General features: G+C 43.4%; 1 long non-coding RNA gene across 1 annotated transcript; it reads right to left on the bottom strand.

Moving 5' to 3' along the window:
- Positions 1-21,123: 21,123 nt before the first annotated feature.
- Positions 21,124-55,307, bottom strand: LOC126162719 (uncharacterized). The gene is made up of 3 exons (XR_007535104.1): positions 55,067-55,307; positions 53,782-53,848; positions 21,124-23,275 (listed from the first exon to the last, which is right to left on the bottom strand). It is a non-coding gene; the product is annotated as an uncharacterized LOC126162719 (long non-coding RNA).
- Between the last annotated feature and the right edge of the window lie 16,782 nt (positions 55,308-72,089).

Genomic DNA, 72,089 nt, shown 5'->3' with positions numbered 1-72,089 from the left:
GTTGTAGTTTCTCTGGTATACCTGAGAAATATTCATTCACAAAAATTTGCTAGTTTCTCCAATGCATTTATTTTATTATTTTACACTCCTGGAAATTGAAATAAGAACACCGTGAATTCATTGTCCCAGGAAGGGGAAACTTTATTGACACATTCCTGGGGTCAGATACATCACATGATCACACTGACAGAACCACAGGCACATAGACACAGGCAACAGAGCATGCACAATGTCGGCACTAGTACAGTGTATATCCACCTTTCGCAGCAATGCAGGCTGCTATTCTCCCATGGAGACGATCGTAGAGATGCTGGATGTAGTCCTGTGGAACGGCTTGCCATGCCATTTCCACCTGGCGCCTCAGTTGGACCAGCGTTCGTGCTGGACGTGCAGACCGCGTGAGACGACGCTTCATCCAGTCCCAAACATGCTCAATGGGGGACAGATCCGGAGATCTTGCTGGCCAGGGTAGTTGACTTACACCTTCTAGAGCACGTTGGGTGGCACGGGATACATGCGGACGTGCATTGTCCTGTTGGAACAGCAAGTTCCCTTGCCGGTCTAGGAATGGTAGAACGATGGGTTCGATGACGGTTTGGATGTACCGTGCACTATTCAGTGTCCCCTCGACGATCACCAGTGGTGTACGGCCAGTGTAGGAGATCGCTCCCCACACCATGATGCCGGGTGTTGGCCCTGTGTGCCTCGGTCGTATGCAGTCCTGATTGTGGCGCTCACCTGCACGGCGCCAAACACGCATGCGACCATCATTGGCACTAAGGCAGAAGCGACTCTCATCGCTGAAGACGACACGTCTCCATTCGTCCCTCCATTCACGCCTGTCGCGACACCACTGGAGGCGGGCTGCACGATGTTGGGGCGTGAGCGGAAGACGGCCTAACGGTGTGCGAGACCGTAGCCCAGCTTCATGGAGACGGTTGCGAATGGTCCTCGCCGATACCCCAGGAGCAACAGTGTCCCTAATTTGCTGGGAAGTGGCGGTGCGGTCCCCTACGGCACTGCGTAGGATCCTACGGTCTTGGCGTGCATCCGTGCGTCGCTGCGGTCCGGTCCCAGGTCGACGGGCACGTGCACCTTCCGCCGACCACTGGCGACAACATCGATGTACCGTGGAGACTTCACGCCCCACGTGTTGAGCAATTCGGCGGTACGTCCACCCGGCCTCCCGCATGCCCACTATACGCCCTCGCTCAAAGTCCGTCAACTGCACATACGGTTCACGTCCACGCTGTCGCGGCATGCTACCAGTGTTAAAGACTGCGATGGAGCTCCGTATGCCACGGCAAACTGGCTGACACTGACGGCGGCGGTGCACAAATGCTGCGCAGCTAGCGCCATTCGACGGCCAACACCGCGGTTCCTGGTGTGTCCGCTGTGCCGTGCGTGTGATCATTGCTTGCACAGCCCTCTCGCAGTGTCCGGAGCAAGTATGGTGGGTCTGACACACCGGTGTCAATGTGTTCTTTTTTCCATTTCCAGGAGTGTACTTCATGGAGCCAAGAAAGGATGTGACAGAACTCGAGTCCCGGTTCGCCGCACAGTTTTATTCTGCCAGAAAGCGTCACAACAGCACGCGCCACATGGTAAAAGCCTCGTACTGAAGCTGTACATAGGAATTGAGCGTCTGGAACAAGCGAAGAAAATTCTGTTTATCGGGAAATAAAGTTACATAGAAGGAAGCCACGGGGAAGACATGAGCAACATCGTGCCACTGCCTACGAAAGAGTCCTGCAGTAAAAGTGATTTACTAGTGTCAAATGCTGTCGTCAAATGTAAGATGGATAGCTCTGAAACCGGAAAAGACCAATCTGAAAGAATGTGAAATGTAGGAGAGCAATGGAATATGAGAAATCATCTTAACTCGGAAAACATCAAACGAAAGGTGAAACTGTGGTCAAATAGTTGAAAACCATGGTAGGCAACCAAAATTGGCTGAAATGGTAAACGTGGAAATAGCAGAGGGAGAAAAATTGCCAGGAAACATTCAATGAAGATTTCTGGGGACGTAGAGACTACTATGAAGCGGAAAAAAAATAAAGACTCAAGAAATGAAACTGAAGATAAAGCATGTGACGTTATTGACTGCAAGTAGTCGTCGAAGTAAACGCTTGGCCCTGCAGGTGTAGACATTCTGGTATAAAAATGTCTTATCACCTTCCCAGTTTAGTGATCCTCAATTATACTTTCTGGTATTATCGTTCCAAAGCGTATCTCCTCTCTCAAACATTATCTAAGTGACAATACAGCAGTATTTAATGTAGTTTGTTGTGCCCTCCTATGAAGCCGGCATTGATCATGAACACCGCGCTCATTCCTTGACGAGTAGTTTTCCTTTCGCAGCTCACTTGCGTCCCTCGCAGGTTTATTCAGTCCACTCCAAGCTCATCAACGAGCGAGGTGTCGTGGTGACAACCAGAGGGACTGGATTCGCATTCAAGTGGAGATCCAGTCCTCGTCCGACCGTCCAGGTTAAGGTTATCCTTTCTTTTCCTAGTACCATTAAAACAAATGGACCCTTGAAAACGGATGCGACCTATTTCCTGTCCAGTTTTTCCTAATTCGGACTATGACCTCTTATTACTTCGTCACCGACCGGAAGTTAGAACCTAATCTTCCTTTATAGCCTAATTTTCCTTTCAGTCCCATACCACAAAGTCATCGATGTCGTTCTGTATTCGCTGTTGCGTGTAAACTGTGCAGGGCGCACAGCCTACCTAAGGCCCAGCGCTTCTCAGACGTCAGCAAAGGCCTTACTCAGTTCTTGGCCGTAAATCATCGTTACTGCACAAAGACACGTCAGCTCCGTGAGACTTGTTACACAATCAGGCAGCAGCAACTTTTCTCTCTTCCTACTTCTCTGCTGTAGCATTTACAGCGAAAATTTACTCGTTAAAAAATTGCAAACCATCATCGGAGTTAACATTTAGACGTTAAGCCACTCAATGGTGGCAGCTTCCGTTCCACTGTCCGCAGCTCGTGGTGGTGCGGTAGCGTTCTCGCTTCCCGCGCCCGGGTTCGCGGGTTCGATTCCCCGCGGGGTCAGGGATTTTCTCTGCCTCGTGATGACTGGGTGTTGTGTGATGTCCTTAGGTTAGTTAGGTTTAAGTAGTTCTAAGTTCTAGGGGACTGATGACCATAGCTGTTAAGTCCCATAGTGCTCAGAGCCATTTTTTTCTACATCTACATCTACATTTATACTCCGCAAGCCACCCAACGGTGTGTGGCGGAGGGCACTTTACGTGCCACTGTCATTATCTCCCTTTCCTGTTCCAGTCGCGTATGGTTCGCGGGAAGAACGACTGTCTGAAAGCCTCTGTGCGCGCTCTAATCTCTCTAATTTTACATTCGTGATCTCCTCGGGAGGTATAAGTAGGGGGAAGCAATATATTCGATACCTCATCCAGAAACGCACCCTCTCGAAACCTGGCGAGCAAGCTACACCGCGATGCAGAGCGCCTCTCTTGCAGAGTCTGCCACTTGAGTTTGTTAAACATCTCCGTAACGCTATCACGGTTACCAAATAACCCTGTGACGAAACGCGCCGCTCTTCTTTGGATCTTCTCTATCTCCTCCGTCAACCCGATCTGGTACGGATCCCACACTGATGAGCAATACTCAAGTATAGGTCGAACGAGTGTTTTGTAAGCCACCTCCTTTGTTGATGGACTACATTTTCTAAGGACTCTCCCAATGAATCTCAACCTGGTACCCGCCTTACCAACAATTAATTTTATATGATCATTCCACTTCAAATCGTTCCGCACGCATACTCCCAGATATTTTACAGAAGTAACTGCTACCAGTGTTTGTTCCGCTATCATATAATCATACAATAAAGGATCCTTCTTTCTATGTATTCGCAATACATTACATTTGTCTATGTTAAGGGTCAGTTGCCACTCCCTGCACCAAGTGCCTATCCGCTGCAGATCTTCCTGCATTTCGCTACAATTTTCTAATGCTGCAACTTCTCTGTATACTACAGCATCATCCGCGAAAAGCCGCATGGAACTTCCGACACTATCTACTAGGTCATTTATATATATTGTGAAAAGCAATGGTCCCATAACACTCCCCTGTGGCACGCCAGAGGTTACTTTAACGTCTGTAGATGTCTCTCCATTGAGAACAACATGCTGTGTTCTGTTTGCTAAAAACTCTTCAATCCAGCCACACAGCTGGTCTGATATTCCGTAGGCTCTTACTTTGTTTATCAGACGACAGTGCGGAACTGTATCGAACGCCTTCCGGAAGTCAAGGAAAATGGCATCTACCTGGGAGCCTGTATCTAATATTTTCTGGGTTTCATGAACAAATAATGCGAGTTGGGTTTCACACGATCGCTGTTTCCGGAATCCATGTTGATTCCTACATAGTAGATTCTGAGTTTCCAAAAACGACATGATACTCGAGCAAAAGACATGTTCTAAAATTCTACAACAGATCGACGTCAGAGAGATTGGTCTATAGTTTTGCGCATCTGCTCGACGACCTTTCTTGAAGACTGGGACTACCTGTGCTCTTTTCCAATCATTTGGAACCTTCTGTTCCTCTAGAGACTTGCGGTACACGGCTGTTAGAAGGGGGGCAAGTTCTTTCGCGTACTCTGTGTAGAATCGAATTGGTATCCCGTCAGGTCCAGTGGACTTTCCTCTGTTGAGTGATTCCAGTTGCTTTTCTATTCCTTGGACACTTATTTCAATGTCAGCCATTTTTTCGTTGGTGCGAGGATTTAGAGAAGGAACTGCAGTGCGGTCTTCCTCTGTGAAACAGCTTTGGAAAAAGGTGTTTAGTATTTCAGCTTTACGCTTGTCATCCTCTGTTTCAATGCCATCATCATCCCAGAGTGTCTGGACATGATGTTTCGAGCCACTTACTGATTTAACGTAAGACCAGAACTTCCTAGGATTTTCTGTCAAGTCGGTACCTAGTATTTTACTTTCGAATTCACTGAACGCTTCACGCATAGCCCTCCTTACGCTAACTTTGACATCGTTTAGCTTCTGTTTGTCTGAGAGGTTTTGGCTGCGTTTAAACTTGGAGTGAAGCTCTCTTTGCTTTCGCAGTAGTTTCCTAACTTTGTTGTTGTACCACGGTGGGTTTTTCCCGTCCCTCACAGTTTTGCTCGGCACGTACCTGTCTAAAACGCATTTAACGATTGCCTTGAACTTTTTCCATAAACACTCAACATTGTCAGTGTCGGAACAGAAATTTTCGTTTTGATCTGTTAGGTAGTCTGAAATCTGCCTTCTATTACTCTTGCTAAACAGATAAACCTTCCTCCCTTTTTTTATATTCCTATTAACTTCCATATTCAGGGATGCTGCAACGGCCTTATGATCACTGATTCCCTGTTCTGCACTTACAGAGTCGAAAAATTCGGGTCTGTTTGTTATCAGTAGGTCCAAGATGTTATCTCCACGAGTCGGTTCTCTGTTTAATTGCTCGAGGTAATTTTCGGATAGTGCACTCAGTATAATGTCACTCGATGCTCTGTCCCTACCACCCGTCCTAAACATCTGAGTGTCCCAGTCTATATCTGGTAAATTGAAATCTCCACCTAAGACCATAACATGCTGAGAAAATTTATGTGAAATGTATTCCAAATTTTCTCTCAGTTGTTCTGCCACTAATGCTGCTGAGTCGGGGGGTCGGTAAAAGGAGCCAATTATTAACCTTGCTCGGTTGTTGAGTGTAACCTCCACCCATAATAATTCACAGGAACTATCCACTTCTACTTCACTACAGGATAAACTACTACTAACAGCGACGAACACTCCGCCACCGGTTGCATGCAATCTATCCTTTCTAAACACCGTCTGTGCCTTTGTAAAAATTTCGGCAGAATTTATCTCTGGCTTCAGCCAGCTTTCTGTACCTATAACGATTTCAGCTTCGGTGCTTTCTATCAGCGCTTGAAGTTCCGGTACTTTACCAACGCAGCTTCGACAGTTTACAATTACAATACCGATTGCTGCTTGGTCCCCGCATGTCCTGACTTTGCCCCGCACCCGTTGAGGCTGTTGCCCTTTCTGCACTTGCCCGAGGCCATCTAACCTAAAAAACCGCCCAGCCCACGCCACACAACCCCTGCTACCCGTGTAGCCGCTTGTTGCGTGTAGTGGACTCCTGACCTATCCAGCGGAACCCGAAACCCCACCACCCTATGGCGCAAGTCGAGGAATCTGCAGCCCACATGGTCGCAGAACCGTCTCAACCTCTGATTCAGACCCTCCACTCGGCTCTGTACCAAAGGTCCGCAGTCAGTCCTGTCGACGATGCTGCAGATGGTGAGCTCTGCTTTCATCCCGCTAGCGAGACTGGCAGTCTTCACCAAATCAGATAGCCGCCGGAAGCCAGAGAGGATTTCCTCCGATCCATAGCGACACACATCATTGGTGCCGACATGAGCGACCACCTGCAGATGGGTGCACCCTGTACCCTTCATGGCATCCGGAAGGACCCTTTCCACATCTGGAATGACTCCCCCCGGTATGCACACGGAGTGCACATTGGTTTTCTTCCCCTCCCTTGCTGCCATATCCCTAAGGGGCCCCATTACACGCCTGACGTTGGAGCTCCCAACTACCAGTAAGCCCACCCTCTGCGACTGCCCGGATCTTGCAGACTGAGGGGCAACCTCTGGAACAGGACAAGCAGCCATGTCAGGCTGAAGATCAGTATCAGCCTGAGACAGAGCCTGAAACCGGTTCGTCAGACAAACTGGAGAGGCCTTCCGTTCAGCCCTCCGGAATGTCTTTCGCCCCCTGCCACACCTTGAGACGACCTCCCACTCTACCACAGGTGAGGGATCAGCCTCAATGCGGGCAGTATCCCGGGCAACCACAGTCGTAGTCCGATCGGGGGATGCGTGGGACGAGCTGGCCGTCCCCGACAAACCCCCATCCGGACCCCCACAGTGATGCCCATTGGCAACAGCCTCAAGCTGTGTGACCGAAGCCAACACTGCCTGAAGCTGGGAGCGAAGGGATGCCAACTCAGCCTGCATCCGAACACAGCAGTTGCAGTCCCTATCCATGCTAAAAACTGTGCAAAGAACGTCTGAACTAATCTACAGAGAGCGCAAACAAAACGACACAAAATTGAAGCGGTTATTAAAATACAAGATTGCCTAGTAAATGCAGTAATGCTGCCACTTGTGCACTGCTGACACACTGCTCGGCGGCGGAAGGAGACTACGCGATTTAACACTATTCGAGTACTAAAACGTGATGCTACAACTCTCAAATACTATAATACGCCCGAAATTTATGAATTAAACAATGCAAGTACCAAAAACACGCAAAGAAATTAAGAATTAAACTATGTAACAAATGAGTGAGCTAGGAGTATACGACTTGCTGCTGCAGCTGCTTATCCAACGGCGGCAGGGAGCACACTGACTGTGACCAACCGACACTGGCCGTTCAAAACAAAAACAGTTGACAGACGACTACGCGAATTTACACTATTCAGGTACTAAAACGCGATGCTACAACTCTCAAATACTATAATACGCCCGAAATTTATGAATTAAACAATGCAAGTACCAAAAACACGCAAAGAAATTAAGAATTAAACTATGTAACAAATGAGTGAGCTAGGAGTATACGACTTGCTGCTGCAGCTGCTTATCCAACGGCGGCAGGGAGCACGTTCCATTAGCGTAACCATAGCCACATCCCCTAAACCAAAAGAAATGTGATACCGTAGAACGGACCAATAATTACTGGCGGCACGAATTCGAGCAGCAATATCCTTGCCCGTCGCCGAAAGTCATCCAGCAGTGCTTAACCGGTGGCGTCTACAGTGTACAATGTTTGCTTATGCAAGTCTAAGAAATAAATGAATCAGCGGAGAGAATTAGTGACGTCCAATGTTGGCATACAGGGTGATAGAAAACTGAGCAGATGATTATTGAAATCTGGTTTCGCAGGACAGAGCAGATCAGGTTGTGGAAGGGGTCAAGACCAGTTACTGTTAGTTACCCAAGAACACACAACTTTATTCCTCGAAAACCAATGCACAATTTTCTGTTTAAAACAACAAGGATCAATTCCCGTCTGAGGGCCCAAGTAATTTCTCAATAATAAAGTTTAAATAATTCTTTTTAAAATACAAGGATTTATAGAAACGGCTGAAGGCTTTACTTAAGTAAAATTAAAATATCCTTAAATAATTCCTTTTAAGGCACCAGAATTTAGACAAATGGCTGAAGGCCTTACTTAAGTAAAATATCTTCTCGGCTAAAGGCTGGTCCCGGCGGTGGTTCGAGTCCTCCCTCGGGCATGGATGTGTGTGTTTGTCCTTAGGATAATTTAGATTAAACAGTGTGTAAGCTTAGGGACTGATGACCTTAGCAGTTAAGTCCCATAACATTTCACACACATTTCACACACACATTCTAGGCTAAAGGCCCAAATATTTCAGATCAGCTAAGGAAATTCTTTAAGGGCCAAGCATTTACAAATTGTAGCTAAAGGCTATATTAAGAAAAATTCAAATTAATTCTTCGGCTGAAAGCCCAATTAAAAAAATTTCTCTGCATAATAAATGACAGACTTTGAAGATAAGCTTTTACACAGCACAACAGAAAAACAACTTAAGAAAACTTTAAGTATCTTGTCGGCTGAAGGTCCAAATAATTACTCAAGAATAGTTAAAGAGAAACCTTACAAACAGGGATTTACATATTATGGCTGAACGCCACACATTTCAAAACCAACGTGGTTAAAGCCCTAAATACAGAGCAAAAAAGACTTTTAAATAAAACACGGCTGAAGTCCTAATCTTAAAATACTTCACATGAGATTCGGCTGAAGGCCATATACTAAACATACACTCCTGGAAATGGAAAAAAGAACACATTGACACCGGTGTGTCAGACCCACCATACTTGCTCCGGACACTGCGAGAGGGCTGTACAAGCAATGATCACACGCACAGCACAGCGGACACACCAGGAACCGCGGTGTTGGCCGTCGAATGGCGCTAGCTGCGCAGCATTTGTGCACCGCCGCCGTCAGTGTCAGCCAGTTTGCCGTGGCATACGGAGCTCCATCGCAGTCTTTAACACTGGTAGCATGCCGCGACAGCGTGGACGTGAACCGTATGTGCAGTTGACGGACTTTGAGCGAGGGCGTATAGTGGGCATGCGGGAGGCCGGGTGGACGTACCGCCGAATTGCTCAACACGTGGGGCGTGAGGTCTCCACAGTACATCGATGTTGTCGCCAGTGGTCGGCGGAAGGTGCACGTGCCCGTCGACCTGGGACCGGACCGCAGCGACGCACGGATGCACGCCAAGACCGTAGGATCCTACGCAGTGCCGTAGGGGACCGCACCGCCACTTCCCAGCAAATTAGGGACACTGTTGCTCCTGGGGTATCGGCGAGGACCATTCGCAACCGTCTCCATGAAGCTGGGCTACGGTCCCGCACACCGTTAGGCCGTCTTCCGCTCACGCCCCAACATCGTGCAGCCCGCCTCCAGTGGTGTCGCGACAGGCGTGAATGGAGGGACGAATGGAGACGTGTCGTCTTCAGCGATGAGAGTCGCTTCTGCCTTGGTGCCAATGATGGTCGCATGCGTGTTTGGCGCCGTGCAGGTGAGCGCCACAATCAGGACTGCATACGACCGAGGCACACAGGGCCAACACCCGGCATCATGGTGTGGGGAGCGATCTCCTACACTGGCCGTACACCACTGGTGATCGTCGAGGGGACACTGAATAGTGCACGGTACATCCAAACCGTCATCGAACCCATCGTTCTACCATTCCTAGACCGGCAAGGGAACTTGCTGTTCCAACAGGACAATGCACGTCCGCATGTATCCCGTGCCACCCAATGTGCTCTAGAAGGTGTAAGTCAACTACCCTGGCCAGCAAGATCTCCGGATCTGTCCCGCATTGAGCATGTTTGGGACTGGATGAAGCGTCGTCTCACGCGGTCTGCACGTCCAGCACGAACGCTGGTCCAACTGAGGCGCCAGGTGGAAATGGCATGGCAAGCCGTTCCACAGGACTACATCCAGCATCTCTACGATCGTCTCCATGGGAGAATAGCAGCCTGCATTGCTGCGAAAGGTGGATATACACTGTACTAGTACCGACATTGTGCATGCTCTGTTGCCTGTGTCTATGTGCCTGCGGTTCTGTCAGTGTGATCATGTGATGTATCTGACCCCAGGAATGTGTCAATAAAGTTTCCCCTTCCTGGGACAATGAATTCACGGTGTTCTTATTTCAATTTCCAGGAGTGTAGAACAGACAAAATTAATACACGGCTGAAGGCCTGGCACAGTACCTGCGACCAAAGAAAATGACAATCACAAGAAACAAACATTGGTGCTCAGAAGTGTCCCAAGGGGCGGCCTAGGGAGGGAACTCTAACAACATCTTAGGTGAGACAGTCAGCTAAGAGTAACACTAAATAATGTGGTGGCAACACGACGTAGAGACGGCTGAAGAACCAACCCAACCTAATCCAATGGTTAGCACACTGGACTCGCATTCGGGAGGACGACGGTTCAATCCCGCGTCCGGCTATCCTGATTTAGGTTTTCCGTGATTTCCCTAAATCACTCCAGGAAAATGCCGGGATGGTTCCTCTGAAAGGGCACGGCCGATTTCCTTCCCTAATCCGATGAGACCGATGACCTCGCTGTTTGGTCTCTTTCCCCAAAACCAACCAACCAACCTAATCAATTCCCTCTGTCGCAACAGACCAACTGCCTACTCCAGTACGCAGACAGCATTCACCTACTCAGTGTAAATCACAGAAGCTACACAGAGTTCCACGTAAACACACTTGCACGAGAACTCGAACAATCGTAAAAGCAATCACTGTGGAGCAACAAGGACGAATCAGTTCGACACACAGAGAGTTTTCACAAGCGGTCGGCGACCAAATATACGTCGTTCGATGAGACGACCGACCGAACGACCAACCCAGGTCGTTTTCCCACTCAACTTACGTGAGTCGGCAACGGTCGGGCGAGTCTTGGCGGTCCGAAGCTGACTGCAGCTCCAACCCGACTCACCTCCATGTCCGTTCGGAACTCGGAGACACGGCGACCGGGCACACTGGCTTGGACGCAGCCATGCAGAGGTAACTCTTGCCCATTGGCCACGACATCTCTGCACAAGGAAGGAACCGACCCACGTCCTGCAAGATGACCAACTGACAAGGCCCAGAACCGGTCAAAAGACCAAATAAACGTCGCCCAATGAGACGATCCACCGAAAGACCAACCAACGGTCGTCCCGCTACAATCTCCTTCCGTCGGACAGATCATGTGTGTCGCCAGCGGTCGGTGAGCACTGACTGTCCGCACCTAACTGGCACTCCGTGCCCGACTGAACTCCCGACACACGACGAATCGAAAATACTAGCGAACGCTTTTAAGATAATACAACAAGATGACAAGCAATAAACGGCATGACCGCGAGCGTTTATTTCGTACGTAAGATACAATAAACGAAGTATCTTAAAACAAACAAAACATGATTTTTTAAATAGAACCATACTGACTATTTATTTTGTATTAATTTTATAATTAGTGAAGTTGTGATAGATTGAAGTAAATCCTAAAATAAGATTCAGACAGTGTTGAAATAACACGATTTTCCTGTACGACACAGTTGTGACGTCTAATGTAACCTGCCTTCTCTTACTATGGTCCTTGTCTATTTAGCGAGGTACGTTCCAAAAACAAAGCACCCGCAGCTTACAGTTATTGATTCCTGTTTAATTTCTTGGGGCACTAGATAATTGCTAATATTAATAATGAAGTTCACGTAACAAATAATCCTTTAGAAACAGATGTCATACATACAGATCCCAAAAAAATTCAAATGGCTCTAAGCACTATGGGACTTAATATCCGAGGTCATCAGTCCCCTAGATTTAGAACTACTTAAACCTAACTAACCTAAGGACATCACACACATCCATGCCCGAGGCAGGATTCGAACCTGCGACCGTAGCAGCCGCGTGGTTCCGGACCGAAGCGCCTAGAACCGCTCGGCCACCGCGGCTGGCGATCTCAAAAACAGTTTTGCATCACCCCGGTTCACAGAACTTCTGAAGACAGACATTGACTGTGGTTATTGTGTCACAGACACAGTCCCTTTGACTGTTCAGACATGTCACTAAACCCTCCCAAAGATGTAAACAACCATGCATGAGCAGCGCCTATTAGACGGAGGGATCCGACAGCCGATCAGTTCCTGTCATTCCAGCAGGAAGGAGGTACACGGCTCGTGTTGTCTGTAGTTCAGCCACGCCTAGACGGTCAATACCGCTGTTCGATCGCGCCCACATTGATACTTTGTGCCAGGAAGGGCTCTCAACAAGGGATGTGTTCAGGCGTCTCGGAGTGAACCGAAGCGATATTGTCCGGACATGGAGGAGATACAGAGAGACAGGAACTGTCGATGACATGCCTCGCTCAGGCCGCCCAAGGGCTACTACTGCAGTGGATGATCGCTACCTACCGATTATGGCTCGGAGGAACCCTGACAGCAACGCCACCATGTTGAATAATGCTTTCCGTACAGCCACAGGACGTAGTGTTACGACTCAAACTGTGCGCAATAGGCTGCATGACGCGCAACTTCATTCCCGATGTCCATGGCGAAGTCCATCTTTGCAACCACGTCACCATGCAGCGCGGTGCAAATGGGCTCAGCAACATGCCGAATGGACTGTTCTGGATTGACATCACGTGTCTCTTCACCGATGAGTGTCGCATAAGCCTTCAACCACACAATGGTCGGAGACGTGTCTGGAGGCAACCCGGTCAGACTGCACGCCTTACACACACTGTGCAGCGAGTGCAGCAAGGTGGAGGTTCCCTACTATTTTGTGCTGGTATTACGTGGGGCCGACATACACCGCTAGTGGTCATGGAAGGCGCCGTAACGGTTTTGCGATACGCGAATGCCATCCTCCGGCCGATAGCGCTACCATATCGGCAGCATACTGGCGAGGCATTCGTCTTCATGGATGACAATTCGCGCCCCCATCGTGCACATCTTGTGAATGAGTTGCTTCAGGATAACGACATCGCTCAACTAGAATGGCCAGTATGTTTTCCAGATATGAACCCTATCGAACATGCTTGGGATAGATAGAAAAGGGCTGTTTGTGGACGACGTAACCCACCAACCACTCTGAGGGATCTACGCTGATTCGCCGTTGAGGAGTGGGTCAATCTGGACCACCAGTGCGTTGATGAACTTGTGGATAGTATGCCACGATGATAGAGGACTTGATACTGGGTACCGGCGTGTACAGCAACCTGGACCACCACCTCTGAAGTTCTCGCTGTATAGTGGTACAACATGCAATGTTTGGTTTTCATGAGCAATAGAAAGGACTGAAATGATGTTTATGTTGATCTCTATTCCAACTTTCTGTGCCGGTTCAGGACCTCTGGGAACTGAGGTGATGCAAAACTTTTTTGATGTGTGTAGTAAAAGAAAACGGCAAAGAGCTGTTGCTAGAACCTTTTCCTTTCAAATACTTTTGTCAACTTTCTCGGCCGTATTCCCAACTGCCGTTTTCAGGTATGGTTCAATATGTGGTTCACTCTTTAAAAATGTCAGCGTTAAGAATGTTTCTTGCACTGAGGGTTTATCAATCACATAAAGCAGTGTTGTTTCGTTTATTTGAGCTTCTCTAACCATCGATGGCCACGTATGTATCAGAATTTCTACTATGCCATTCCATATCGATAACCACTGGCGATATTAGCTGTTGGTTTTCCTGAAATGCAGTTCCGTTTAAAGGAAGCTTATCCGATTTCATGTTTTGTTCTGGTAACAATGCCACCTTTTTAATTCTCTCATTAAAATACAAATAACAAATTAGAAACACTTGAACAATGCGATATTTTTCATCGTACAAAGATCATCTCTGGCTCTGAAGTTGACAATGTATATCTTACAGTTTCACTCGCTTATAATTCTGCTGCATCTGTATTATTCATGTGACGAAATTTGCATTCACATTTACATTTAAAACGTTCCACCTTTTAATCGTATGTGTATTAAAGTGAAACCAGTCTGCCAAACGTCAGTTGGTTTCAATATTACAGAATCCTCCACTGAAGTATAGTGGAGAGGAAAATTTTTTATCGTGAAATTGCGATGTAACACATCAGATAGTAATACTGTAAGGTAATTAAGCCCGAAGTATCAGTTAGTTAATCTAAGAATTGTTTGGCCTGGGTTAACAAAAATGTTTTGCATGTGATCGATACTTGTTTCTATGATTTCCACGCAAAGCGAAACGTAAGATAGTGTAGTCACTGCTTCTAACAAACTGTTACGATACAATCAAACGGGGAAAGACGATCAAACTCTAAAGCTCAATGTAATCTCGTGTGCGTATTACGTTCGCAACACACGTTTTCTTGTCCATAGTAGTGCCTTAAATGGCCAGTTGAGATGACTGCGATTAGACAAATTGCGTGACTGTCACACTGCATCTACTTCATCGGCTTCTCAGTGTCGATTACCTGAGTACCTATCTTCTCCTCATACTCACAACAGACTCGTCATATCCTGGTTGCACGTATCGGTGAAAAAATAAAATTACTTCTCTATTGTTGTTGTCTACCCTTATAAGAAGCTAACCTTCAGTATACACAACATTAAATCATTGTTGCATTCAGGGAAAAGCTGAATCACTTCACTTTCTACTGCTTTAAATTTATCACCTAAAATCTAAGCAATGAACATTTCCCTTTGAGTAGCGCTGAAGTGAATACTGATTTTACCTTCTGTTTCACTTGTATTTCTCAGTGTTACCTAACTATTCCTGTTCACCCATTCTACACTTCCTGTCAGTTTCATTTTTTAGATGTCTGCAGTCCCTTTCACCTGCTATATTTGCTGCCTTTTTTATAATCTGTCCAGTCATCAATTAAATTCTATATCTCATCTATTATCCAGAGATTTCTACTAGGCCTTGCATTTTTACCTATGTGATGCTCTGCTGCCTCCATTATTTCATCTCTCAAGGCTACCCATTCGCCTGTGGCTAAGTTACACTACTGGCCATTAAAATATCTACACCACGAAGATGACGTGCTACAGGCGCGAAATTTAACCGACAGGAAGAAGATACTGTTATATGCAAATGATTAGCTTTTCAGAGCATTCACATAAGGTTGGCGCCAGTGGTGACACCTACAAAGTGCTGACATGAGGAAAGTTTCCAACAGATTTCTCATACACAAACAGCAGTTGACCGGCGTTGCCTGGTGAAACGTTGTTGTGATACCTCGTGTAAGGAAGAGAAATGCGTACCATCACGTTTCCGACTTTGATTAAGGTCGGCTTGTAGCCTATCGCGATTGCGGTTTATCGTATCGCGACATTGCTGTTCGCGTTGGTCGAGATTCAATGACTGTTAGCAGAGTATGGAATCGGTGGGTTCAGGAGGGTAATAAGTAACGCCGTGCTGGATCCCAACGGCCTCGTATCACTAGCAGTCGAGATGATAGGCATCTTATCCGCATGGCTGTAACGGATCGTGCCGCCATGATGGGGACATTTGCAAAACAACAAATATCTGCACGAACAGTTCGACCTCGTTTGCAGCAGCATGGACTATCAGCTCGGAGACCATGGCTGCGGTTACCCTTGAAGCTGCATCACAGACAGGAGCGCCTGCGATGGTGTACTCAACGACGAACCTGGGTGCACGAATGGCAAAACGTCATTTTTTCGAATGAATCCAGGTTCTGTTTACCGCATCATGATGGTCGCACCCGTGTTTGGCGACATCGCGGTGAACGCACATTGGAAGCGTGTATTCGTCATCGCCATACTGGCGTATCACCCGGTGTGATGGTATGGGCTGCCACTAGTTACACGTCTCGGTCACCTGTTGTTCGCATTGACGGCACTTTGAACAGTGGACGTTACATTTCAGATGTGTTACGACCCGTAGATCTACCCTTCATTCGAGCCCTGCGAAACCCTACATTTCAGCAGGATAATGCACGACTGCATGTTGCAGGTCCTGTACGGGCCTTTCTGGATTCAGAAAATGTTCGACTGCTGCCATGGCCAGCACATTCTCCAGATCTCTCACCAATTGAAAAGTCTGGTCAATGGTGGCCGAGCAACTGGCTCGTCACAATACGCCAGTCACTACTCTTGATGAACTGTTGTATCGTGTTTAAGCTGCATGGGCAGCTGTATTTGTACACGTCATCCAAGCTCTGTTTGACTCAATGCCCAGGCGTATCAAGGCCGTTATTATGGCCAGATTTGGTTGTTCTGGGTACTGATTTCTCAGGATCTATGCACCCAAATTGCGTGAAAATGTAATCACATGTCAGTTCTAGTATAATATATTTGTCCAATGAATACCCGTTTATCATCGGCATTTCTTCTTGGTGTAGCAATTTTAATGGCCAGTAGTGCACATTTCCATCAGTATCCTTCCTTCTGGGAGTTGTAGTCTTGCAAGTTTCACCGGAGAACTTCTGTGTGGCCGAAGTAAAGCCGCGAGGACGGGTCGTGAGTGGTGCTTGAACAGCTTAGTCGGTAAAGCACTTGCCCGCGAACGGCACACAGTCTTAATCTGTCAGAAAGTTTCATACTAGTTTTGTTTTTCTTGGTGACAAATCCTCCTGAGTAGGCCCCACCCAGAGAACTAAATGGAATAATGGCTCAAGTCTCCCCTTGCTTTCAGAAATATGCAGTACCAGCATAACCAGGCGGTGTTTCGAGGTCAGAACAGACAATCATCCAGACTGTTGCCCCTGCAGCTACCTAAGAGGCTATTGCTCCTCTTCAGAATCCAGTTGTTGGTTTGGCGTCTCCGTTGATTCTCTTTCGTGGTTGCTCCTACAGTCGGCTACGTATACCGTTGAGGCACATAAGATTCCCCACCGCAGCGAGGTGGATGGTTCATCCGACGTTGGAGGGTGGGGGCAGAGGGGGAGCCCAGAGGCAAAGGGGGCGAGGGTAGCCAACCCACACGTCCGGTGATAAGATAATGCTGTAACTGATAAGTAGTAGAAAAAATTGGAGAAACGAGTGCAGATGACTATCGTATTTCAGGGTAACTGGTAAGAGCTTCTGGTGTCAGGTTATGCACTTGAGCTAGTTATATTCGGGGTCACCGCGCACTTCTCTTCCTCTGGGGAATCACCAGCAACTGATCACGCTCATCCAGGCAAACCTCGTTCCCACCTATTTACCTTACACCATTGTGTGAGTTATAGCCAAGGTTGTGATGTAACTCAATACCAGTCTCATGTGATATAGAATTGGTGGGAACCACCTGGACCAGTGGGAGGAAATTAAAATGGTGGGGATTATTATTAATTTTCTTATTCATGTTATATTTCTAATCTTCATGTAGCAATAATCTAGCTCGTAATTATAATGATTTCACGTTTCTGTCTACAGTTTAACACTTTTCCTTTACCACTTTCGTTGAAATGTATTTGAAGATATCTCAGAGTTTTATGTTTTGAAGCTCGCAGTTTGTTGAAAATCGTGTGCTCGATAGTCACTCCAAACCTGATTGACAGCAGACTCAATGTTCTGGATCCGACCTGAAAACTGAAATTGCTTCATAGAGATGAGATGGATAAACGTTTGGAGGATTTGATTAAGGAGAGGAAAAATTTTTATTATCAGAAATATCCTAATGCTGTTTAACTCAGTGAACAAGTCGTAGTGAGAAGTACCCATTTTTGAGAGCGTTTGGAAAGCCACCTTCTTGACACAAGGCATGGTGGAGAGTGGTACTAGAAATCCTAGAAGGAAGTATACTATGGAGATGTAGCTTAGACAGAGGCGAATGGGTATCCTTGAGAGATGAAATAATGGAGGCAGCAGAGCATCACATAGGTAAAAAGGCAAGGCCCAGTAGAAATTCTGTATAACAGATGAGATATAGAATTTAACGGACGACAAGACAGATTATAAAAATGCAGCAAATAAAGTATACGAAAGAGAATACAGACATCTAAAAATTGAAACTAATAGGATATGTAGAATAGCTGAGCAGTAGTTATTAGATGACAAATGGAAAGCTGTAGGAGCATGGGAAACTAGAGCAGAGGTAGGTATGCCTATAAAAAAAGTCAGAGAAACCTTTGAAGAAAAAAGTAGCAATTGCATAAATACCAAGAGCTCAAATGGCAAGCCAATACTAAGTAGAGAAGGGAAAGTAGAAAGTTGGAAGAAATATGTAGAGGGTCTATATAAGGAAAAAAAACTTGAGGACAATGTTAGAAAGAGAAGAGAAAGTATGTGAAGATGAGATGGGAAATATGATACAGCGAGAAGAATTTGACAGATTGCAGGAAGACCGAAATAGTAACGAAGCCTGAGAATTATTTAGATTCTACTGAGAGCCAACTATGACTAAGTTATTCCATCTGATGTGCAAGAGATGTGAGATAGGTGACATATCCTCAGACTTGAAAAAGAATGTAATAATTCCATTTCCAACGAAGTCAGATCCTAACAGCTGTGAATGCTATCAGACCGTCAGTGTAATAACTCGCGGTTGCAAAATAATGACACGAATTATTTACAAAATAATGGAGAAACTGGTAGAAGCCGACACTTGGGGTAGATCAGTTTGGATTAAGAAGAAATTTAGGAACGCGCGATGCAATGCTGACACTATCATCCACCCTAGAAAGTATGTTAATAGCATCTGTAGATTCAGAAAAACGTTTTTGATGATGTTGACTGGAATATACTCTTCGAAATTTTGAGGGTTGCAGGGATAAAACACAGGGAGCAAAAGATTATCTTCAACTTAGACAGAAATCAGTAGGTATCTGTAAGCGTCGAAGGGCATGAAAGGGAATTGTAATGTTTTATGCTCAAGAATTATGACGTTTTTTGAAAATGAATATTTCATCTATAAAAATCAGCATGGATTCCGCAAACAGAGATGCTGCGAAACTCAGCTCGCTCTGTTCCTTGATTTCAGTAAGGCAGTTGACACCGTCCCACGTTGCCATTTAATGAAAAAAATACGAACTTACGGAGCATCGGAGCAGACCTACGATTGGATTCAAGACTTTCTTGCAGATAGAACTCAACACGTCGCTCTTAACGGAACTAAGTCGACAGATGTGATAGGACCGTTGCTGTTTACAATGTACATAAATGATGTAGTAGGAAGCGTCATATGCTCTTTAAGGCTATTCGCAGATGATGCAGTTCATACCAAAGTAGCAACGCCAGAAGATAATAACAATTTGTAGAACGACCTGCAGAGAATTGATGAATGGTACAGGCTCTGGCAGTTGATCCTGAACGTAAATAAATGTAACATATTGCGCATACATAGGAAAAGAAATCCACTACTGTACAGCTACACTATTGATGACAATCAGCTGCAGACAGAGTCTGCCGTAAAAAGTCAAGGCGAAACTATCCAGAGCGACCTTAAGTAGAATGACCATATAAAACAGATAGTGAGGAAAGCAAACACCAGACTCAGATACATCGGAATAATCTTAAGGAAATGTAACTCATCCACGAAAGAAGTGGCTTATAAGGCGTTTTCCACTCAATTCTTGAGTATTGTTCATCTACCTGGGATCTCTGTCATGAAGGACTGATTGAGGAGATAGAGAAGTTCCGACGAACAACGGCGCGGTTCGTTAAGGGGTGTTTGGCTGGCGAGAGAGCGTTACGGAGATGCTAAACAAACCACTCTGGTAGACGTTACAAGAGAGGCGTTGTGCATCAAGGAGAAATTTACTATTGAAATTTCGGAACAGTACTTTTCAGGAGGAGTTGGACAACATATTACTTCCCTCCGCATACATCTCGCGTATTGACCACGAGGAGAAAATTCGAGAAATTAGAGCCAATATAGAGGCTTACCGACGATCATTCTCCCCACGCACTATTCGCGAGCGGAACAGATGGTGGTACCGAATATACCCTCCGCTACACACCATTAGGTTGCTTGCGGAGCATGATGTAGATATAATTTAGAAGGGAGTGAGACAGCCTTGTAGCCTATCCACATTGATATTCAATCTGTGTATTGAACCAGCAGCAGAGAAAACGAAAGGAAAAACTGGAGTAGGAATTATAGTTTAGGAGACGAAATAAAAAGTTTGAGGTTTGCTGATGACATTATTATTCTTCCGGAGACAGCAAAGGACATCCAAGTGCAGCTAAACACAATAGACAGCAACTTGAAAGGAGGACATAAATGAACGCCAACAAAAGCAAAACATTGATAAAGAAATGTAGACGACTTAAATTAGGTGATACTGATGGAACCGGATTACGGAAAGAGATACCAAAAGTATTAGATAAATTTTTCTATTTGTGCAGCAAAATTACTGATGATCGAAGTAGAGAGAATATAAAATTTAGTCTAGTACAGGAAGAAAATTTGTTCGCAAAAATCAAAGTATATTGACATCTTACATCACTTTAGGAAGTCTTTCCTAGAGATATTTGTTTGACGTGTAGCCTTGTACAGAAGAGAAACATGGACGGTAAGCAGTTCACACAAGAAGAGAATAGTAGTGTTTGAAATGTGGTACTACAGAACAATACTGAAGATTAGTAGATCGCGTAATTAAGGAGAAGGTACTGACTAGAATTGGGAAGAAAAGAAATTTATGGCAAAATTAGACTAAAATAAATGACTGGTTGAGAGGACAAATCCTGAGGTTTCAAGGAATTCTCAATTGCCTACTACTGCCTACTACTGCTCGACCTAACATGAGCTCTTTGTTACACATACTCTGCCTCAGCGATGTCTGCCTCACGACGTTCATTCACATGTATATTTTTGTATTCAATATATCGCTTATGATCTTGGATAATGCGTTAAAATTTACAGATTTCCTTATATGTACCTATTTCACAACTGTATGGCCACCCTGACAGTAATTTGGCTGGGGTGTTATGGCTTGCAGCCATGACAAACCTACAAATTCTTAATATGCAGTAGAAAAAGTTTATTGAAGTAAAATAATATACAAAATTATTTGTCTATGCATGCAGTTGTTCTAATCATAAGAGCGATTATCAAAATTTACAGAGAGTAACTGACCATCATGCTCAATTGCACTGAAATTGTCAAAATACCGTCTACAATTTACAAAATATTTTAGTATTGAAAAATTATACCTAGAAGATGCAAAATAGTGGCATTATATCATGTGCATAGTATTGAAAAAATAAGGTAATATACACATTATTCATTGCAAACTGTGCTCATATGCACTATAATTTTTGGAACATATTGCACAGTGGGAAGTAGACTGGCATATAGCTCATAAACAACACAAGGCTATGACCCTGTTTTGAAATGTCAGTGCAAATATATATGATAAAAAGGATATAAAGTAAAGAGAATAGAAAAATTACGAAATCAGGATAGAAGTCACTCATGGTTCAAGATGAGACTGATTTCATGCACTCTGCACAGTAAGTGTCGATGAACAGTAGCTGTACCACATCATCAGAAGTGTAACTATAATAACTCGTTTTACTCGAAGTTCATTACACAAGGTCGACTGACGTTGTGTATTGTTGTCTACAGCATCTGGTACAACGTCTGTGGCAAACCATTGTTCCATTATAGCTTGACCACATGACACACTTAAGTCTCTTAGGTCCAATTCTGGATGCAATGGCATGTACCATTGCAGCTCGTGGTTTACTGAAGAATCTCGTTGATAGCATGTTATTGGTATTGTCACACATTGTGCAGGTGTGTGCATAATCTGATTATTCCATGACCATGTGGATGGACAGGATTATAGTGGAATGGTTAACATTTGGAAGTAGGATCTAAAAGGTGCAACTGACAGTCTGAAATATCTTATGTCAAAGTCACAGCTATGCCATTATGAAAACAGACAACTCCTGTGTTATAAATAATTAATTGCTAATATTACATTTATAAGTAATGGTACTTGGTACAAAATGCTGGCAAACTCCTAGTTATGTCAAGACTGAATAACTTACCATGGAAATAAAGGAAAATGTTTATAACTAAGGTAGCAGCCTATGAGACAGTCTGTGATCAAAGTCTGTACTGAAGTATTTAAGCATTACATCATATAGTATCTAGTATATAATTATAAAAATGTATACAGTGGATTCCTGAAGGAGACTCAATAAGATTTTTGAACTTACAGATAATAAATGGCAACATGAGGCATATCATGCATAGCAGATCTTAAAGATAAGATACATCAGTGAGAAGCTAAAGTCTACAATGCATAGTTGCTCTTCCATGGATAAATATTTGTCACATAAATTATAAGTTATTGGGGAGTAAACATGTCTACTGAGATATGGATAGTATTAGAGGAGCGAAAAGAGCACATTGTAGCAGCAAAATATAAACTGTAAGCGTCCATACTCATGTGTCATTAGTCAAGACAAAATAATACAGATGAAAATTTGTGATCACATTGCTAAGCCAAAGTAGTGGCAAAATAACATAGACATGCAAAAAGCCTTATTTATTAGAAGCGTATTATATTAGTGCATTAAAGTAAACCATACAATGATGAGCATGACTAACACGGATTGTTGTACCTGTAAAGTGCAATTAGATATTAAACTGTAAATGTGAATGGCATAAATAAGAACAAAAAAATATTATCATGTACAGATTATCAGAAAAAAATAACAGTGTAAGAAGTGTATTATACTTAATCACTTTCCTCAAAATCAGTCCTAATCAGTATCCACAATGAATTAAACAAACGAATTTTGAAATATTGTATATCCATACACATTGTAAAATAACATCATGAAATAGTACATCATTATACAGCTCATACGACACTAATCATTTATTTCATAAAATCTTTATAGTATCAGCATATTAGCTTCATTTCATAAATATCCTCAAAGCAAAACATAATAAACATCATAAGCATCCTTATATCTACATCGTCGTTAATGACCTTAACCTAAGTATTTCATGGCAATTTTCTTAGTTCCTGCAGGCTGCTAAAAAGAATGGTTAGTAAGCAAAGGAAAAGGTATGTAGTGAGTAGTGTTTTATCTTTGTATTTTTTTTCTTCAGAACCCAGAGAAAAAATATTAGTTCATGAAAGGAATTATTTGTGCACCATTTCGTTTGTTTTATATTCCTGCGTTTCTGTCTTAAAGACTTATTTTCATTGGTGGTGCGATCCATGTGCGAATTTAGCGCTTAATAATGGCGTAATACCTCACTTGGTATAATTACGTAGCACATCAAACTCTGGAACAAAAATGATGAGGATGAGTGTACAGTAATAATAAAAATCACATTGTGAAAAAGGGTCTTAATTCTAGGTAACATAATGTAAGTAAGGCCATACTAACACATCAAAAGGACATAGAATATGGATAATACATGTTAATGGCATAAGACATAATGCAAAAAATGTTAAGGTAGAAATTCTATGTAAATGAAATAAATGTCATTTCGATTTGTGACACATATGCTAACTATTGCGTCATAATAGGGAGAAAAGACAAAGTTTACTCAATGATTTTTTTTTACATTAAAAACGTGATGGTTGCCTCTGGACTTCCTTCTCTGCAACGTTTCAAGATGAACAACATTTGGGTGTGGTAAGGTACGAAGATGGGTAGTATGACACTTCCTGAAACGTCGCGAGATATCAAAGCTACCACGTGGCTGGAGACCCGAGAAACCTTCATCAATAGTTTACGCCAGGAAAGCCTACAGTCACATATAGTGTCAATATAGTTCTGTAGTTTGCGTGTGATCTTGTAAGTTTCTTAATGTCAGATTTAAATGCGACGGAATCATTTTCGAGTTATAGCTGCTCGATTATGTTTGTGATGGTCTCTAAATCTTTTGTGTGTTTGTCTTCCGTGCTTTGAAGACGAGTATTGGTTTTTGTTTTGGGTTCACTTAAATTGGCTTGGATAGGTATATTAGTACCTTGCGCAGTTTTAAGTTCGCCGGAAACTGTGTTTATGTTGTTATCCACATAACTTTTAACCTGACCAAAAAGTCTCATACAATCTTCCTGTCGTTCTGTATTTAATAGTTGACGAAGTTGTTTGACAGTTTCGTCCTGTTGTTGTGTAAACTGCTGGTAACGAGTGTTACATGCTTCAATGTGTTGCGTGAAGCGCTCATTAGGTTTATTTTCTTGATCTGTGAAACGTGCATTCATTTGTTGTGAGATTGATTGAATATCGTCAAGTAATTGTTTGGTGGTGTCACTGCATTGCTGAGCGACTGATTAATCTCGTCACTTAACTGTTTTGCTGTGTTAGTTAACTGTTTTGCTGCGGTTTCTTGTTTCTCAGACATTTGATTCAAACGTTCATTCATGTTATTCAACTGTTTAACAATCATCAAGAAGGGATTTTTCCTGTCTGACCCTCACAGAGTGATGTACTTCGAATATTTTGTTGCAAGAGAGATGATTTATTCATAGTCATGGAAACATCAATACTTAACTTTGAATTAGAATCGGATGTAATGTGTACTAAATCTACTGTGTTTAAACATGTATCTTGTGTTGTGTGCACAACTGTGTAGACTATGGACACTGTAATGGTACTTGAATTACGTAACCATTACGGCAGCTCACCTGAACCTCTCGATACCAGCAATATTCTACTGGGTTTCTGGAAAGTAGTTAACATGTTTCTGAGACAACATTCAGATTTGATTTCATTTGTGATACATCGATATGTTTATATTGCAATGATATTATTCTTATATGTATTCTTTCTTTTGACACTATGATCTTTGACGTACTTGTAACTCTGATTTTTGGGCGCGTAAGCGATTATTAGTTAGTTAGTTAGAGAGTCGGACCTTGAGAAAGTCAAGTCTTGGACGTCATGTTGGAAAGACGCATATTGTAGCCAGTTTATAAAATGTGAACTTTAACAGTGAGGAAGATGTTTTTAAGTATGTTTTGTACTGTGAAGCGATGTTTTGTGTGTCACGTGATATTGCAGCAAAAGTAATAAAAAGGAAGTGTACTTAAATTCGGAGTGCTGATTACTTTTTTACATCACCATTGTCCTGCAAAAGTGTAATCTTCAACAATGGTTTGTGAAGCGCATCTACAAAACTTTTGAATATCTGGTGCTGCCTATCCCGGCAAGAGCACCCACGTTCTAACAACCCTACCACAACAAAGGTCAAAATTTAATAATGATTGTGGTGTTGCTCACGCTGCTAAATACTGCATTTTCGGGCACCAACAAAGTTATTATGTGGCAGGTGTCATTAGAGCACAGTTAATATAGTCATTTCATGTAATAATGAATAAACTAGGCACTCATCTTTTCGTGTTTCCCACGCTGGTCGCGTTGTAAAATGATGGCTCAATCGTCGAAAATCTAGGTGGTGATGATTCCAAGCTCGGATGCAAAGAGGCCTAGGTTTTATTCTGCGATATTCAAAAGTTTTGTAGATGCTCTTCACAAACCATTCTTGAAGATTACACTTTTGCAGGACAATGGTGATGTAAAAAGTAATCAGCACTTCGAATTTATTTTTATTACTTTTGCTGCAATATCACATAACACACAAAACATCACTTCACAATACAAAACATGCTTAAAAACATCTTCCTCACTGTTAAAGTTCACATTTTATAAACTGGCTACAATATGCGTCTTTCCAACATGACGTCCAAGACTAGACTTTCTCAAGGTCCGACTCTCTAACTAACTAACTAACTAATAATCGCTTACGCGCCCAAAAATCAGAGTTACAAGTACGTCAAAGATCATAGTGACAAAAGAAAGAATACACATAAGAATAATACCATTGCAATATAATCATATCGATGTATCACAAATGAAATCAAATCTGAATGTTGTCTCAGAAACATGTTAACTACTTTCCAGAAACCCAGTAGAATATTGCTGGTATCGAGAGGTTCAGGTGAGCTGCCGTAATGGTTACATAATTCAAGTACCATTACAACATCTATGTTGCAGTTTCATTCGTATTACAACTGACACTGTATGATTGTTTGTCCAGAATATAGGTTTTGCACACTTAATGGTGTGTTTCAGTGGCTTCTGATCTAGTGAAATGTGCAGTCTGATCGTTCGCATTGCTGGATAATGTCACATTTGCGAAAATTTGTTCATTAGGCGCTAATGATGTGCATTCATTGTCTGCTGTACGATGCACAGTCGTCAATGCAGTATTATCAATATCCATTTCCATGGAGTAAAGTTATTCTGTGCATTCAGCATATTATTAGTTTTACATTAGCATGCGACTAACTGTTCACTGTTTTGTGTGGCATACCCAGTTAAAAAATTCAATGGACAAACAGTCACCAAGATAAAGACAATAAATGACATTACAACAGAGCAATAATTTGCTGTTGACCTGTTGAAAAGAAATTAGTAAAAATCAGTATATGTGTAGTGCCAAAATTCCTAACTACACTTATTACTATGCAAGGAAGAGCATAACCTAAGACTGATTGTATTATAACTGAAAGGTTCCTTTTTTGTCTAAAGTAAGATGTGATGTCTATGTCTAGCAAAGAATAATTATATCAAGTGGTGTGCTCACTGCATATCTGATTAAATCTATTTGTATATTTACCTGACTCTGTTTAAAAAAATCTGTCTACTAGCAAGAAATCAATACCAGCAAACCCAAACTAATTAAAACCTGTGCACAATAATGACAGGCAACGGCCTTGTCGCAGTGGATACACCGTTTCCCGTTAGATCCCTAAAGCTAAGTGCTGTCTGGCGTGGCCAACACTCGGATGGATGGCAATCTGGGCCACCATGCACTGTGCCATTTTTCGGGGTGCACTCAGTCGTGTGATGCCAATTGAAGAGCTACTTGACTGACCAGTAGTGGCTCCAGTAAGAGAAAACCATCATAACGCCTGGGAGAGTGGTGCACTGACCACACAGCCCTCTTATCCGCTTCCTCAGCTGAGGATTACACACCAGTCAGATGGCCCCAATGGGCCACTTGTGGCCTGCAGTCGGAGTGCTCATGATAATGACAAATTGGAGATAAGTACATTCAGATCTACTCGATCTTACTACGGTACTGTCTATCTGAATAAGTACAAAAGTGGTTCCTGTGCAACAATTCGTAAATTGGTATCACCCTGGGTAACATCTCAGCACTAATAAACTAACTACAGTTGCAGAAACCAAAATGCAAGGTATTTGACAGAGACACGTTTAGAATTTGTTTAAATAAAAAAATTTGGAATTGGGAGGCGGAACATGACTGAGGAGAATAGCTGTAATATCTTACTTTAAAATCTTACTGTATTGTGAAACTGACTTGCAATTGTTAAGCCATATAAAAATTACATTAGGCAAAAATGATGTTTACAAAAAATTACAATAAAAACTTGGGATTGCGTACAAAGCTGGTCTCATTCACATTTATTCTGCAACAAAAGTGCATAAATACATGAATATTGATTGCCTTATCGTAGATCAATGTAAAAATATGTAGAAAGATTCTTCATCGAAATTCCTTAATAATATTTACAGCATTTTTAATCAATCTTACTTCAAATCTTATTTCTTCCATAAATCATTAACAGACAACACTAACACTATTGCAATGTTTGATACTATTACACTGTTTGATACTAAGCGACTGTCCATTCTGGAGCATTGCAACAGACACTGTCAGCCCTTGGTGCACAACCCATGCTACTGCTGAGCAACAACTGTCTACTACTGTGTGACCTAAAATGAGCTGTTTGTTACACATACTCTTCCTCCAAGATAGCTGCCTCACAGCTTTCTTTGACATGTACATCTTTATCATTGATACATAGCTCATGGTCTTGGATAATACGTCAAAATTTAAAATTTTCATTATATGTATCTATTTCAAGGTATGCAGTTATTAATGTTATTTCAAATAATATAAAGTACATAATACACAAAAATTTCTATAAGTTTACAGAGAATTTAACGCCTTACAACTGTTAAAGTGGTTCTATATTGTTTATTTCTGCCTGGTTGAGGAGAGTACAATTTATATCATGCAAATGTCAAAAAAATGCAATATAATAACTGTAGTAACACTAATTTGCGATACATAGAGGAAAGTGATATGCTACATTTAAATGTGTAGTATAGTCTAACTAGCTTGTTGATTGAGAATAACCTATTCCTACCTACTTCAGATGAAAAAGTCTTGGCAGGATCTCGACCTATTCTCACCTGAAATAATATGTGTTTATGTACGTCTATTGTGTTAGCATTTATTGATATTTTACTTAGAGCATTATGTGTCGAATCACTACATGATATCCAGTAGTTGTTTTTTTGTCTAATTATTGGTAGTTGTGGTATAGTCTATGCAATATCTTCACACCTAGTGTTGTACAGATTATATATTGACTGAGAACTGGATACATGGATTTTAGCTTCACATGAAGACTAGTCTTATGACTGTACATGCATTAGTAGAAATGGAATGTACTCGTAGTTCATTGCTACTTGAGTGCATTATTCCTTATATAACTTAACACATTACATTTTAGTTTTAGACGTAGTTTATATGTGGTCAAATATTTGATATATAAATTACATTGATTGTAGCTTTACATAAAGAAGATAACATATTTCTTTTTACACATAAAAGGACGAATAATATGTTACTGCTTGTGAACAGTATGCTATATAGAATATACACTGTGTCATTGGGGAGGAGGAGTCTCAGAATAAAAGTTCTTTGGTCTTCTCCTCCGAAGCGATGTTTCTTTATTACTACAGTCTTGGTATGTGATGTCATGTCTTGTGTCGGTGCTTTGTTTGTTTTATGATTGTTAGTGCCTATTCTGTTGCCTTTGGCTGTGTTGTGAATGGGCCAGCCGCAGTGGCCGAGCGGTTCTAGGCGCTTCAGTCCGGAACCGTGTGACTGCTACAGTCGCAGGTTCGAATCCTGCTTTGGGCATGGGTGTGTGTGCTGTCCTTAGGTTAGTTAGGTTTAAGTAGTTCTAAGTTGTAGGGGACTGATGACCTCAGATGTTAAGTCCCATAGTACTCAGAGCCATTTGAACCATTTGTTATGAATGCAGTGTCATGTGTTGTTGGTTGGGGCCCCTTATTTGTTCATCCCTTCAGAGTCATGTTCACTTAGTATGTTGGTTCTCTCCTCGGTTTCCAAATTTGTGGTTGTGCATGTGTCTTCCCATGTGGTTTGTTGTGTCCTTGACTACCTCTGCTTCCATACAGGTTTTGGCGTTTGTATTTTTTTTGCAGTGTGCTCATTACAATATTGGCTATGCCATTTATTGTATTCCAGACATCGGCACTTCGTACTGTTCTGGCGATATCATTGTCATTGTGTATATGCCTCATGTGCTAGCATGTTACATTGCAGTGTGAAATCTTTTGGTTGCCCAGTTTCCACCTATCCGCTCGGTCTACTGAATTTAACAGTGGAATTCCCATTGAGCTCTTAATGCTACAGCCCTTCCTTTTTATTTCACATAAGCTGTTTTACTTTTCTGCATTTTGAGTCAGTCAATAATAATTTCTTTTCGATTTCTTCACATCTTTCATGCAGTCACTCCACCTTGGCTCCCTGCACTACCAATTTATCTCATTCCTAAGTGATTTGTATTTCTGTATTCCTTAATTTCCATGCACAGTTTTGTATTTGCTTATTTGGTCATAAGTCGTCCAAAGATATTTTGAACTATGGTTCTAACACTCGATCCTCTATCTATTTCCTGTCGACTCCGGTTTCTTCTTCTATCACATCATCAGGTACGTCTTCCCCCTCATAGAGGCTTACAATGTAAGCGTCACTGGGTCCCACAATGCTGAGGACACCACTTCATTGTCTGTGAAATGGCTTGGTGTGGCATGGTTGCCTCAGCAGCCTGTACACGCACTGCTGTGTGTCGGCCTTGTACGACAGCGAGTTGTGGCATGTCAGGATGCCGGCAGTTGACTCAGAAGTCAGCATCCCTGCTGACTCAGGGCCGCTCAGTGTGAGCCACAGGCAGTCAGCTGCACGCTTCTCACCAGTGTGGCTAAGGTTGCAGCGACAACAAGCGCCCGAAATCCAGAATCTGAATCTGTGGCCCTCACCTCGGGATGCCTCCGGTGTGTGTTGGAAGCCAGGACGACTGCTAGCAGTAGCAAGCTTGGTGTGGCCTGCCACTCGCTTGCTCTGGACCTCATGTCAGCCTCAGAGGGTCGAACCAGCGACCCACCGTGGACTGGAATGATGGCGCCCCATCTGCTGCTGCATGTGGCAGGTGGTGTGACATGCGCCGTCATCAAAGAGAGCTGCCACACTTGAATTAATCTCGTTAGAAACCCACACCTATTTATAAGCAGCTGTGTGCCTCTATTTTGCCCTACACACTGCTTCGTGTCACGTACTCATAACACGCTAGGTTGGCCCGTAGGCCCCTTCTGCTGTGATTTGCGACATGCAAAACTGCTACATATACTCTTTCAGCAATTTGACGGCCCTATGGTCTGTATTTTCCTTCGCAACTGTTGGTATGCGTAACTCACTGCAATCTGGCCCGCACCTGGTTGTAACCTCCTAAACGGTGGTGCCGCTGCATTACTCCCTTCTTTGGAAAGACCTGGTCCCCAGGTCGATCCCTAACTAGCTCTTAACTTGTTTTAGTCGGCACCTATGGCATATTTCCTTGCTATTAGACAACTTAAATGTGGTCTAGTGCCCCTTAAAACCATGACATGAAACAAAACGTAAAAATTCCTTACTGGACGACCACTGCTCATTCAACCCCTTACCTACTCGTCTCATGCCCTCGGTAACCAATCCACTGGGACTTGGACTACCCTTGATTCCCTCTTGGAATTAGCTCTGCGCCTGATTAGAAAGAAAACAACACATAACAAAGTTAAGGCTGCCATGACACTTGGCACAGAGGTGCACAAAATGATCGTTATTTGCCGTTGACTTCCCCTATACTGAGTGACATGTTGCACAAGTTCTTCAGATGATATGCGCCCCTCTTGCTCTAAAATGAACTGGTTTATGGATTTCAACAGACCTGGCTCCAGAGTTTGATTTAACAGGGTCAGGTTCTGCCTTGGCCAAAACTCTAAAGTGGCTTCTGGGCAGTACAGCTGTGGCTGTGTAGCATTCAATTGCGTGACTCCTGAAATTGATGCTGGCAGGTGTTAGGCTGGTCCTATTATGTTACACTTAGTTCCATTGATTACAATTCCGCTCCCCTAGAGCTCTATACGTTTCGCTTCTGCAAATACTCTACTACTTTCTGGATCACAAATCATATGGTACTTCATGCTGTACTCTATCTTCCTGGTTTTCTCTGTGCTTAGCACCTCTCTTCACTCTCTCTTTCTTCCTCTTTCCTTCCTGTGATACGCCAACCCTTAAATGGTCGTTACCGCCCAATGTGTACTATCGTTGTTCTAGTTGGCAGCTGAAGCTTAACATTAACGGGGGATGTGGTTTCAACAACTTGGTATGGCCCTTGATACCTCGTGAGGAGCTTCTTCGTTTTCCTTTTTTGCTGGACAGCATTACCCATGGCCCCACTCTATACTGCGGTAAACTTCCTTTCCACTTTACTGGGTCTTCCTGCCTTTCCAAAGCCTTTGTATTCGTCTTTTGTACCCGTTTCCAAACATTCCGAATTGTCCTTGCGAATTGACATACAAATTCACTGGTCCTTCTTTTCTGTAGCCTCATCAAATCAAATGGTGACGGCATCTTCGCCCATACACTACCCTATATGGAGACAAACCGGTATTTGTATGGACTTTTGCATTGTATATGCATAAAATATGCTTCAAATACCCACCCCATTGATGGTGATGAGAATCCACATAAAAACTCAGCATCTTCCTGATTGTTCTGTGTACCCGTTCTGTCCTTCTGTTGGCCTGTGGATGCAACGTTGGTCCCTTGGTCAGTAATTATTGTCGCCGGCACACCAAACTTCAAAATCCAGTTGTTTACTAACACTTGTGTGACCATTGCTGCCTGTTGATTTGGCATACCCATCATCTCCACATACCTCGAAAAATGGTCTATTATTGTCAGGACGAATCTGTTCCCCGATGGTGTTCGCCTGAAATGTCCTAAAATATCAACCCCCAACATAGAAAATGGACATGTCACTTCCAACAGTTGTTGTAGCTGTATCTGTTTCCGGCTCAGATCTGCTCTCTGCGCACATGGTATACAATTCTTGACAAACTGATCCACATCTACTTTCCTACCTATCGACCAACACCTCTCCGCCACTCTCCTATTCGGCACTCTACACCCTCCATCACCAGATAACATGTGATCATGCGCTTCCTTTGAAATCTCATTCCTCAACTGCGCTGCCACTACTGCCCTTGGCCCTAACTTCGTTTCCCTGCACAGAAGACTACCGTACATATTAAACTGGGGCTGTGTCCAATACAACTTACAATCGTTGTCCGCTTTCTGTAATTCTTGTTGTACTGCTAGGTCATAACCTATGACATCTACTTCTGCCACCTTCCTACTTAGTGCATCCGTATTACCGTGCTTCTTCCCAGGCTTGTGCACCACCTCATAGTCGAATTCACTGAGCCCCATAGCCCATCTAGCGAGTCTAGTGGACGGACCATTCAACCCCAACAACCACTTCAATGCAACATGATCTGTCACTACACGAAATCTTCTCCCATAATTGGTTCAAATGGATCTGAGCACTATGGGACTTAACATCTGAGGTCATCAGTCCCCTAGAACTTAGAACTACTTAAACCTAACTAACCTAAGGACATCACACACATCCATGCCCGAGGCAGGATTCGAACCTGCGACCGTAGCAGTCCCGCGGTTCCGGACTGTAGCGCCTAGAACAGCACGGCTACCGCGGCCGGCTTCTCCCATATAAATAACATTTAAAATATGTGATTCCACAGATTATGCTAAGCATCTCCCTCTCAGTTGTTGAGTAATTCCTCTCTGCTGCATTCTACTGCCTAGACGCATAGGCTACAGGATGTTCTTTCCCATCAGTTTCCTGACTAAGAACAGAACCTAATGCTTGATTCGATGCATCATTTGCTAGTATAAACTCCTTTTCAAAATCTGGGAACACAAGATCCGGACTTGATGTTAACATTTCTTTCAGTTTGTCAAACACTTTCTGACACTCTTGTGTCCACTCAAATTTCACACCCTTCTGTAACAATCGTGTCAACGGCTGTGTTAAATCTGCAAAACACTTCACGAAATTTAGGTATAAATTGCAAATTCCGATGAATAACTGCACATCCTTAACTGTTTACGGTTCCCAAAAATCCCTTACAGCCTGTACCAACCTTGGATCTGTTCGCACTCCATCCTTACTGATAATATGACCCAAATATTTTACTTCTTCTTATGCAAAATGACACTCCTCCAGGCTCAACGTCAAACGAGCTGCTCTTAACCTCATAAGGACTTCCCTTAACGGCTGACTATGTTGCTCCATACAACCTGAAAACACTATAATGTAATCCAAATAGACCAGACACTGCTGTGATTTCAGTTCCTCAAGACACTGTCGCCCGCATCTCGTGGTCGTGCGGTAGCGTTCTCGCTTCCCACGCCCTGGTTCCCGGGTTCGATTCCCGGCGGGGTCAGGGATTTTCTCTGCCTCGTGATGGCTGGGTGTTGTGTGCTGTCCTTAGGTTAGTTAGGTTTAAGTAGTTCTAAGTTCTAGGGGACTTATGACCACAGCAGTTGAGTCCCATAGTGCTCAGAGCCATTTTTGAAGACACTGTCTAGCAGCTTCTGAAACGTTGCCAGAGCGTTTTTAAAACCGAATGGCATTCTAATGTACTGGTAATGGCCTCTAGGAGTAGAGAAAGGAGTTTTTGGACGATCGTCTGGAGCCACCTCTAACTGATGATAACCACTTGTCAAACCCATCGTAGAAAAGTACTGTCCTAAGTGATCCAAAGACCCTGATATGTTTGGAATGAGGTTTGCGTCCATTACTGTCTTATTATTGAGGTCTCGGTAGTCACAACAGAACCTGTGTTTCTTAGTTACATCAATAGATCTTTTAGGCACAACGACAATGCCCGCTTCCCAGCAACTATTACTATGCTCTGTAATAGTGTCCGCAAGCTGCCGATGAATGAAATCCTCCACAATCAGCTTCAAATACCTCGTTATTCTGTATGGTTTATGGTAAACAGGAGCTTCATTCCTTGTTGGTATCCTGTGTTGAACTAATGGAATTGGTGGTAACAGCTCTTGTGGAAAAAACGAATCCTTAAATCCCCACAATGATTCTTCCATATGCTGTCTTTCTCCTCATTTCAAATGCTTAGTTTTGTCATGCAATGCAGTTCTATCGGCAGTTATGGTTGGTCGCTTCACCTACTTCTCAAACACCTGTCTTTGTCCTCTGGCAAATCCCGGTTTGCTACTAAAACCCCTTTCCTCAAATTCGCGTCTACAGCACTAAAATTATCCACGTTCACGGGGACTACTCGCCCATCATTCCCCTCCTTTACGCGTACAACACTATGTTTCTCAAAACAACCCAATGGACCCAAAACTTCATTATTCTCCAACGGTCCAATAACACTTACTGTACCCAGAGGCAGATTTGACTCCACAGTTACCCAAAGCGACTTCCCGGTGCCACTAGACACAAACTCATGCGAATTAAGCCTTAATGCTAATGTACGCAGCTCAGCTGGTTTGTTCATTATGTTGAATGCCCCTCGTGGCAGCTCTACACTGAAAACAATCTCCCCTAGCTCACATAACATTCCACCAAGTTCCACAGTTCGTTGTCAAAGGTCAATTTCGGTATGATGTTGTTGCAAGAAACCTAGTCCTAGGATCATGTCGTAGCTTCCGCTTACCCATGGTACTACCTCTATGCAAGCATTAAATCGGACTTTCTCTATTCGGAAGTCAACTATCACAGACCCCAAAGGTGTGATCTCCTTATCCCACATTCCCCGTAACCTATAACGTGGAGGGTCTAGCTTCCTTTGTCCCATTATATTCCTAGTAGCCAGTGGCACTTGTGTCCCTGTGTCCATCAAAACCTTAAACTTTTTGTTCCTATTGTAGTGGCAACTTCTGCCACAGAATGTAACAGCAACACCAAAGGTAGCGGAAAGAGGTAGAAGGCATCATATTAAGATTCGTCAGGTGGCCAGCACCGTGCTTCTCGCCGGCGTGGTTAAGGTCACGTCGACAACAAGCATCTGCGATCTGGAGTCCGAATCTATGGCCCTCGCCTTGGGATGCCTCCGGAGTGTGTTGGAAGCCAGGACGACTGCCCGCGGTAGCAAGCCGTGGAGTGGTCCGCCACTGGCTGGCTCCAGAACCCGCAACAGCCTCAGAGGGTCGAACCAACGACCCCTCAAGACAGGAATGCTGGTGCCCCATCTGCTGCTGCATGTAGCTGGTGGTGTGACACGACCACCCATCCAGGAGAGCTCCCACACTTGAATGAATCTCGTTAGATACCAGCATCTATTTATAAGCGGCTGTGCGCCTCTGTTTTTCCCTATGCGCCGCTTCGCGTCACGTACTCATAACACGCTAGGTTCGTTGGTTCAAATGGCTCTGAGCACTATGGCACTTAACATCTGAGGTCATCAGTCCCCTAGAACTTAGAACTACTTAAACCTAACTAACCTAAGGACATCACACACAACCATGCCCGAGGCAGGATTCGAACCTGCGACCGTAGCGGTCACGCAGTTCCAGACTGAAGCGCCTAGAACCACACGGCCACACCGGCCGGCCCGCTAGGTTGGCCAGTGGGCCCCTTCTGCCTGTGATTTGCGACATGCAAAACCGCTACGTATACTCTTTCAGCAATTTGACGGCTCTGTGGCCTCTATTCTACTTCGCAGCTGTTGGTATGCATAACATGCATAACTCAGTACAATCTGGCCCACACCTGGCTGTAACTTGTGCTCAGAATATTGCTCAAAACTAACTTTCTCTAGCCTAAACGATGGTGCTGCTACAATATGGACTAAGAGTAAATTGAAGAAGAACGATAGTAATGAGAAGTAGCAGAGACGAGGAAAGCGGGAGACTTAACGTCAGATTTGGGGGCCACAAAGTAGACGAAATTAAGGAATTCTGCTCCCCGTGCAGCAAAATATCCCGTGATGAGCGGAGCAAGCAGGACATAAAAACAGTCAAACACTGGAAAAAAGGGATTCCTGACAAAGAGAAGTCTGCTAGTATCAAAGACAGGCCTTTATCTGAAGAAGACATTCCTATGAATGAAAGTTGGGAAAACAGCATTGTATGGTAGCGAGAGACGAGCTGTGGAAAAATCGTAACAGAAGAGAATTAAAGCATTTGAAGTGTTGAATCTCTGACGTCGATCTGTTGTAGAATTTTAGAACATGTTTTTTGCTCGAGTATCATGTCGTTTTTGGAAACCCAGAATCTACTATGTAGGAATCAACATGGATTCCGGAAACAGCGATCGTGTGAGACCCAACTCGCTTTATTTGTTCATGAGACCGAGAAAATATTATATACAGGCTCCCAGGTAGATGCTATTTTTCTTGACTTCCGGAAGGCGTTCGATACAGTTCCGCACTGTCGCCTGATAAACAAAGTAAGAGCCTACGGAATATCAGACCAGCTGTGTGGCTGGATTGAAGAGTTTTTAGCAAACAGAACACAGCATGTTGTTATCAATGGAGAGACGTCTACAGACGTTAAAGTAACCTCTGGCGTGCCACAGGGGAGTGTTATGGGACCATTGCTTTTCACAATATGTATAAATGACCTAGTAGATAGTGTCGGAAGTTCCATGCGGCATTTCGCGGATGATGCTGTAGTATACAGAGAAGTTTCAGCATTAGAAAATTGTAGCGAAATGCAGGAAGATCTGCAGCGGATAGGCACTTGGTGCAGGGAGTGGCAACTGACCCTTAACATAGACAAATGTAATATATTGCGAATACATAGAAAGAAGGATCCTTTATTGTATGATTATATGATAGCGGAGCAAACGCTGGTAGCAGTTACTTCTGTAAAATATCTGGGAGTATGCGTGCGGAACGATTTGAAGTGGAATGATCATATAAAATTAATTGTTGGTAAGGCGGGTACCAGGTTGAGATTCATTGGGAGAGTCCTTAGAAAATGTAGTCCATCAACAAAGGAGGTGGCTTACAAAACACTCGTTCGACCTATACATGAGTATTGCTCATCAGTGTGGGATCCGTACCAGATCGGGTTGACGGAGGAGATAGAGAAGATCCAAAGAAGAGCGGCGCGTTTCGTCATAGGGTTATTTGGTAACCGTGATAGCGTTACGGAGATGTTTAACAAACTTAAGTGGCAGACTCTGCAAGAGAGGCGCTCTGCATCGCGGTGTAGCTTGCTCGCCAGGTTTCGAGAGGGTGCGTTTCTGGATGAGGTATCGAATATATTGCTGCCCCCTACTTATACCTCCCGAGGAGATCACAAATGCAAAATTAGAGAGATTAGAGCGCGCACGGAGGCTTTCAGACAGTCGTTTTTCCCGCGAACATGCGCGACTGGAACAGGAAAGGGAGGTAATGGCAGTGGCACGTTAAGTGCCCTCCGCCACACACCGTTGGGTGGCTTGCGGAGTATAAATGTAGATGTAGATGTAGTTGTATTACAGACGAATGCTGAAAATTAATGACTGATAAGGTAAGGAATGAGGAGGATTTCCGCGGGATCGGTGAGAAAAGGAAAATATAGAAAATACTGACAAGAAGGGACAATTTGATATGTCATGTGTTAAGATATCAGGGAACACCTTATATGGTAGTAGAGGGAACTGTGAAGCGTAAGAACAGTAGAGGAAGAGTAAAAACTGAGGCGAGAGGAAAGGAATACCTCCAGCAAAGAAATGAGGACATAGCTTGCAATTGCTACGTTGAGATGCTGGCACAGGAGAGAAATTGTTGGCGGACTGCATCAAAGTAGTCAGAAGACTAATGACTAAAGAGTGCTGTGGAGCTTACATCAGCTAATGGTATCACATGCCATCTAAGCAGCCACAAAATTGTTTTCTAGGCCATCTGATGTTCCTTATTTACGGAGGTAACAAACAACAAACGCGTAAGCAGCTGAAGTCAGACTGTTTACAGTTAACACCATTTTAATAGCAAGAATTCTTTGTGTACTTATCGTATTGTTTACTATGTATGTTAATTCTTCAAAGCATATTTATCGAGGTTTAATTATACACAATTTTTAAAAGTAAGTAAGAATGAAAACTGAATTAATTATGCTGGATAGCGATAATACATAAATATTTCAAATGACTCATTTTTGTCGACGAGCTGTAACAAGGTCTTGCGCTACAGAGCTTGTCATTTTCAAAAGTTTGTGAAACTTGTTGGAGAGACACCGATTTATAAAACTGTAGAAAAGTCAATAATCTGGAGAAGCTCACCCATCTCACTCCTACAAGTCTTGTTTCCAAATAACAGAGGCTACGGTATGGACTGTATTTCAGACGACCACTCACGTTAGTTTGGTAAAGGTTGCTCTACAGGAAAACGTCATATTTGAACCGACTAATGAATTTTCAACACAGCGAAACAAGGAAATTAACCTGTCCTCCAAGCACGTGAAGATTATACCAGTTAACTCTACAATTAACCCTTTGAGTAAAACAGCAGGACAGTAACTACATGCCCTGAGCTAAATGCTGTGCCTTTCACAGAGCGCACTGTGTTCTCCTCTCATTTACCTCTTCAGCGCTGCAGCTAAATTGAACAAAAAGAGAACAAAAGAGACCTCAACACACAATTGTACTGTATGTGATACTGACATTATGGGTGACTTTACCAATTACTGGTAGTCATTATAAACAGTTTTCAGTCGTCCAAGAGCGAAATTTTGTGGGTACTTCCGTTTGTTAGTTTTTTCCATGGTGTGGCGCAGTTACTGAGACATAACACTCGCATTCGGGAGGAGGCGAGACAAAGACGAATGTGATATGACACAATAAGAGAAGAGTGGGGGAAAGAAAGAGGATTCACTGACTGAGAGGGGACAGGAGAAAGAAGCGTAAACGGGAGGTGATAGGGGCGCTCGTTTAACTGCGTGACAGATGAAAATGGCCACACATGTTTATTTTTTAGTAAAAAGCTATGACGTTGAAAAAAAGAAGTGCTTCAGATATTTCTTAAGTGCAACGCGGCATTGGCATGTGCGCTGAGTGCAGTGTAGCTTACTCTAGATGCGGACAGCAGGAGCAGAGGGCATTGCGAAAGTTTTTGTTTTGCGACAATGCACAGTAAAGACGCTAGATAAGTGAAACCTTGTGTTGAGATTGTGACGAGTTGCCAGGTACTTAATCTCTAATGCGAGCTACTGGGGTACATGCGCACTGAGGAGCCGATTGAGCAGATACAGCGTATGACAGTTGCGAAACTTGTTTGGCTGAACCATCTTAACTGTACTCACGGCTAACTTTACCCACATAGGGTTTACAATATACGTGCCGTCTGGATTACATCGCAGTAGTGCAGGTTCAGTAGAACAAGCGATTGAACAAGTATAAATTTCACACCCGGTGGAAATACTTCCCGAAACAGCATAACGACGATGAAGATACCTTCATACGACCTTACAATTTGCCTTGCCTCGGGTGAACAGGGTCGCCGACAGGTTTAGTCTTACACACATCGAGCATGTCTTCGACATTGCTCTGTTATGCACACTATACACACTAAGTGTTCAACTTTCGTTAGAGATATCGAGCAATTCGTCTGCTAGATTATACACACCAGACGTTCAGATTGCGACAATACTTACTCACGAGACGTAACTGTGTGCATGTGTGGTGCTAAACATAGCATTGAAGTGATTTAATATGTGAGTGATGTTTGCAAGTTTAAATGAAGTAAGATTCCAGTCACTTTTGTAACCACTGTGTACGATTCTGACGACGATGGCGGTTCGTGAGGAAGGAAGACATAGCACTGCGACGACAATTGGGTTTTCAGATCAAGGTTTTCCGTGTTTTTCTTAAACTGATTAAGAGGAATGTCGGTTTCATTCCCCACTTTGTCCTGTCCAATTCTGTGTTCTCTCTCTCTCTCTGTCAGAAAATTCCTTCATCGGCGGGACGTTAGGCTCTACTTTCCTGCGTTCCTTTCCTTTCTTCAGTCATTCATTGCGAACTGACAGAAATATCTACCCTAACGTACAACTGGTAAGAATTACGTGTTATCAAGATATTTCCTAGCCTTAGTTTGGTCTGCTTATTCCTTCTGTATGACTGTGTCTGTCTATATGACAGTAACAAAGCTATACCACAGTGACAAAGCTGCTCACGATCTCCTGACAATCCTGAGACATGCGGTAATACCATTAGTATCATGTAATGTAAGTGTCTCTCTCACTTCCCAGAACAGTTCATTAATAAACATATAGGTATTTAAATGACACACTATAGTGACAACAATGGAGTACATCTGTTTTTACGAAGTACACAGTGTTTTCGAATTCTCTATCGAACCATGATACTGCTCTACTATGGCATCATAAGTGACTTCTAGCTTTTATTATCTACCTTATTAAGATATAACGAGCCGCGCGGGATTAGCCGAGCGGTCTGCGGCGCTGCAGTCATGGACTGTGCGGCTGATCCCGGCGGAGGTTCGAGTCCTCCCTCGGGCGTGGGTGTGTGTGCTTGGCCTTAGGATAATTTAGTTTAAGTAGTGTGTAAGCTTAGGGACTGATGACCGTAGCAGTTAAGTCCCATAAGATTTCACACACATTTGAACAAGATATAACAATGTTCTAAAAGGAAACAATAATTAATTGTTTAAGTGGATCAATATGTTTTGATACCGCTTAATTTACTTGTGCCTTGCGCATGTGTCGTTTATTTAGCATACAACGGTGTGCCAACCAGAAAGGTTACGAGTAGTTTCGTCTGTTTGCACATTTTCTCTGTGACGCCATAGCGAGCTATAATCCAATACTTTTCGAGTCCCACGTTAGAGTGTAAGACGACATATCTGCAAATCACAAGTGAACTCTACGACGTGAAAACATCTTAATCAACCGTGAGATGACCATTGTAAACGTAGTGAAGTATAAAAATTGGAAAAAAATGTGTTATCGTGTACTCTACCTGTATTATTTTTTTACGGACACGACTACTTCAGTGCGCTACAAACCAAAGACTGTAAGTAATGAATAGCATTCTACATACCGCAGGACAGAACAATGGAACATTGTTCATCGATGATAATACACACACACACACACACACGGGCGCACACACACACACACACACACACACACACACACACACAAACACACACACACCCACACACATATGTACACAGAACTAAATTGTTCAGCATGAAGAACAGAAATGAAGAATGAAATAATATATTTGCTGTAAATAAAAGGATTCGAGTGACAAAGGAAGAAATTCGTGTCTCCAGCAAACCATACTGTTATTTTTTTTAAATTAATTTCTTTTCTGGAGTGAGATAGAACATCCACACCAAAAAGGTAGCTTGATAATGGTTGCTTTTGGAACAAGACGCAGAATCTAATGTTCCTACAGCTCTATTAATAGCTACACTATCCAAAAAGCTAACCTAATATTAAAGAAAACTTAAGTTCCAATTAAAACGTCACCTTAGCAGAGTTAACAGAGAAAGTAAATATCTCAGAAAGATCACAGTTTTCGTCCATTGACACATCCAGTTTACATGTAGCAGTAAGAAACTTCTCGGTTATGCTGATTAAAAAATCCTATGCTGAATTATAACTGAATTATTTTCAAATTTGCGAAACTTGAAGTTGATATTAATCACAACTATTTCCCATTCAACGAAATTCTCTGTTGCAAACCGTACACGTGAAAAAAAAAACTTGTGTTCCACGAACTTGAAAAACGATGAAAGTAAATTCCAATGAATATGGACGTTTGAAATTTTCTGGCAGATTAAAACTGTGTGCCGCACCGAAGCTCGAACTGGGAGCTTTTGCCTTTCACGGGCAAGTGCTCTACGTCTGAGCTACCTAAGCACGAATCACGACCCCCTGCCACAGCTTCAATTCTGCTAGTACCTCATCCCCTACCTTCCAAACTTCACAGAAACTCTTCTGCGAACCTTGCAGAACTAGCACTCCTGGATGAAAGGATATTGCGGAGTCATGGCTTAGCCACAGCCTGGGGGATGTTGCCAGAATCAGATTTCCACTCTGCAGCGGAGTGTGCGCTGATATGAAACTTCCTGGCAGATTAAAACTGATTGCCGAATCAAGACTCGAACTCGGGACCTTTGCCTTTCGCGGGCAAGTGCTCTACCATCTGAGCTACCCAAGCACGACTCACGACTCGTCGCCACAGCTTCAATTCTGCCAGCACCTCGTCTCCTACCTCCCAAGACTGTGGCGAAGGGTCGTGAGTCATGCTTGGATAGCTCAGATGTTAGACCACCTTCCCGCGAAAGGCGTAGGTCCCGAGTTCGACTCTCGGTCCGGCACACAGTTTTAATCTGCCAGGACGTTTCATATCAGCGCACACTCCGCTGCAGAGTCAAAATCTCATTCTAGAATATGGACGTTTGTTTGTTTTCTCAGATAAAGTCAGCGAATGAATAATGTAACGGTTAAAACGTTACCCAATTCAGAAATTTTTGAAATATTTGGAAACACATTCGAAAAAACGTTTTTCGCTCAAATAAAAAAATAGTTTAAATCATGTGTAGTGGCGTCGGTGTGTATTTTTTAGTGACTATATTCCGAAAAAATATAAATTTATCCATTAAATTTGAATTTCATATTCTTTTCAATATTTCCTTGCCGGAAATTTGAGGACTTTTCATTGATTAGAAGAATTGGTCTGCTCATCTGCAAAACTCCAGAAAAAAATACATTCAACAAGCAGATCACACTATGATACACAGTTTTCTTGGATATATTCCGCACGGTTATTGATAGCTTCCTTGAAAGGCACTCCGTAATCCTGTAGCTGCGTTCAGGTATTAGTAAACATGTCCTTTTTTTTTAACTTGTAAACTGTCACGATGCTTCCATGACACAGCAGAGACATCAACAGTTACATGCATTTGAAGTTTTTCCCACTGACAGTAGAGGACATATCTTTACGCTTGCTGCCCACTGCAACTTTTTTGTCGAATTTCTTTAAATCTTAATAACTATCTTCACCTCTTCATAGGTAAATATTAAATCATCCCAATACTTTTAATTTATCGAAATGCACAGCTTTTGTACTCATGACACGCCCCTTTTTCCTGTGATATTATAAGGCACATCACTTTTAAGTCTGCTCGACTTTCACTTTCATTATGTACTACGTTAGGTTACATTTACAATGTTCATTTTACATTTAATTAGTAAATGGCTTGAACCGGTCTGGAGTGAAATAAAGAACTTTTTAAGAACTGGAGTTGCTATTCATCAATTGACGTTCAGTGTTCATTTTCGGTATCAGAACCACATCTATTATTAAAGCGCTGCAGTGCACATCAATATAATTAACATTTTTATGAGAGAGAAATACGAGACGCAGACGACAAACTTCTGTCTTAGTCAGTGATCAATGGCACAGAGCTCGTCACATTCATTCACAAACCTCAGACGGTAAATATTTGCACTTTTGCGATGAAAATGTCTATTCTCCCGTCTGTGACAAAATACCGTCAGATTTGAATCGCTAGCAACTATAAGACTAATAATGCCGAAACATCGGTTAAGCCCAGAACAGATAGATCCTGTCTGCACATGGTTTTCACACAGTATTTGTTTTGTCTGTGACGTCATCGTGCGAGTGTAGCTTCGTTAAAAGTTAAAAAATTGGTGTAGCGTGGAACGCGTTTAGCTATGACTTTGATTTGGGTATCATTGAGACGAGCTCGCTGAGTACTACTAGGATACGAAGTGAGGCAACAAAAATATTCGCAGGAATAAGAGTGAAGATGGGTAACAAATCGAAAATTACAAAGTGATGACACAGCAGCGTCCAAAATAATATGAAAAAAATGGCGAAAGTGATGACGTAGCTGGCCCGTCGGCTATATAAAGGCCAGTGAAAGTCCAAATGTAGGATTTATCTATTCTGTAACCAGTATGCTACTCTGTGTAACAATAGTATTAAAGACACTATTAATTAAATTTGTAGCACAGAGACGTTCTAAAGGCGTTTAGATCACGTATTGAAGTCTCTATAGCAGTCGAGCCCAGTCAGTATGCAAAGAGAAGAGGAAAAATAACATGAAGCTGCTGTTCCGATCACAGAGTCAGGTTGCTAATACAATTACGGCTTCAGTGGTAGTAGGCACGGTGCTACACAACCTTTATTAAAAAGACGATCAATTTAATTTCACAAACTGTCTATTGGCTTCTGTCTCGGGTTCTTCGGCCGACGTTCACCTAATGATTTTTCTGACGTTTCGCCAGCACGAGTGGCTGGCATTGTCAAAGCTTCACCCTCCATTGCCGGTGGTGAACTGGAGCCGAGCTCGCGGCCGCAGACTATATGTACCTGGCGCGCCAACGTCCGAGGGCTTCTCCGCGGTCATTTCCGGTGCGGTTCTCCTCTTGCTACCTGCAACGGTCGTTCGCTGCAGTACGGGAAGCCAGGACCCGTTTACCTTAAGGCTTTCCTCTTTCTTGTTGAAACTGTTCGCGTGTTTTTGTATTTCTACGGCTTCTCTGAACAAGCGCGTGTGATAGTGCTTCTGTACTCAGTTACGCATTAAAAGGCATCTGTAACCACTGATAGGTTACATGGGCACAGGACTATCACTATCTGTGCTACATCTGGGTTCACCTACCAGTTAATTCATAAATTCGTCAAAGTGGCTTGGTACTTCAGAAGATCCAGTGGCGGTTGGTTTCAAAAATCCACGGCAAGGTGACGGCTGCGCGGAGGGACCCCGGCCTCCCCGATGGCCAGACGCCTGACGCCACCCCAGTAGCGCCAACCTGTGCGTCGGCGGGTCGAACTGCCTCTCGGCTGAGTGTCTAAGCGACCGTCGGGATTCCGGCCTCCACTCATGTCGGCAGCAGGGATCTTCTGCTACCGGAGGAAGCGAGGACCTGAGGTTACAAAGCTACTGAGAGTCACCCTCTCGGGCTCAGTTCGTGACAGTGCTTGGTCGGGTCATTTCGTGGCAGCGCTTTGTAGGCTTTATCTCGTGACCAGCAGTCGCGCGGTAGTATCCGCCAGTTTGCGGTTAATGTGTTGTTTTCCACAGCCATGATGAAAGCACCCAGACACTTTCACGTTCAATTTTTGTCACGTCCTCCACCGTATAACGCTAATAGCAAAGTTGGCCGTGTTAAACACGGTTCGGTTTGCAACGCCAGATATGAGCATCAGTATTTTATCAATGTTAATTCGGTAGTCTTTGCCGTGCTAGCTTTATCAGTCTGCTCACAACATGTTTCCACTCAGGGCCTTTTAGCATAAGTTCTGGCGACTGGGATGATTCTCATTATCTTTGTTGGTATTTTGTGTCTTTCCATGTAATTCTGGTTTGGCCGACAGGAAGCCTGTGGATCGCCTGTGTAGTCCGAAATTGTGGACTGGTTAGTTACCACTACTTGTATCGAGACTGCCTCTCATTTCAGTGTGTATACTAGAGTACATCTGCTTTTCTTTTAGTTGTCTGTTACTTGTATGTAGTCTCCCCCTTTCTCTTCATTGTCCAATAAATTTCAATCAGCATTAGAAATCCCTGCAGCATGTGAAGTACGGAGAGCAGGTGAGGTTCTTCCAACCTGATGTTAGGAAAGATGGTGACAGGCAGAACTCATTTATTTCTTTTGTTTCGATCCCTCTGAAGCCTAAAGAAACGAGAAACTACAAGTTACATATTAATACGAAACAATTGTTATCATTTCATCCCGACATTTTCACAAAAAAATCTACGGCGCGTATCCCACCTGTGCTCACAGCTTTTTTTTCATAGCTACGGTATGTTAACCGTTGGTATAACAAACAATTTCCATTTTGATTTAAACTATCGCTGCGCTGTTTTATGCAACGAGATTGTTAGGGTCTCGTCACAACTGATCACTGTCGGCTGTGACTGCAACAACGGACGGACGAATCACACAACAGCAGATCATTCACCAGTTCATTGTTACTTGGTAAGCACGCTGATAAAAAAGCATGCCGGGTGGTGCAGAACCCGCCGTCACGTACCAGAGCCTCTTCCTTACGGGGAGAAGGAAAGCGCTTGGAATGATTGTTTTGCACCGACATTTGTACGAGCGTTTCTGTGAGGTGTGTATCTCATTTAACAGCACAGCATAGTTTACGTCTATACTGTTACTCTCATACACGGAATATTTAAAAAAAAATTAAGCCACACAAGCCGTCACTAAATCTCATAGGCGTCGGTTACTGGCAGATTATGTGGGCTCGTTCGTGCACCTACCGTAGGCTGATCGATAATGTACGGTCATGAGTACAATGGATCTCCCCCTTGTCCGCGAAATGTATCTAACTGAACTAAGTTCCGATAACATCAAGTTCTTGGAGTGCTTCCGTAGGTTGCCTGAGTTCATTTTGTACCGAGCGTAAAGGATCAATACTGAGGGATCTGACAAGAACAACCCCTCTAAGCAGAAAACTTCATATGGACATATGAACTATTCCGAATGGTTTTCGTGACTGATAACATTTAGTGTACATTTATTTTGGCGCTAGTGACGCACATGTGTATGTCTTACCCACACAACCTATTTGACGTTTTATTGTAGCTTATCCTATTTCGTTCCTTTCAACCTCTTTGGTCGAGATGTCTTCCCATCATAAAACTAGCCCGTTGAACGTGCGGCTGTGCGTGGAGTAGCGCTAGGGATTGAGAGTGTTTCAAGGAGAAGCATCGGTTAAGTGTGTTTGTATACGCGGTGGCTGAGATATGCCTCTACAGCAATGAAGAATTTGTAGATGTGGCGTATGTATAAGGATCCTGCGATAGGAGCGCAGAGTGCTCCTGCTGTCGAAGAATATCGTCGGAGCTTTTCGATATGTCGAACTCCTGGTCGTAGAGTATATACCAGAGTTTTCAGAACATTGCGCGGAATTCTCCCATGTGCCTATTTTTCTTCTGAACATGAAGTTCAACAAACAGTGCAGGAACGAAAACACATTGTTGGAATGGTGCAGTGTAGTCCCGATACCAGCACACGGCGACGTCCTGCATGTATCAATATGCAACGAACACACGTATAGGGAACATTCCACCTAAAAAACTTATACTCCAAGTCAGAGAGAACATGTCCAAAATCTTCACGTTGGTGACAATTCCAGACGACATGAATTTTGTCACTGGTTAATTGACAATAGTTATTAGCTTCCATTAATACTATGTGCTGATGAAACTACATTTACACGGAATAGAATCAACACTACACGTAATAATCATCGATGGTTGGGTGTAAGCCCACAGGCAATAGTGGAAACCAATTTCGAAGCAAGTTTTTCGATAAACGTTTCATGCGGCATGTTCAGTAACATGACAATAGCTCTAGGCATTTTAGAAGGACGAATGATGGGCAAAATTACTTGCATTTTCTGTAAAATTCCTTTATTGAACGCCCTGGGGAATGCAATGTACTTCCGTGACGGAGCTCCTCCACATTTTGCCGGACGTGTGGCGGAACATGTCAGCCGTGCTTATCCTAATTTCTGGAATGGTCCACGATACAATCAAGCAGTTAACTGGCCACCTAGATCGCCAGAGCTTACGCAAATAAATATTTGTTAATGGGTTCGAATGAAATGTGAGGTTTACAAATGAAAGATAAATACGCGAGATGAACTGCTTGATTGTATGTTGGACACTGCTGTCCCCGTTACGGAACGTGCAGAGGCTCTCAGACAAAAGCGCAACATGTTCACCCAAGAGTGCACAGATGCACTGAATGGTGGAGCATTGGAACATTTATCGTGAACTGTACGAAAAATCTGTAATGTGGTGTGTAAAATAATGCTTAGAGGTGAATATGTTAAAAATATGTATTTTCCAATTGATAGTTTGTAAAGCGCATTTGTAATGTTCACTAACTGTTGTACATGTGTAAATTTGTAAACTTGATAATGTACTGAATTATAGAGAAAATAAATAGCAATGTAAAGTGCATTAAATATGCCCTAACTCGGCACCATCCAGAATAGCGTATGCGTCCATATGAAGTATTCTGCTTCAAATGATCTCTCCTATCAGATCCCCGAAATTGACCGTTCTTTATGTGGGCTGCTATAAAGAGTCGTGTGAGCGCTAAAGATGTTGCTCCAGTAAATCGACGTGAGCGTTCACTGACTTTCGAGTGATCATGGATGATTACAACTCTGCCATGCTGTCGGTGCTATCTGAAATCCGTGTCACGATGAGACGTTGCAGTAGTCTTTGCAGAAGAGAATTACACACTAAAGTGGAATAGTGTTTCTAATTCAGTAGCTCGTCCGTGTACAATTGCTTACGATTTTTGTGTATCCGTTGATGTGTGTTTATATAAAAAGCCTGTTTGCCTGCCTTCTCATTAGCTTAAGCCGTGACTTTGTGTATGCTCGTGTATCGTACTGTGGCAAGTTCCCTGTTGTTTCTCCAATATAGTGTCTCAGGTGAATAACCCTGCCATGTGGCTGACGTTGAAGAATGCTGTGGAGTACAGTATTGGTACGGGTGATTGCGAAAATAAAATAACACAAAATTCAACGTAGCCATCCGACAAGCGGATTATCATAGACACACAGTCACTGCCCCGAACCGTGTAACACTGCGACAAAGGTTGTGTAATTCCGAGCGTATTTGCGAGTCATACGAGACATCTTATGTTACTTATAGTTTTCATTTTATTACCAATTTTCACTCTAATTCCGGCGAATATTTTTGTTGTCTCATTTTGGGGACTAGTAGTGCTCCGCAAATTCTTCACAGTAACACCTGCCTCAATGTCAAATCTAAACGGTTGCCACGCTACATCAATTCTTTTAACTTTACGCGAGGCTAATTGGTAACAATTCGGCGCAAGCACCTACACTACCACGATGACGGTAGAGGCAAAACAAATACTGCGTGACAAACATGTGCAGACATAATGTATCCTTTGAGGGCTCAACTATTGTTTACGCATTTAGTACCGAACTCTCCCGGGCAACTCGGTGATTAAGAACTGCAAGTGGCAATCATATCTCCATTTGTCGGTCGCACACTAGTGCTGAAATTTTTTCGACCAATAGTGTTGGAATGCTCAGTGCCGTAAATGTAGTTTCCGTAATCGATATCGGCTACGGAGGCACACGTGGTCTCGTTATCTTCAGAAACTAATGACTCTGTACATTCAAGAAAAGTAGGAAGGGGTAGGTAAAAGGTGCTGCCTGAAATTTTATCAGAATCGCTTTCAACTTACAGTTGCAAAAAGTATTCCTCTAAGAAAATACTATATTTTCTGTTTTAAGTCATAACACATTACTGCGCAGAGAGCTAATAATTTGGAGATGTCTTCACTATTGCCGACTGATGTACTCTGTATTTAATGTGACACATTTTCAGTGGAACATGCAGTCTGTCTACCGAGATATGTCTCCAACTCATTTCAAAGATTACCTAAAGGTTCCGTTACTTTTTGTTTTGTACGCCTGGTGTAACAACTAATGTTGGAGATACTGTGTTTCGTTCAATTCTCCCGCTTTGAAATTAAGGGAGCTATTGCAGCTGCGCTGAATAAAGTTCAGAAGCTGTATCATTAACTGTTCTACTCTGCCAAAGGGTTTGTTAACACGAGAACTAACAGACTGGTTTTAATCTTCCCAAGTATCCACATCAACATCTATACTCTGCAAGCCACCTTATGGTTTGTGGCGGAGCGTGGTTCTGCTCCCTTCCATTCGCGAATGGAGCATGGGCGAACGGTTGTCGGTAAATCTCAGTATTTGGATTTTTCTCATTGTAGACACTTCGTATGAGACGTAGCTGGGGGGAAGTAATACGTCGCCCCACTCTTCCCGAAATTTCAGCGGTAAAACTCCGCGGTGCACAACGCCTCTCTTGTAGCTTCTGCCACTGGAGTTCGTTGAGCATTTCCGTAATGTTCCCGCAGCGACTAAAATGTCGCTTAGGAAATGTGCTGCTCTTCGTTTGGTCTTTATCTCTTCTATTAATCAGACCTGGAAAGAATCCCAGACTAACGAATAATACTCAAAAACTAGTCAGTAAGACACTTCTTTCGTGGATTAATTATATTTCCTTAAGATCCTTCGCGTAATTCTAAGCCTGGCATCTGCTTTCCCTACGAATAAACCACTAGCATTTCTCACTCTTTGACATAAGCGGGTAGTAATAATCTCCCAAATTTTCAACAGCGAAAGTAAATCAACACATTTATGGGTTCTGATAGTCTACAAAGGTGAAGCCACGTGCAGGAAGCCAAACATCAGGTCGAATCATACAATCTGCAGACGAATACTACTCCGAATCATTGCCAAACTTTGCATTCGCAAGTACTGTTATAAGCATATCTTGATGTTAGACAGCCGGCCGGGGTGGCCGAGCGGTTCTAGGCGCTACAGTCAGGAACCGCGCGACCGCTCCGGCCGCAGGTTCGAGTCCTGCCTCGGGCATGGATGTGTGTGATGTCCTTAGGTTAGTTAGCTTTAAGTAGTTCTAAGTTCTAGGGGACTGATGACCTCAGAAGTTAAGTCACGTAGTTCTCAGAGCCATTTGAACCATTTTTTTGATGTCAGACATGTTTATATGAGCAACCGGAAAATCACATAGATCTAACAAGGGAATGGTCCAATCCTACATGTCGAAACCTACTCTGAAATTTTTCGCATAGGAAGAATACACTGAAAGAAATGCACTGCCAAAACTATAACTGCTATGGCACATTGCAAGTATTTTATAAGAAATGCTAAAGATACTCATTTTTGCTGCACAAAGAGCCGATTGCAACATTAGTTTGTACAGCCTTTCCTGTCTAATGCGCAAAGCGGCGAATAAGCAGATGCAGCCATGATAAGAGGACGTAGCGGTGGTGGTAGGAAGTTCCTATGGGACCAAAAGAACGTAGAACCGCGCAGCGCGAGGTCCAAACTGCACACACGCGAATTTTAAGCACTTAAAACACACAAAATATCTCAAATCATTAGTTTTTGATTAACTTGCTGCTCATATCGACAGCAAAACCGTTTCAGATGTAATGGCTACACAAGTGACTAGCGCAGAAAAGAATAATAAGGTAGTGTGTGACGTTACATTGAAGTTGAGACTTTAATTTGTTGCCAGGAAATATTTTACAGCCATTCCTCTAGCACAGTTACCATCATTAGTTTTCAATAACGTATATTTTCTAACAATAAAACTCTTCCTTGTTTTATTCCCTGTAACTGTCACGAAATGCAAAGTGTCCATTGGATGAGGGAAACAAAAATTTTCCTTGCTCCAGGCACACGTGATGAAATAAAAATTAAGGCATTCAGACATTTCCAAGTAGTTACTAATTTCATTTAGACAAAATTGGTTGTTGTTGTTCTGATCTTCAGTCCAGAGACTGGTTTGATGCAGCTATCGATGCTACTCTATCCTGCGCAAGCTTCTTCATCTCCAAGTAACTACTGCACCCTACATCCTTCTGAATCAGCTTAGTGTATTCATCTCTTGGTCTCCATCTACAATTTTTACCCTCCATGCTGCCCTGCAATACTAACTTGGTGATCTGTTGGTGCCTCAGAACATGTCCTAGCAACAGACCCCTTCTCCTAGTCAAGTTGTGCCACAAGTTCCTCTTCCCCGCAGTTCTGTTCAGTACCTCCTCTTTAGCTGGTATGGAGAAAGAAGTGTTTGTGGCTGTTGTTCTGTGTTATTGTCCCACCAAAAATATTTCATCACATTCGAAAAACGCGCTGATGGAACCTGAAAATGTGCCAATAACTGAAGTTTAACAATCCCGTTCCGTTGATGAACCTGAAATAACAAAGAACTATCGGAAATTATACTGTCAAAAAATTTATTGAAAAATTCTTTATACTGCTGAAAAATTTCTTCCTCGAGAGGGTTAATCACACTATTATTTCTAGGTGGAATCCGAATTATACGAACAGTCTTCTCGTTGTCCTCCTAAAGATAGAGGTATTGTTATGTCTATGCCAAGAGACCTATAAAATCAAGGAATTATTTTTTACGACTGGTAATAAGATGTTTCGAATGTAATACTGCAACTTATTCTCTCCCATCTTTCCAGATTACAAGATTTGTGCAAATAAACAGTGTATTTTTTATAAATATTTGGTCCTAATCTACCTTGAGTTTCCTGAAGACAGATATAAAGTTGCGGAAAGATATCCATTAATGCCTATCTGTGGCCATGTTACTGAATAGTACTATGTCATAGCATTCACCGACTGCAAAACCACTCTATCTTTTTGCACTCGGCATGTTCGTTTTGCACGCAGTTGTTGCACGAAACGTGACTGACTGGTTTTATGCACAGCATTTTTCAGGATAACAAGAAACTTTGTCTTCACGCCAGTTACGAATTTTCGTCTTCACATCAGATACGAATTTCTCTTCAGTATTACCTATTACTAACATCATCTCTACACGTTTACTTGAAGTAAACTTCGTGATTTTGCTACTTTTTTTTTCAGGCAATTTTCTAAATCTGTTTGATTAGGTCGAAGAAGCCTGTAAATCAGTAATGTTTATCTCATTGGCAATTCAGAGAGCGTTGTCTTGTAGATGTACTTTGATAAAGGTGCACTGACTGTTACGAGCGGTAATATATATTTAGAATAGCTTTTCTTTCACATTTTTGCGAGTTTCATTTTGGCGTATTTTTCGTAGTTCATGTAAAACTTTCTTCCATTTATACACTTTTGGGGAGCAAAATAACTGATGATGGTCGAAGTAGAGAGGATATAAAATGTAGACTGGCAATGGCAAGGAAAGCGTTTCTGAAGAAGAGAAATTTGTTAACATCGAGTATAGATTTAAGTGTCAGGAAGTCATTTCTGAAAGTATTTGTATGGAGTGTATCCATGTATGGAAGTGAAACATGGACGGTAAATAGTTTGGACAAGAAGAGAAGAGAAGCTTTCGAAATGTGGTGCTACTGAAGAATGCTGAAGATTAGATGGGTAGATCACATAACTAATGAGGAAGTATTGAATAGGATTGGGGAGAAGAGAAGTTTGTGGCACAACTTGACCAGAAGAAGGGATCGGTTGGTAGGACATGTTCTGAGGCATCAAGGGATCACCAATTTAGTAGTGGGGGGCAGCGTGGAGGGTAAAAATCGTAGGGGGAGACCTAGAGATGAATACACTAAGCAGATTCTGAAGGATGTAGGTTGCAGTAGGTACTGGGAGATGAAGAAGCTTGCACAGGATAGAGCAGCATGGAGAGCTGCATCAAACCAGTCTCAGGACTGAAGACCACAACAACAACAACAACAACGTTCCTCTTTTACGAAACGAAAATGGCTTGATACAGTTCTTAACTTCAAGTATTTTCTCCCTCCTTCATTTAACCAATAAAATTACAGCCTTTCTATGTTAATGAAAGCTAGTAATATAATGTTTTCTTTAGGCTAGGAGGGTACTGTATTTTCGTTCTGTCTTTAATTAGCATACCAGTCATAGTTCGAACCACATTTCACGGAATCGTTAGAGTTATTTCTTGTATCTTCTAATGTTCCCTCAATTTCTAGCTAAGTGTCCAAGATAATAACTAAGAAGTTGCACACAGGTACGTTTTCAAGAGAAGTAGATGATTTTTATTGCTTACCACGTTCTTCGTATTTCATGTTTACAAGGTTGGAAACATTGATTGGATTCCACATTACTGTTGAACTCTGGAACAGGCACAAACACAGATGCTATTAGCAAGCATATACGAGGAGAACACAAAGAAAATGAATTCAGTTTTATCTCCATTCTTGATAGCGGTATCGCAAAGGCGTCTGATAATTATTACGGATATTAAACGAGTTGCAAATTCGAGGGAATAGTAACTGTAAACAACTGTGTCAGAGAAACTATCAACGGAAAACGAAATTCGCTTTACACGTTGGACTGTGTTATCTGTTCAGCGATGCGCATTCAATCAAGGCTAAGCACCTACCAGGTTGCACATGAGCTGTCTGCTACAACTACGGTAGGGCTGTATATTCCTCCAGCTGGGTAACTAATTTGGCAATTTTCAACGTTAAAAAAGTACTTGCAATGTGTCTCGACAGCTAAAATTTTGACATAGTGTTTCTTTCGTGTAGTAATCCTTTCGATATGTCGGAAACGTCTGTTACCTACGCTTAAATTTATCGTATTAAATGGATATTATTTGAGGGCTATGACTGTATTGTAAGATTTTTATGAAATAATATATACTGCAACAGTCACTTGTTACATATATTTTATTAGCACGACCCGTTTTGGCAGCATACTGCCATCATCAATGCACTTACAGTTACTTTTACATTGTAATTAATATGAACTTAGTTTCCTTTGCTGTGTGTGCCGGTGAGGTTATGTGGTGAAAAAAATGTGTTTACTAACTACTCACCTAATATTTACCATGACATAATTAATTATAGACATAAATGTTTGATCTTCACCGAATACTACTGTTTTAGCAATAGAAACTAGTTTACCTTAGCTTTTAAGGCTCGTTGGATTGACGTAAATAAATGATTGTGAATGTGTTAAGCCGTGTTGTACTTGTTACTGTGCTCTGTGTGCCAGACAACGAAATTATAACAAAAATGTAATTAAATACACTTACAAGACGACTAATCACGCTCATCACATAACATACACACTATAACAAATTAATCTTCCCGAACAGGTGTCTTTTGCGACACATAATTTCACTGCCACACTAAGCAAAGGAAACTAACCTCACTTCATATTAAATACAGTGTAAAAGTAATTGTAAATGCACCTGATTATGCCAGCATGTTGCCGGAAAGCGTCATGCAAATAAAATGTTAGTAGCAAGTGACTGTTGCAGTATGTATTACTTCATAAAAACGTTCGCTTATAAGTAAAGTCGTTGACCGAAGACCATTTCTTACCAGTGAAGAAGAGTCGGAGTGCAGCCCCTTCGTATTATTCTGAATTATTTGTAGATAGCACCGTGGATTTTGCTGCCCCTCAAGATTTCATTCCTAAGTGTTTTTAGCCGTCTGCAGAGTTCATTCCATTTAGGTTTAGTAGATGGATTTTTAACGATATTGTTTTACTTCTCGGCGAAAATCTAAACCAGTGGAGGACTTGAGAGAAACTTTATTGTCGAGACAGCACCCTCGGCTCAGAGCTGTGAATGGGCCTGTGGGAGGCGCCACCGTGGCAGGCGGCTGACTCTGTGGCAGCCCGGCTGGCGCGCCGCCACGACGAGTCGAGGGGAAGCGGTTGCGCCACGCAGCGTGCTTACTTTGGAGTAATGCTTACTTTGGCGTTCTCTGCCCGATAGCAATTCATTTGAGGCCAAGCGCAAGCGACCGGTGGGCAAGAGGTGAGTCAGTGGCACGATCTAATGAAGGCAATGAACTTGCCGGCCCCTAATACCTCTCAGTGCTGTGGCGTGCACCGTACACTGAGTAGCAGCACCTTATGACGTAGCTACACTGTAAGCTCAATATTAATTACCTGTTCTAAAACGTCACAGTCTCCAGCCCCAAACACCTTCCTAAATCTTTTCCTAATTTCTTTTTGAGATTCCGCCCCATAAAAACACTAATTATTATATAAATTTAAGGTGGAGGGGGGAGAAAGAAAGGAAAGGGAAGGAACTGTTGATATCAGCTGCAACGTGAGTTTATGCGGAATCAGCGACGACGAGTGAAAATGTGCGCTGGACCAGGAGTTGAACCTGGGATATGCTGCTTACTCGACAGTTGCGTTAACTTCTGCGGCACCCAGACACAGCATTTATCGCACTTGAGCGGAATATCTCGGCACGTCTCTCAGCCGACCCACATTCCCACCAGAGTCACCTATGGTTCAAATGGCTCTGAGCACTATGGGACTCAACTGCTGAGGTTATTAGTCCCCTAGAACTTAGAACCAGTTAAACCTAACTAACCTAAGGACATCACACACATCCATGCCCGAGGCAGGATTCGAACCTGCGACCGTAGCGGTCTCGCGGTTCCAGACTGCAACGCCAGAACCGCGCGGCCACTTCGGCCGGCAGAGTCACCTATCTGCAGTCCCATCCATGTCCTCCATGCTCGCCACTTTCAGATTCCCGCAGGAGGTCGAACGTAAATGTGCATCCAAAAAAATGGTTCAAATGGCTCTGAGCACGATGCGACTTAACATCTGAGGTCATCAGTGCCCTAGAACTTAGAACTACTTAAACCTACCTAACCTAAGGACATCACACACATCCGTGCCCGAGGCAGGATTCGAACCTGCGACCGTAGCGGTCGCGCGGTTCCAGACTGAAGTGTCTAGAACCTCTCGGCCACACCGGCCGGCTAAATGTGCATCCATACTGCAGATTGTAGATTTATTGCCCATCGAAGCGACATGTCCGAAAGAACAGATACCACACATTCATATAAAACACTAATTCTTAAGAGATAATTTTGAGACAATGTTATTGCTGCTGTGTTCAGTCCGAAGACTGGTTTGACGCAGCTCTCTATGCTACTCTATCCTATGCAAGCCTCTTCAACTCCGAATAACTGTTGCAACTTACATCTAAAAAAATGGTTCAAATGGCTCTGAGCACTATGGGACTTAACATCTATGGTCATCAGTCCCCTAGAACTTAGAACTACTTAAACCTAACTAACCTAAGGATATCACAGAACACCCAGTCATCACGAACTTACATCCTTCTGAATCTGCCTACTCTACTTACTGCATTCATCTCTTGGTCTCCCTCTACAATTATTTACCCCCCACACTTCCCTCCAATACTAAATTGGCGATCCCTTGACATCTCAGAATGTCTCCTGCTACCTATCCAGTCTTCTAGTCAAGTCGTGCCATATATTTCTTGTCTTCTCAATTGTATTCAGTACCTCTTAATTAGTTATGTGATCTGCTCATCTTATCTTCAGCATTCTCCTGTAGCACCACATTCCAAAAGCTTCTGTTCTCTTCTTGTCCACACTGATTATCGTCGATGTTTCACTTCCATATAAGGCTACACTCCATAGAAATACTTTCAGAATAGCCTTCCTAACACTTAAGCCTAGCCGCGCGGGAATCGCCCAGCGGTTTGAGGCGCTGCAGTCATGGACTGTGCGGCTGGTCCCGGCGGAGGTTCCAGTCCTCCCTCGGGCATGGGTGTGTGTGTTTGTCCTTAGGATAATTTAGATTAAGTAGTGTGTAAGCTTAGGGACTGATGACCTTAGCAGTTAAGTCCCATAAGATTTCACACACATTTGAACATTTTTGAACTTAAGCCTATATTGTATGTTAACAATTTTCTCTTCTACAGAAACGCTTTTCTTGTCACTGCCAGTCTACATTTTAAGTCATCTCTAGATGGTTATAAAAATTATGTCTGGTAAATGACGTTCTCCATTGCTGACACATTGACGATGCCCTTACAGAAAGTTGTGCATAGCTCTTCGTGTCCTATAGAATGGCAGCGACTTCCTAGAAGATTGTGTCCGTAAGCTTTCAGGGTTGTGGGGGCATGTTTGTACACTTGGCCCTGTAAGTGTCCCAAAGAAAAACAAATCGCAAAGTAATAAACCGGGCGACTTTGTGTAAGGGCAATATCTTCTCCCGAAGATACATGTCCAGGAAACAACACGAAAAATTTCTTATAAATCCGAGAAATGTGAACTGTAGCTCTGTCTTCTTGGAAAGTCTTCTCCCTTTACATAGTCCCCAACAAACCTGTTACCTTAGACGGGAGGAAGATCTCTATCACGTGACAGCAGCAATTTGAATTAACTCTTAACTTTACGCCATCTTCATCGAAAGAAAAAAAACACTCCACACACCGCATTTAGCAATAGTTGGTGAAGTTTCTGAGGGTTTTCCGCTGCCCAGTAACGGAAATTTTATTTATTTAGAGTACCTGACAAGTGGAAGTGGGTCCCATCAGAGGAAATAAAAAAAGCACAAGGAGGAATGTTCTGAAGATTTTCCTCATACAGAACTCAGTGTTTTAAAATCCCCCTCACTTAATTCTTGCGTAACCATAATTTTGTATGGCTGCATGTGAAGGTCTCTGTGAAGAATGCTTCTTACGCTCCTATCAGATAATGCCAGGTCGGCTGCGTGTTTAAGCGCTGAACGCTTTGGACATTGCTGCACGGACGCTCTCAAACGATGACATTGTTACAGTCCGACGTCGGCCAGTAGATTTTCTTTTCAGTGCAGAACCCGATGCTATAAAGTTTGATATCTAAATTCAAATTGTTTTTCTATCAGCAACAGAAACATTTCGGCCAAGTAATTGCAGAATCACCGTTACGTATATACTTCTACACAATAAACGCACGATGCTCACCTAGCTTGGCCACTGTGAAAATGACACGTACACTGCTATCCATCAGTACCCCTCTACATAAGTATCCCACCACAACTTGCACAGCGGCCTTACCAAATGCGGGATGTCTTTTTGCCGGACCCTGTAGATAGTAAACATCCTGATTTACGTAAGGATCTACTCAGGAGCTTTCATATGGCATACAGAATGCAACAGAACAATCTCAAGAAGGATGCGTTTTCTTAAGAAATTTATTCCAAAGTGAACTTTTCGCTCTCCAGCGAAACGTGGTCTGATATGAAACTTCCCTGCGGATTCAAATAGTGTATCGGACCGTGGCTGCAGCGCGAGAGCCCGCATCTCGTGGTCGTGCGGTAGCGTTCTCGCTTCCCACGCCCGGGTTCCCGGGTTCGATTCCCGGCGGGGTCAGGGATTTTCTCTGCCTCGTGATGGCTGGGTGTTGTGTGCTGTCCTTAGGTTAGTTAGGTTTAAGTAGTTCTAAGTTCTAGGGGACTTATGACCACAGCAGTTGAGTCCCATAGTGCTCAGAGCCATTTGAACCATTTGAGCAGCGCGAGATCGTTGCCTTTCGCGGCCAAGTGCTCAGCCTGCTGAACGAAACAAGCACGATTCATGAGATGAGTTACTGGCGGAGGCAAAGCTATGAAGAGAGGTCGGGAGTCGTGCTTTGATAGTTCAGTCGGTTAAGCAGTTGATAGTGATAAACAAAGATCCCGGGTTGGAGTACCGTTCCGGCATACGATTTTAATTCGCAAGGAAGTTTCAAGAAATTCATTGATTGCTGCGTGATGTCGATAATGGCAACTCCAATATGATGACTGACGTGTATTCAAATTTTTTAAACGAGATCAGTAAGAGTATAATGTCATGCAGTGTTACAAACTGGGTTCAAATTTTTGACGTCCTATTTTATTGCAGGATTAATACACACAGTACTTAGTCTACAGTCCAGAGGTTAGCAAGAATACTCTACCACGTTCAGTCATATATTCTTCTACACCCAACAGTTGCCAAACTATACGTTAGCCAAGGATTCTGCAGAGAACTCGAGAAAAATCCCATAGCGTGTCGACTACTTCTATTCAGTCGGTTATCGAGCAGTCTGATGTACCTATTACAAGGTACTAAAAGGAACTCTGGTTTTAAATTCCGCGTTTAAAAAATCATTAACGCAGGAGAACCGTACAGACATACTTCTAGTTGACCATCGCAGAGACTCCTATTTCGAGGACATATAAATAGGTATCTTTGGCGACGGGGAGTAACTGAAAGAGCTGGAAACATTTATCGCGAATCTCTCGCCCAGTGAAGAAATAACAGGTGACTCATGTACGTAACATGGGTAAAAGAACGGAGGCGAAAAATTACAGACCAGTATCCTTGAACACATTCTGAGTTCGAAAATAATAAATTTCCTTGAGACAGAAAGCATTCTGTCCACAAACCAGAACGGATTTAAAAAGCATCTCTAGCGCGAAACTCAGCTTTCACTTTTCGTGCACGATATACTGTGAAACATGGATGAAGGACAGCAGGCAGATTCACTATTCCTAGATTTTCGGAAAGATTTTCACACGGGGTCCAACGGCAGACTTTTAACGAAGGTCCGAGCACACAGAATAATTTCTCACATATGTAAGTGGCTCAAAGAGTTTTAAGTAATAGACCAGTACGTTGTCCTACACGGCGAGTGTTCGTCAGAGACAAGAGTCGCAATGTGTCTCGTAGGGAAATGTGATAAATAGGGTGAGCAGAATATGCAACTGCTTATTGATGACTCTGTAGTGTGTGGGAAAGTATCGTACAGCGACTGTAGAAGGATAAAGGGTGACTTAGAATTTATTTTCGCGCGATGAATGGCAGCTTGCTCTGAATATTGAAAATCATTAATGGAGAAGATTAGGAGGGCGAATCCTGTAACGTTAGAATACAGTATTAGTGGTGTGTTGCTTGACAAACCCACATGGACATAAGATTGATTGAAGGAAAGACGAATGGTCAACTGCGAGGTTTTTTTGGGAGGATTGTAGCAATGTGTAGCTCATTTATAAAGGAGACAGTGTACAGAGCACTACAGCGACCTGTTCTTGAGTACTGCACGACTGTTTGAGATCCCAGAGGTCAAATTGAAGGAAGAAATCAAAGAAATTCAGAGGTACGCTGCCAGATTGGTTATCGATAGGTTCGATCAACATGTCAGTATTACGAAAATCTCCGTGAACGCAAATGGGAATCCGTCAAGGGAAGACAATGTTCTTTCCACGAAACACGAGAAAGTTTTTTTTTTTTGGTCATCAGTCTACTGACTGGTTTCATGCGGCCCGCCACGAATTCCTTTCCTGTGCTAACCTCTTCATCTCAGAGTAGCACTTGCAACCTACGTCCTCAATTATTTGCTTGACGTATTCCAATCTCTGTCTTCCTCTACAGTTTTTGCCCTCTACAGCTCCCTCTAGTACCATGGAAGTCATTCCATCATGTCTTAGCAGATGTCCTATCATCCTGTCCCTTCTCCTTATCAGTGTCCTCCACATATTCCTTTCCTCTCCGATTCTGCGTAGAACCTCCTCGTTCCTTACCTTATCAGTCCACCTAATTTTCAACATTCGTCTATTGCACCACATCTCAAATGCTTCGATTCTCTTCTGTTTCGGTTTTCCCACAGTCCATGTTTCACTACCATACAATGCTGTACTCCAGACGTACATCCTCAGAAATTTCTTCCTCAAATTAAGGCCGGTATTTAATATTAGTAGACTTCTCTTGGCCAGAAATGCCTTTTTTGCCATAGCGAGTCTGCTTTTGATGTCCTCCTTGCTCCGACCGTCATTGGTTATTTTACTCCCTAGGTAGCAGAATTCCTTAACTTCATCGACTTCGTGACCATCAATCCTGATGTTACGTTTCTCGCTGTTCTCATTTCTACTACTTCTCATTACCTTCGTCTTTCTCCGATTTACTCTCAAACCATACTGTGTACTCATTAGACTGTTCATTCCGTTCAGCAGATCATTTAATTCTTCTTCACTTTCACTCGGGATAGCAATGTCATCAGCGAATCGTATCATTGATATCCTTTCACCTTGTATTTTAATTCCACTCCTGAACGTTTCTTTTATTTCCATCATTGCTTCCTCGATGTACAGATTGAAGAGTAGGGGCGAAAGGCTACAGCCTTGTCTTACACCCTTCTTAATACGAGCACTTCGTTCTTGATCGTCCACTCTTATTATTCCCTCTTGGTTGTTGTACATATTGTATATGACCCGTCTCTCCCTATAGCTTACCCCTACTTTTTTCAGAATCTCGAACAGCTTGCACCATTTTATATTGTCGAACGCTTTTTCCAGGTCGACAAATCCTATGAAAGTGTCTTGATTTTTCTTTAGCCTTGCTTCCATTATTAGCCGTAACGTCAGAATTGCCTCTCTCGTCCCTTTACTTTTCCTAAAGCCAAACTGATCGTCACCTAGCGCATTCTCAATTTTCTTTTCCATTCTTCTGTATATTATTCTTGTAATCAGCTTCGATGGATGAGCTGTTAAGCTGATTGTGCGATAATTCTCGCACTTGTCAGCTCTTGCCGCCTTCGGAATTGTGTGGATGATGCTTTTCCGAAAGTCAGATGGTATATGGCCAGACTCATATATTCTACACACCAACGTGAATAGTCGTTTTGTTGCCACTTCCCCCAATGATTTTAGAAATTCTGATGGAATTTTATCTATCCCTTCTGCCTTATTTGACCTTAAGTCCTCCAAAGCTCTTTTAAATTCCGATTCTAATACTGGATCCCCTATCTCTTCTAAATCGACTCCTGTTTCTTCTTCTATCACATCAGACAAATCTTCACCCTCATAGAGGCTTTCAATGTATTCTTTCCACCTATCTGCTCTCTCCTCTGCATTTAACAGTGGAATTCCCGTTGCACTCCCGTTGCTTTTAATGTCACCAAAGGTTGTTTTGACTTTCCTGTATGCTGAGTCTGTCCTTCCGACAATCATATCTTTTTCGATGTCTTCACATTTTTCCTGCAGCCATTTCGTCTTCGCTTCCCTGCACTTCCTATTTATTTCATTCCTCAGCGACTTGTAATTCTGTATTCCTGATTTTCCCGGAACATGTTTGTACTTCCTCCTTTCATCAATCAACTGAAGTATTTCTTCTGTTACCCATGGTTTCTTCGCAGCTACCTTCTTTGTACCTATGTTTTCCTTGCCAACTTCTGTGATGGCCCTTTTTAGAGATGTTCATTTCTCTTCAACTGTACTGCCTATTGCGCTATTCCTTATTGCTGTATCTATAGCGTTAGAGAACTTCAAACGTATCTCGTCATTCCTTAGTACTTCCGTGTCCCACTTCTTTGCGTATTGATTCTTCCTGACTAATGTCTTGAAGTTCAGCCTACTCTTCATCACTACTACACTCCTGGAAATTGAAATAAGAACACCGTGAATTCATTGTCCCAGGAAGGGGAAACTTTATTGACACATTCCTGGGGTCAGATACATCACATGATCACACTGACAGAACCACAGGCACATAGACACAGGCAACAGAGCATGCACAATGTCGGCACTAGTACAGTGTATATCCACCTTTCGCAGCAATGCAGGCTGCTATTCTCCCATGGAGACGATCGTAGAGATGCTGGATGTAGTCCTGTGGAACGGCTTGCCATGCCATTTCCACCTGGCGCCTCAGTTGGACCAGCGTTCGTGCTGGACGTGCAGACCGCGTGAGACGACGCTTCATCCAGTCCCAAACATGCTCAATGGGGGACAGATCCGGAGATCTTGCTGGCCAGGGTAGTTGACTTACACTTTCTAGAGCACGTTGGGTGGCACGGGATACATGCGGACGTGCATTGTCCTGTTGGAACAGCAAGTTCCCTTGCCGGTCTAGGAATGGTAGAACGATGGGTTCGATGACGGTTTGGATGTACCGTGCACTATTCAGTGTCCCCTCGACGATCACCAGTGGTGTACGGCCAGTGTAGGAGATCGCTCCCCACACCATGATGCCGGGTGTTGGCCCTGTGTGCCTCGGTCGTATGCAGTCCTGATTGTGGCGCTCACCTGCACGGCGCCAAACACGCATGCGACCATCATTGGCACCAAGGCAGAAGCGACTCTCATCGCTGAAGACGACACGTCTCCATTCGTCCCTCCATTCACGCCTGTCGCGACACCACTGGAGGCGGGCTGCACGATGTTGGGGCGTGAGCGGAAGACGGCCTAACGGTGTGCGGGACCGTAGCCCAGCTTCATGGAGACGGTTGCGAATGGTCCTCGCCGATACCCCAGGAGCAACAGTGTCCCTAATTTGCTGGGAAGTGGCGGTGCGGTCCCCTACGGCACTGCGTAGGATCCTACGGTCTTGGCGTGCATCCGTGCGTCGCTGCGGTCCGGTCCCAGGTCGACGGGCACGTGCACCTTCCGCCGACCACTGGCGACAACATCGATGTACTGTGGAGACCTCACGCCCCACGTGTTGAGCAATTCGGCGGTACGTCCACCCGGCCTCCCGCATGCCCACTATACGCCCTCGCTCAAAGTCCGTCAACTGCACATACGGTTCACGTTCACGCTGTCGCGGCATGCTACCAGTGTTAAAGACTGCGATGGAGCTCCGTATGCCACGGCAAACTGGCTGACACTGACGGCGGCGGTGCGCAGATGCTGCGCAGCTAGCGCCATTCGACGGCCAACACCGCGGTTCCTGGTGTGTCCGCTGTGCCGTGCGTGTGATCATTGCTTGTACAGCCCTCTCGCAGTGTCCGGAGCAAGTATGGTGGGTCTGACACACCGGTGTCAATGTGTTCTTTTTTCCATTTCCAGGAGTGTATATTGTGATCTGAGTCTGTATCTGCTCCTGGGTACGCCTTACAATCCAGTATCTGATTTCGGAATCTCTGTCTGACCATGATGTAATCTAATTGAAATCTTCTCGTACCTCCCGGCCTTTTCCAAGTATACCTCCTCCTCTTGTGATTCTTGAACAGGGCATTCTCTATTACTAGCTGAAACTTGTTACAGAACTCAATTAGTCTTTCTTCTCTTTCATTCCTTGCCCCAAGCCCATATTCTCCTGTAACCTTTTCTTCTATTCCTTCCCCTACAACTGCATTCCAGTCGCCCATGACTATTAGATTTTCGTCCCCCTTTACATACTGCACTACCCTTTCAATATCCTCATACACTTTCTCTATCTGTTCATCTTCAGCTTGCGACGTCGGCATGTATACCTGAACTATCGTTGTCGGTGTTGGTCTGCTGTCGATTCTGATTAGAACAACCCGGTCACTGAACTGTTCACAGTAACACACCCTCTGCCCTACCTTCCTATTCATAACGGATCCTACACCTGTTATACCATTTTCTGCTGCTGTTGATATTACCCGATACTCATCTGACCAGAAATCCTTGTCTTCCTTCCACTTCACTTCACTGACCCCTACTATATCTAGATTGAGCCTTTGCATTTCCCTTTTCAGATTTTCTAGTTTCCCTACCACGTTCAAGCTTCTGACATTCCACGCCCCGACTCGTAGAACGTTATCCTTTCGTTGATTATTCAATCTTTTTCTCATGGTAACCTCCCCCTTGGCAGTCCCCTCCCAGAGATCCGAATGGGGGACTATTCCGGAATCTTTTGCCAATGGAGAGATCATCATGACACTTCTTCAAATACAGGCCACATGCCCTGTGGATAAACGTTACGTGTCTTTAATGCAGTGGTTTCCATTGCCTTCTGCATCCTCATGTCGTTGATCACTGCTGATTCTTCCGCCTTTAGGGGCAATTTCCCACCCCTAGGACAAGAGAGTGCCCTGAACCTCTATCCGCTCCTCCGCCCTCTTTGACAAGACCGTTGGCAGAATGAGGCTGACTTCTTATGCCGGAAGTTTAGAGAATCGGATTTCGCGATTGCCTACAGAATGATTCTACAGCCACCAACGAACGTCTCGTGTCAGGACCGCGAAGACAAGATAAAAGAAATAAGGGCTCATACGGCGACATATGGACAGTCGTTTTTCAGTCATTCCATTCGTGAGTAGAGCAGAAAAAGAAATGATTAGCATTGGTACAAAGTACCATTTTCCAGGCACCGTGTGGTGGCTTTCGGAGTGTGTACTTATCTGTAGATGTGGATGTCGGGTGTCCTCATAAGGTGCCCCGGGGAAAGAGGATACGAAACTAATTTTGTACATGATATACCCTTATGGTAGAGAAACTTAACGTACGCTACACAAGGTACTGGAAGTAACCTCTTCCACCTGTACACACAGTTCAATACGGCGCTGCATGTTCGTGAATACTGCAGTCTGAGAATTGGACGTAACTTTGTGGATTTCACAGCGGATGTTCTAGAGATAGCCGCTAAACCCGCAGGGCAGAGCAGGTGATTAGGGTTGTGGAAAGGGCCAGATAACGTGTCGGTCAGCTGCGCTCAAAATTGTAATTTATTGTAATTTAATAACACCTTTAAACCAAAACGGCACATAGCCGAACCTTCAGAACTACGAGTTTCAAAAAGGCAATTATTTCACGGCTGAGGGCCTCTAGACAAGAAATCTTAAAAGTCATCAAAATAAAAACGCAGTTAAAATAGCAAATAAAATAATTTGCTAGGCTGGAAAGCCTCAAGGCAAAAGTAGATGGAGCAAACATATGCAAGGTGCAATACAAGCGGCTGAGGGCCACAATTAAATTTGAAAATTTTAAAATATATATTACCAAAATCTTTTAAGGCAAAAGGCCGCCATGTTTTTGCTTAAAGGGTAATTTCAAGAATAAGGTTTTAAGCACCTTAAGGCCCACAATTGATTTTCCAAAATTCGAAAATACATTAAGTCCAGCAAAAATAAGAATTTTAAATTATTGGCCATAATAGATTATAAACAGACAATTAAATACCGGTGAGAAGGACAATAAAGAAAGCGGCACTCAGAAGCCTCCATGGAGGTCGGTCTGCCCTCGATCACTTGGGTGAGACAGGTGGTGAGCCCAACTACACCTGATCCGTCGGAACCCAACCAGGGGACAGCCATAGACCTACCGACACAACGATTTGCTTGCCACCAATCAGTACATGAGAACTCAAACACAAAAGGTTACGAACGTGATTATCCACAATGAAATATGTATTAGCTGTCAAAACTACACACTACGTTCGACAGTGACAATAGGTGAGGAAAGGACGCTGCCTGAAATTACGTTAGTGGCCAGGGCAGGTAACTGGAACACTAACGGCCACAAGGCAGAAATTTCCGCTGGTACACTTCAACTTGAAATACGGTAATATAGTTAACTTCACCCAAAAGGAACACTGGCTGAATTTACGTCAGTAGCCAGGGCAGGTAACCAGAACACTAACGGCCACAAGGCAGAAAATTCCACTGGTGCACTCTACTTGTAGTCAACCAATATAGTTAATTACACCGCATGGCGGCTAAATTTCAGCAATAGAAACACTCTGTGTTGCTCACATGAAAACCTCTCCAACAGCGAACCACCGAAACGAAGCACACAACATGAATGGACGCGGCTTGGGTAGCTGAAACCACTACTCAATTTGGACGTCCTGGGTCGGTGAACCACGAAGCTCGTAGCGATCGGACAGCTCCACACACGCTCCGACACTAAGCAGGGACCGCCAGCGGAACCAGCTGACTGCACCGGGTGGAGATAACTTCCCTGGTCCGCAGCAACCAACCGACTCGCCTCAGAATGCCGACAACATCTAAAATAGTCGTCAGTGGAAATAACGCCAACCATACACACAACCTGTCAAACACTTGCACGAAGACCTGAACGATTCCCAACAGTAACTAAGCACACACGAAGACAAATCGGGAGTCGATGCAGAAATACACAGCCGACTCATGAACGATCGGCGAGCCAAAACGCGTCGTCCAGTAGGACGACTGACCGACGATCCACCAAGACCGTGGCCCGGCTCAAGTGATGAGTGGCGGCAATGGTCGGGCGAGCCATGTCGACACAGAGCTCACTGCTCCAACGCTACTGTACCAGTGTCGCATTGCTACTCCACGAGTGGCAGGTCCGGACTGCGCTCCAGACACGTTCCAATTGAGTGGCAGCCCGAACTCGCTATCAGAACTCCCTTACTAGAGACAACGACCGGAAAGTAATAGCAGTCAAGCAAAGATGCTACGAGAGGTGATATATCGATACGAGCTGCTAACACCGCTCACGGTCAGGCAAAGCAGCACTCAGTGACAGTAATAATTTAGATTAACGTAATGAGGTGGAAGTACATTAAAAACAGGGTGTAAAATAGATGATGGCGGGAACACGAGCTACGCACGGCTCAGTTCTCAAGTCCGCTATCCAGTCATATTAATGTGAGCAATTGTCAAAAGTCCGAATGACCACCTTTTGCACAGCGGACCGTTGTGAGACGTGCATGAAGATAGTCTGCTAGTTTGGGGAAAGTACCGACTAGGTTGTGGAGCGATGTCGATTCCCGTGTCGCGGCCAGTTGCGTTGGGTTTCTCGGATGAGGGTGCACGACGCACCGGAGGTTCGAGTCCTCCCTCGGGCATGGGTGTGTGTGTTGCCTTTAGCGTATGTTAGTTTAAATAGTGTGTAAGTTTAGGGACCGATGACCCCAGCAGTTTTGTCCCTTAGGAATTCACACACATCTGAACATTATCAGCACGACGCAAACAGGCCGGTTGATATGGTGAGAATGCCGCCTATCGCCACTCAGTCATCGTCCAATTGCGATACTAGCGTACAAATTCAAAACTTCGTCACCGATGGACAGTGGTCATCATGGGTGGATGAACGAGGCTCCTGCTGCGGAGACCCATACGCAGCAACGTTCACTAAACGGTCGTTCAAGAGACACTGTTGGTAGTCCCTTGGTTCATCTGTACTATCAGTTGTTCATCTGTACTATCAGTTGTTCAACTCGTCTATTCGCCGGTACACTTCTCCATAGCCATCGTTCATCCCTGTCATCTATTGCCTGTGGTGCACCACAGTTGCCTCGCCACCTGTTTTGGATAGCGCCGTTTTGTCATGTACGGTAAGGTTTGTCATGTACGGTATATTTTAATCACGGCAGCCCGCGAACTGCTTATAAGCTTTTCCGTTTCGGAAAATGCTCCCCCCCCCCCCCCCCCCTTGGGCCTGAAAGCGAATGATGATGCTCTTCTGGAAGTCATGTAAATCGCTTCGTTTCCGCATTACGACGACGACCGCACTGCTTTCCGAGTCCCCGAACACGCTTTATATACCCTGCTCTGCTAGGGATGTCATCGGCCGTCTGTGAATGGTTGCTGCACGTTGACGTCGAACATCGGCGGTGGTCACTTTAATGTGACTAGACCGTGTAAATCGTCAATGGTGCTTCATCTGTTCTTGTATACATTACCTTTAAGGTGACCCATAGAAAAATCGAGATGGTGGTCAAGCCTGGTGACTTTGGGGAGCATAATCTCTCTGTCAGGTAAAAATGATTCCACCACACCCATGCTTTATACGTATGGGCTTTTGCCCCATCTTGCTGGTACCAGCCAAGTGCCAATTCCTTGTTATCCAAGTGGTACACAAAATCATGAAACAAAAGCCGGTGCAGTTCACTGATCACAGTGGTGTCAAAAAATTAGAAAAAGAATAAAATTAAGTTAAATATAAAAAGATTGGCCTGGTGATGCACCATTGTGATAATGCACAGAACACGCCAACTTTCTGTGAATTGTGAGTTCCTCAACGACTGCATGCTTGTTACAACAATTGTTTTTTGTTCAAAATGGTTCAAATGGCACTGAGCACTATGGGACTTAACATCTGAGGTCATCAGTCCCCTAGACTTAGAACTACTTAAACCTAACTAACCCAAGGATATCACACACATCCATGCCCGAGGCAGGATTCGAACCTGCGACCGTAGCAGCAGCGCGGTTCCGATTGTTTTTGTGAACTGAAGTATCCTGATAATTAGACCAAAAAAAAAAAAGTGTGTGAAATCTTATGGGACTTAACTGCTAAGGTCATCAGTCCCTAAGCTTACGCACCACTTAACCTAAATTATCCTAAGAACAAACACACACACCCATGCCCGAGGGAGGACTCGAACCTCCACCGGGACCAACCGCACAGTCCATGACTGTAGCGCCTGAGACCGCTCGGCTAATCCCGCGCGGCGATAATTAGACCCACGCTTCATCACTGTACCAGGTGCACTGTAATATTCCAGGCATTTCAGCGACAAATCGCTGAAACATTAGGTGTTATGCTAGGCTATTATCATGGTCAGTTTTTATCAGTTCACGGACAACGGTAAACTTGCAGGGACACAGACCTGCACTCTTAGCAGCTCTATGACATGTGCTATACGGTGGTCCAGATCCTTTCGATAAACGGCGAAGTGACTTTGTGGGCGGCAGCATCAATCATGTCTTTCCGTCACCCACGCTCTCTGCCGATAACTGCAGGTGCTCCTGCCGCACAGATTCAACAACGTTCCCCTTGTCTGCAGCTTGATTACAGACCTTGAATGAAGTGTTTAGATGGTTTACGTCGACCACCGAAATATTCTAAAAACAGTCGCTGACGTATCTTAAAGGAACCTGTATCTAATACTGTTTCACAAGAACACGTTCTCTTGCACAGAATATCGATGCATTGTTGGAATCAAACAACACCGGAAGAAGCAAGTTACACGGAACGCCACGAAAAGTAAGCCACCCTACACTGAAAAACGAGACCCACACAGCTTGTGGAACCTCACTGTTGCCACATTTCACAGATGCTGCCCCGTCGAGGAAAACATTTGGCAGCACCATCCATGAACGTGGAGTGCTGGGTTGAACTGTGTGTACAGACGGGGAAGAGGTCACTTCCAGCACATCGTGTAACGTATCTTCATAAGATATGTCATGTAGACATTTGATGTCATATCCACTTCTATTGACATTTTTTAAAAACTTTTCGCAGTGACTCTTACGTGTGAAGCACCCTGTGGACCTGACAGAGCAGTCTCCTTAATGCTACAGAGAAGGCTGTTCTTACTCCTAATCAGGAGACTCCACTGTCCCGCCATATCCCCCTCGCCCCTTAGATTTACTCGATTCTTAATATTTATTTGAACGAATTGGAAGCGCTCGTTGCAAACTGCGAATTATTTATGTAACAGTTCCACTTTCATTCTTCCTTATCATATTTTTATGGCTTTTTTATATAACTTTACCTTTTATTACACTTCAGGCCCCAAAACGCATAATTCAGAATTGTTCTCTTTCAGACTGCAGCAGTTAGGTTGTAGCCGCTAAGATGGTGACATTCTGCGTTTAGAATAGTGTATCGAGACTTATTTTATAGTTGATGCTCCCTGTCATCAGCTGTCTCCATCCGAGTACCAACGTGTAGGATTGTGAATGAATGACACAGATTCTATTGCCACTACACATTACAGTTTTTCTTTGGCTAAAAACTGAGTAGAGATCTTCGCAGTTTCTTAAGGGAGTGAAGGTAAATGATGAAAGAAAAGCTACTAAACCGACCAGAAAGATTTAACGATGACCACACATCCCTCATCCCTCCAACAACTCTATCCCACTTTCAAGAAATTCAAATCTTTTTAATGAATGTCATAGGCAGAGGAATAAGAAGAGTAGAACCAGTTCATTGGGAGATTAAAGCCCAAGAGTATCATAGCGTAAAAGATGTTTTCTGTTTTTTAGTTTGATGTTTTCTTCATCGTTTACCCTCAACCAAGCCAGGTCAATCAGGACACATTTTATATTAAGATAAAACGTCTAATCTTTTCGGTTTCCTTCGGATTGTATGTGGACTCTTTGTAATTTAAAATATTTGGGAAGGAATGGTTACTTTACAGTTAGTACGAAGCACTATGAATACTATTATCGACACAAGAATATGGATTGATTTGGATCATTAGGTAAAGATAGGAGACTAAGAAGGAAAGAAATCTTCCTGCCTCAGAAAAGTCGAATAATGCTGTAAAAAACTGCGAATACTTAGCTGAGACTCGGTATACTTATTTGCAGCCAACGTTTAGCAAAATTTGTCCATGTTTGGAGCATAGTATACCACTGAAATACGATCAATGAGAAAACTGCATAGAAGAAAAATTTTAACGCTGAAGTACGAAATTAAGTAACATTCAGAAGAATAGATGAAGAAAATAAGATGAGTGTTTGGTTGTGTGCTAATATGTTGAGGACTGCTTACTTTGGTATTAGGTAGAGTGGTGCGGAGGAGGGATGATGTAGAGGACACTAATGTTTCCACGATATAGCGGATTTCTGAAGGACGGTGGTTCTGGCAGCAGAAGCGAGAACATAAGACACCGCTCGTGAAAGGTACAGCGGAACCCCTGAGACTCATGTCGTCTTCTACGTCTACATCTACATATTCATTCTACAGATGACTGCGGAGTACTGGGTGGATGGTACTTTTATTGGTACTTATTCCTGTTTCATTCACGTAAGATAAATTACAGCACGCGCGGAGGCATTTAACCAATAAATCTTCGAGCGTTCCATACGTGAAAGCAACGGGAAACATTGGGCGTACCCTCTGCTATTGTGCTGGTCATGGGCACGAGGTAAGTTCGCC

Source organism: Schistocerca cancellata, chromosome 1 (genome assembly GCF_023864275.1).
Source record: "Schistocerca cancellata isolate TAMUIC-IGC-003103 chromosome 1, iqSchCanc2.1, whole genome shotgun sequence".
Taxonomy (NCBI): domain Eukaryota; kingdom Metazoa; phylum Arthropoda; class Insecta; order Orthoptera; family Acrididae; genus Schistocerca; species Schistocerca cancellata.
Note: the sequence above shows the minus strand (reverse complement) of the source record. Positions and strands in the feature narration are given on the sequence as shown.